At 33.7% G+C, this 72089-nt stretch overlaps 4 protein-coding genes and 1 long non-coding RNA gene across 5 annotated transcripts; 3 read left to right on the plus strand and 2 right to left on the minus strand.

Annotated features, from left to right (window-relative positions):
- Positions 1-35821: 35821 nt before the first annotated feature.
- On the minus strand, positions 35822-36762 carry LOC114405419. Its single transcript, XR_003665209.1, has 2 exons — positions 36640-36762; positions 35822-36347 (listed from the first exon to the last, which is right to left on the minus strand). It is a non-coding gene; the product is annotated as an uncharacterized LOC114405419 (long non-coding RNA).
- Positions 36763-39532: 2770 nt separating this feature from the next.
- On the plus strand, positions 39533-40376 carry LOC114404979 (protein MAIN-LIKE 1-like). The gene is made up of 2 exons (XM_028367686.1): positions 39533-39898; positions 39984-40376. Exons 1-2 carry the CDS (start codon positions 39533-39535, stop codon positions 40374-40376), a joined length of 759 nt encoding a protein of 252 aa, XP_028223487.1.
- A 240-nt stretch (positions 40377-40616) lies between these two features.
- Positions 40617-41577, plus strand: LOC114404980. The gene is made up of 3 exons (XM_028367687.1): positions 40617-40643; positions 40724-41320; positions 41395-41577. Exons 1-3 carry the CDS (start codon positions 40617-40619, stop codon positions 41575-41577), a joined length of 807 nt encoding a protein of 268 aa, XP_028223488.1.
- A 4557-nt stretch (positions 41578-46134) lies between these two features.
- Positions 46135-47077, plus strand: LOC114406191 (factor Xa inhibitor BuXI-like). Its single transcript, XM_028368834.1, has one exon. The coding sequence runs from the start codon at positions 46210-46212 to the stop codon at positions 46822-46824; it is 615 nt and encodes a 204-aa protein (XP_028224635.1). The 5' UTR covers positions 46135-46209; the 3' UTR covers positions 46825-47077.
- Positions 47078-47165: 88 nt separating this feature from the next.
- Positions 47166-50544, minus strand: LOC114406190 (ribulose bisphosphate carboxylase/oxygenase activase 2, chloroplastic-like). Its single transcript, XM_028368833.1, has 6 exons — positions 50355-50544; positions 49483-49799; positions 49166-49357; positions 48261-48733; positions 47633-47914; positions 47166-47499 (listed from the first exon to the last, which is right to left on the minus strand). Exons 1-6 carry the CDS (start codon positions 50397-50399, stop codon positions 47384-47386), a joined length of 1425 nt encoding a protein of 474 aa, XP_028224634.1. The 5' UTR covers positions 50400-50544; the 3' UTR covers positions 47166-47383.
- Between the last annotated feature and the right edge of the window lie 21545 nt (positions 50545-72089).

Consider the following 72089-nt stretch of genomic DNA (forward strand, 5'->3'; position numbering starts at 1 on the left):
TCTTTTGCTTTTTTTAAAGAAAATTGTTTTCTCATCTTTTCAATCTATTTATATTCATTAGACGATAAACATATTTTCAGTCTTAAGAAAAGTTTTAAATTTCTAAAAACACAATCCACCTCTCATTCTTGTGTTATTTGCTTCTACAGTTTGATATCAAAGCCGCAACCTAAGGGTTGAGCACTTAAAGTGTGCAGAGGAAAATATCCAGATGGCAAATAACCAACACCATTTCATCACTGAGGGAGCATTTCTCACAAGACCACTAGGCTTCGTTGGAGAATACTACCCTTACTAGAAGGATAGGATGGAGATGTACATCAAGTCCACCCAATATAGAATATGGATCATCATCACCAATAGGGGTATTCCCATTACCAGACATGAAGTTGAATGGATAGATGACGATCGGGCCATTATGGAGCTCAACACTAAAGCCAGATATACTCTAACATATGCCCTATCAAAAAATGAGTACAACAAGATCTGTAAACTGAGAACTACTAAACAGATCTAGGATTCATTGAGCCTAAACTATGAAGGCATTAAAGATGTTAAACTATGGAAAGTCGCGAATTTGACTAGACATTATGAAAGCTTCGTCATGAAGGATGGAGAGTTTGTGGATAACATGTTTGGAAAACTTAAGTTCTTTTAAACAATCTAGAAGCTATTGGATAGACATACTCCAAAGCTCAAATAAACTTGAAGATGTTGGACAATTTTGCCAAGGTGTGGGAACCCAAGACCACAACCATCCAGGAAGTAAGAGATTTGAAAAATCTTGCATGGGATGAGTTGTTGGGCATCTTGAGAGTTCATGAAGGTTATCTTTAAAATAGGGAACATCTACAAAAGAAGAATTTTGCTGCCATCAAGTCTAAAGAGACAAGCTTTAGAAGAGAAGAAAATAAGAGCTTTTCCAAAGTAGTAAAAGTATAGATATAGGAATCTGATGGACTAGACAACTCCGATGGATCCACAAATGGTGAAGTGACCCTCATGTCTTGGAAGTTCAAATAGATGATGAAGAAGGGAAAGTTTCAACATTCCTCTAGACATAAAGATTCCATATTCAAAAAGAAGAATCAGGAGGAAAACAATGAGATCATTTGCTTTGAGTGTAGAAAGCCTGGACTCATGAAGGCTAAATGTCCCCAGCAAAAGAAGAGGAGATATTCTAGGGGAAAGAAGAAGAAAAGTCTGATGATCACTTGGGATGACTTAGACAGTGAGAAAAGCGACAGTCTAGATGATGAACAAGCCAACATTTGTCTCATGATAGATACAAATGATGAATTACCCTTTTCTAGAAGTATTCAGTTTCAGCCCGTAGCATCTCATGCTGATGTAGTTAGAGAGAAAAGAGGAACAAAAACAATATTAGCAAATGGCCAGCTAAGAGATTTAATCATTTTTCTAATGGGAAAATCTCAATTAAAAGGTAGAACTAGCTTTAGCTTTAGATAAGCCAAATTATGTCACGTTTGAGTATTGCAAATTATTAGTTCATCATCAATTAATTACACGTTATTGCAACATTTGCATCGTACTTTCTTAGATCTGATTCTAGTGATTCCTCTTTCAAGTCTGTTCTCCAACTGCTTAAGTTCCTTCAAAGTCAGTGTACTTAAGGCATCACCTATCAAGGGCCTATAAAAGGTATCAGTGGGAAATAAATCATTATATATATAGCTGCATGAGGCTTTTTAGTATACCTAAAAAGCAAAACAATTATACTAAACTCGGTTAAAGAATGTTACTTCTCTTTTATCTCATTTTTATTTTCCAATTTATGTTGCTATTCTTCTCAAAAAGCTACTTGCAGACATTCTGTCACATGTTTCTTAATGCTCCTCTAGTGTCTAAAGTCAATTAAAAAAATTATCCGGTGAAAGGTTAATTATTCATTTGAATTGAAGGCACCACGTATACTTAGAATTTGAGGACTGACATTTTTAAGAAATATAGAGATTCAGATGTTATGGAAATTTGATTAAATTCAGATGTAGAGTGAAACATATTGCTCCAAATACAAGTAAACTAAAATACCTGAATCTACAATAAAGGGAATACTTACCTTTGAATGGCTAGAACTACAAGAAAACCTCAATTAAACGAGCAAGAAAATACCTGAATCTACAATAAAGGACCTTGAGCAAAGCCATCTGCTATCAATTTCTCTAAGGACCGGGCTCAATTGAGCCTCTGCATCACCCATATAGTCGTGGTTGCCTAACACTGAATCAACCATGATTGAAAAATAACATGAAGGAATGAGCAATTGTTAGAATTTTATGTGCACAAACTACAAATGATGGGAACAGTTAATTAATTTGAGCATGTTTGGCTCAAATTATTTTGAAGAGCTTTTAAAATATAAGCGATTACTCTCCTTAAAATAATCTAATGTAAACATGCCATTAGATGGATTCATCAGATAATTGAACCTCTACCTCTACCAATTTCTAATCTGGTGCAGAGTAATAATATAGCAAAGGGTGTGTTTGATTGTGTTTTTGTTTCTTAGTTTTTAAAAGCTATTTTATAAAACAATTTTAAAACTAATTTTACTAAGCAAGAATGAGGGAAGAAGATGAAACACTACAAGAAAGAACATAAGTAATAGAAAATCACAAGTTAAAAAACTAAAACAGCTTAGAGATGTTCTGGTTTTTTTGATTTAAAAACTGGAGATATATTTTAAAACAATTTTCAAAAACTGCTCTTATCAAACAAGTTTTTTAAAAAAAAATCGGGCCCTGAGTTCCTAAAACCAATTCTGCTAAATCAAAGACCTAAACAACCTATACAATTATCTTACTAAGTCACATCTTAGAATTTAAATTGTTAGACTTTGATGTGATATGATAGATAAGATATGCTATGGAATGGTCATGGCATTACACTGTTCCAGTTGTAAAATACTTGCAAAACTTTTATCGTGGATACATATGTTGATGGCCTTCCAATCCCAAGCTCCTCAAGCTTCTTAAACTATAATATCATTGGGTAAATCACACCATAAGGAAGCCAAGAACAACATCCTATCTAAATAAACAGAATTAGAAAATAAGTGTATAGAATTAGAAAACATATATCGGAGGAAAAAATGCAAAGGGAAAAATTGGTTCCATTTCTTTATAAATAGATTATTCATTTTTAAGGGAAATATAAGAATTCTTACCATCTCTTGATTCATGTAACTGACTTTTATTAGAACAGTTCAGTATACATTTTCATAACCTCACAATCTAAAGGATTCATCATATAAGCATATCAAAATAAAGATATGAAGGTAAAGTGGTTAGAGATAACAAATATTTGACCTCGGGTAGTCTGGAAGTGATGAAACCCTGATTTGCGGATCTAATTTTTAGCTTCAGCAAACTCGGGAATCAATTTGGGACTCTATAAAATTGGAAAAAATAAAAAGAAAAAAACGGAATTAGAGAAGGAGATGGAAAGAACAACGCCACAATCTTGAGAATTGATAAGTTGAGGATGATTCGCAATGAAGAATAGAATTCTTTGATAAGAACCTAAGGTTTCACACAAGAACCAAGAGAGACACTCTCTTAAATATGTCTGATCTAAAAACGGTCAACAAAGAAGTGTGTTAAGGAGTTTATTTATAACTCTACTTAATCCTAAATTAAGCCCAATGCCCAATAACTAATCTAATAATTAAAAGACTTAAAAATATCAATAAGAAAGGTAGCAGTTACAAGTCCAAAAATATGTTGGACCAGTGGCCTCAGAAATCTTAAGAAGGGGTTGGACCAGTGGCCTCAGATATCTTAAGAAGGGGTGAATTAATTTCTCACTAACAAACTTTTAACCCCCTTCTAAAAGAGATAGGCTCAGAATGCAGAAGAAGCAGTAATCAATTTAATAATGTTCTTTAAACATGAAAGACAAAATTGATTGCAACAAAATAAATGAGATAAGGGAAGAGAGAATGAAAACACAGTTTTTATACTGGTTCGGCAAAGTCCGTGCCTACGTCCAGTACTCAAGCAACCCATTTGAGATTTTCCTTTCTCTTTGAAAAATAATTTTACAAAGTCTGAACCACAAAGGGACAACCCATCCCTTGTGTTCAGAAATCCTTACAACTTAAGAGGCCCTCGGTCCCTTAATCAATCTCTTTGTATAAGAAGAAAGAAGAAGAATTCTCTCTTGAAGAGAAGGATATTACAATTGAAGTCCATGGATGAACTCTTAATGGATTTGCAAGTGTTTGCCCAAGAGTTTCTTTTGAGAGAGTATTTGACAATAAAGTTCTCTTGGAATCTCTCTCATACATTTTGTGTCCCAAGTCACCTATTTATAGGCCTTTGATGACCATTCAAAAATCTCTTGAACAGATGTGACTCTTAGGAGTTATTTGCTGAAAAGTTGTGACTCTTGGAAGTTGTGTTTCAAAATTTCTGAATTCTTGACTTGAATCAAACTTGAGAAGTGGTTATCTTTGGCATCATCAAAATCATATATACATACATTCACATTCTCCCCCTTTTTGATGATGACAATTAAGTGATTTCTTTTCGACATCATCGAAATAATGCATGATCCACATTCTCCCCCTTTTTGATGATGACACTCATTATCCAAGGCTTGATCTTTTTGGCATCATCAAAATCTTCATGATTTACATTCTCTCCCTTTTTGATGATGACAACCACCTATAGGTTAGGAGCAACAACAACAAAAAAATATCCAATTGTATATAGTTTTACTCCCCCTTTGTTTTGCAATGATTGCTTATATGAGACAGTTGAAGATTTCATATATAAAAAGTTGTCTCATAAAGATTTCATATATCTTTTATCTATCTCTCCCCCTTTGTCAACATCAAAAACAAATTATGAATAGAGAGGAGAAAAATGTTACCACTTGTTGTAATGTATGAGAATCAAGTGATACCAAAAGGCATTAAAACACTCATTCAATATTAATCAAGCAAAAACAAGTACAATAACACATCAATCAAACACAATCAAATACAATCAATCATCAAACATTTCAAATCAAATTAATTAAATTAACAATCAATTAACTATGCACAATAATTTCTATTAAAAAAATATTCAAATTTCAAATTTCAGATAACAAATTTCAATTTTCAATTTTCAAATTTCAAATTTTAAATTTTAAATTTTAAATTTTAAATTTTAAATTTTAAATTTCAAATTCCAACTTCAAACTTCCAACTTCAACTTCCAGTAACTTTCCCTTCCAACTTTCATTTTCAACTTTCAACTTCTAATAACTTCCATTTCCAACTTCCAACTTCCATTTTCAACTTTCAACTTCCAATAACTTCCATTTCCAACTTCCACTTCCAACTTCAACTTCCAGTAACTTCCACTTCCAACTTCCAAATTTTAATTTCAAATTTCAAATTTCAAATTTAATTTTTCAAATTTCAATTTTCAAATTCAAATTTCAAATTTCAATTTCAAAATTTCCTTTTCTAAATTTGAAATAGTTTTCTTAAAATATGAAACTAATTTGAAAAGTTTAATAGATTCTTTAAAGACAATCAAAAACTCAATCAGGAACAACCATCAAAGATAATCAAAACTCAATCAAAAACAATCATCAAACAAAATTAATCAAATATAAAATATTTATCAATCAAACTAACAAACATTGAATATCAATCAAGCAAAGACAAACACATCAATCAAAAAACACAATCAATCAATCATCAAACACAATCAATCAAATTCAATCACAATCATCTAGAACAGTCTAAACTTAAGTAGAAAACAAACATCAAAAGTAATCAATCAAAGACAAGTGACCTATTGGTATCATTTGATATCACTTGTTGGACTTGTTGATCAAGTGGCCTTTGTTGTCTCCATAAATCACATATTCACTTTTCTTGAGATTCACTTTTCTTGGGGAGAAATGTGGCCTTTGTTTGTTGTCTTCATAAATCACATATCCACTTATCTTAGGGAGAAATATGAATAAACTTTGAAGCATGCCATGTGTTTGGAGAAATTGCTAGCAATGTATCGACTTTGCTCTTCTCCATTTTCATAGTCTTTCATCATGATACCCAGGACTTATGATTTTATTCTCTGAATCACTTGAAGAATTTATGACATTATCTTCCTTAGTGACGTATCCTTTCTTTTCTTTCTTGTCTTTGAAATTCCTCTTGTCAGATTTTTCATTCTTCTTTTGAAGACATGACAATTGAATCTCATGTGCCTAGATTGATCGCATTCAACATTTTGGGGCTAAAGAGGAATCTTCTTTCTTCTTTCATCATCATCTTCTTTCTTCTCTAGTTTTTTTTTATGTAGTTGCATTTCTCTCTACCATTGTGGGAATAAAGGAATCAAATTCAATGGCTTCCCATATCTTTAAATCTATGGCTTCTTTAAAGATCTGCATTCGAGTTTTCCAATAATGATAACCCTCACCACTGAACATAAGTTAGATGAGGCCATATCTATTCTTGAAGTTTTTAAACTTTATACAAGAATCCTACTTTAATACCACTTGTTGGACCAACAGCCTTAGAAATCTTAAGAATGGGTGAATTAATTTCCCACTAACAAACTTTTAACCCCCTTCTAAAAGAGATAAGCTCAGAATGCAGAAGAAGCAACAATCAATTTAATAATGTTCTTTAAACTTGAAAGAAAAAATTGATTGCAACAAAATAAATGAGATAAGGGAAGAGAGAATGCAAACACAATTTTTATACTAGTTCGGCAAAGTCCGTGCCTACGTCCAGTACTAAAGCAACCCACTTGAGATTTTTCACTCCCTTTGTAAAAATCCGCTTACAAAGTCTGAACCATATAGGGACAACTCATCCCTTGTGTTCAGGAATTCTTACAACTTAAGAGACCCTCGGTCCCTTAATCAATCTCTTTGTATAAGAAGAAAGAAGAGGAATTCTCTCTTGAAGAGAAGGATATTACAATTGAAGTCCATGGATGAACTCTTAATGGATTTGCAAGTGTTTGCCCAAGAGTTTCTTTTGAGAGAGCGTTTGACAATGAAGTTCTCTTGAAATCTCTCTCATACATTTTGTGTCCCAAGTCACCTATTTATAGGCCTTTGATGACCATTCAAAAATCTCTTGAACAGATGTGACTCTCAGGAGTTATTTTCTGAAGAGTTGTGACTCTTGGGAGTTATTATCTGAATTTCTGAATTCTTGACTTGGATCAAACCTTATAAGCAGTTATCTTTGGCATCATCAAAATCATGTATACATACATTCACATTCTCCCCCTTTTTGATGATGACAATCGAGTGATTTCTTTTCGAAATCATCAAAACAATGCATGGTCCACAAAATAGGCTCGAAAATATAATTAAAAACAAAATAAATCTTATTCTCAAAGTTGGCTAAAATAAATGAGCTTCGCTTCTTCTTCTCTCTCCTCCATGAGAGAATTTAGTCTCTCGTCAAACTCTTCTTGAAATCTCTTACTCCTTACTCAAGTGATTGGTCCGTCCATGTTGAGCCCACCTAAGCTAAACTCTTCCTCCTTGGATAGTCCTCTATCATACCCTCCTTCTTAGGAAGAATTCACCCTCGAATTGATGTCAAAGGGAGCTACATCACAAAGAGTCAAGTCAGTAACATTAAAATGTTGTTCACACCATAGTCAAGTGGTAAAGCAATTTTATATGCATTATAGTTGATGCGCTTTAAAACTTGAAAATGACCATCTCCCTTTTTTCCAAGTTTATATTTCCTTTTGGAATTAAACCTATTCTTCCCCAAGTGAATCCAAACCCAATCACCCGGTTTGTTAACCATTTTATTTCTGCCCTTATTGGCATATTTAGCATATTGTTCAACCTTTTTCTCAATTTGTGCTTTCGCCTTCTCAGGCAAACTCTTAACAAAGTTGGCTTTAGAAAGCTCATCCCTATTCATCATAACAAAAGTGTTAGGAAAAGGTAACAAATCAAGAGGAGACAATGGATTAAAACCATAAACTACCTCAAAAGGAGGATAAGAAATAGTAGAGTTTACTACCTTATTATAAGCAAATTCAGCATAGGGTAGGCATTCCTCCCAAGCTTTCAAATTCTTACCTAACATGTACCTTAGAAGTTGAGATAGAGTTTGATTTACCAGAATGACGGGCATAACACATGGGCTCAAGATTTCTCTCACCCATCCTTTTTCCATCAAGCTCTCCACTTGCCTTTGGATCTCTTTTGTCTCTTCCAGATTGCTTCTATATGTTGGCTTATTTGGTAAGGAAGCTCCTGGAATGAGATCAATTTGGTGTTCTATCCCTCTCAAAGGAGGTAACCTATGAGGGGTGTCTTTAGTAATGACATCCCCAAACTCCTTCAATAATTCTTCCACATCTATAGGCAAAGTGCTAGCAATAGAAGACAAACAATAATCATGAGGCATTAGTAAATACATAGGTTGCCTAGCTAGCATCACTTTCTTCACCTCTTTTTCTCTCATGAACAAGCTCTGTATTTCTCTCTCTTGATTTTCATCTTTTTTTTTCCGGTTTCACTCTTTTCTTTATTTTCTCTCCTTTCGTGTTTCTCTCTCTTTTCATCAATTTTGTTTTTCTTTTCTCTTCTCTCTTGTTCTCTTTTCATTCTTATTTTTATTTGATCCTCACAAACTTCACTTGGAGACAAAGGTTTAAAGGTAACCTTTTTCCTTTTATGTACAAATGAAAATTTGTTTGTGACACCATTGTGGACAGCATCCCTATCATACTGCCGAGGCCTTCCAAGTAAGAGATGGCTAGCCTCCATAGGGACTACATCAAGTAGTATCTCATCAACATATTTTCCAATTGAGAAGCATATCAAAACTTGTCTATCTACAACTAGCTCCCCATTCTCACTCAACCATTGTAGTTTGTAAGGCCTAGGGTGAGGGGAATTTTTCAAGGCAAGCTTTTCAATCAATCTTTGGCTAGCTACATTAGTGCAACTACTCCCCATCAATAATCAAAGAGCATATTTTCCCCATGCCCATGCACCTAGTATGAAAAATGTTCTCCCTTTGAGTTTCCCCTCTATCCTTACACATACTCCCCATTAACCTCCTAACCATCAAAAGATCACCTTCCAGGGGCTGTACATCACATTCACTTTCACTCTCACTAGAAGAACTAGAAGAGTCAGAAGAAGACGCACTAGTGATATCCCCATTACCCAGCACAACCATAGTCCTTTTGTTAGGACATTGGGAGGATATATGACCCTTTCCCAAACATTTAAAACATTTAATAGAACTCGCCTTTGAAGAAGTGGGAGTAGGGTTAGAATTATTTTTACCAAGGGTAGCACCTTTTTCATGAGATTTGAATGAAGATCCTCCCTCCTTCTTGAATGTCTCCTTATCTTTCCAAGTTGAAGAGCCATAGAGGAACTTCTTATATGTTTGCTTCCTCTTTAATTGCTGCTCCACCTCAATAGCTTGATGAATGAGATCCTCCAAAGTGGCATAGTGGTGCAACTCTACAATGTCTTGGATCTCCCTACTGAGACCATGCTAAAACCTTGCCATGGTGGCCTCTTGAGACTCCTCAATTTGAGCCCTAATCAAGGAAATCTCCATTTCTTTGTAATACTCATCCACACTCCTATTTCCTTGAATTAGTCTTTGGAGCTTGTTGTGAAGGTCTCTCCCATAATAGGACGACACAAATCTCTCTCTCAAAACTCTCTTCATGTCTTGCCAAGTATTAATCAAAGGCCTTCTCATCCTCTCAACATCACTCCTCACTTGATTCCACCACACTAAGGCATATCCCTCAAACTCCAAGGAGGCCAGTTTGATCTTTTTTCTTCATCGTAGTTGTAGCAAGCAAAGACTTGCTCAACCTTCATCTCCCACTCAAGATACACTTCTGGATCACAAGTCCCTTTAAAAAGTATGGATCTTCACCTTCACCCCCTCAATCCCTTCCTCTCTTTGTCTACCTCCATATCTTCTATGATTTCTTATCTCCCTATACCTCTCATTCCTCCTTCCACCCTCATCCTCTTCATACCCCTCATCTTCTCCATGAGAAGAATTAGATGATCTTACTTCTCTTCTTTGCTCTATATTTTCAATCCTCACACCTAAAGCTTCACTATTCCTGTGTATTCTTCCCAAACTCTCCTCATTCTCTCCATCCTTTCTTCATTGTCATAACTCATCCTTCTCATTTGATCACCAAGTTTAATCATCTCCACCATGAGCCTTGCAGTTTTTGGAGATGGTGGAGTGCCATCTCCACTTGTAGAAGCCATACCTACAAGAAAAGTTAGTGCACAAGTAAAAAATAGAATAGGACCTCACCACTCAAGTTCACTCGTGTATCACTCTTTCAAGGCTTTTTTTTCTTTTATAATATGCACTCTTTCTTTTTACCACTCTTGCTTCTTTTCACTTCGTATGCAGAACCTTCAAGCTCAAAATCAAGAAGTATTCAATGTGAAATATGTCACAAATCAAAACTCAACTCAAGAAGCCAAGAAAAGAAATACTCTAAGACAAACATTTTAAAGACAAACAAAAATAATGAAAGGAATACTCAAAAGGAATGCCAAGGAAGACAAACTAAAAGACTCCAAAATGAAGAAAAGAATTGTCCAAGAATTGAACTATACTAGATGTAAATAACCAACAAGACACATTTTTTTTGAAATAGAGGTATGCAAAAATAAGAAAGACTCTTAATGCATATTCTATTTTTTTTTGCTTCTTTTGTTTTTTATCTCTGCACTTTTTTTTGGCACACAATTCAAATTTGAATGCAAATATGTGATTGGAAAAATCCAAATCTAGACTGTAAACGAATTTTGCCTCCAAATATGAAAACTAGATTTCTTTCTTTTTTTTAACTTCCTTCTTTCCTTTTTTTTGCACGAATTTTAATGCTATATTTATTAAAAAAGAAAGAAGATAAAAAGATATCGATACCAGATATAATTCAGAAAAGAAAGATAGACTCAAAGAAATAAAATAAAGGAAAATAAAATAATAATATAGTGTTAAACAAAAAAATTGACAGAACAAACAAAGAAGGACACACACATGAAACAAATAAACACAAAGGATAGATAACACCTGATTTCAAGAACCAAAGCTCCGGTACCAATTGATGGAACCCTGATTTGCAGATTCAATTTTTAGCTTCAGCAAACTCGGGAGCCAATTTGGAAGATTGATAAGTTGAGATTGATAAGTTGAGGATGATTCGCCACAAAGAATAGAATTATTTGGTAAGAATCTAAGGTTTCACACAAGAACCAAGAAACACACTCTTTTAATTGTGTCTAATATGAAAATTTCATAAAACTGCCAACAAAGTGTTTTAAGAAGTCTATTTATAACTCTTACTAATAATCCTAAATTAGGCCCAAGGCCCAATAACTAATCTAATAATAAAGTGATTGGTCAATCCATATTGAGCCCACCTAAGCCAAACTCTTCCTCCTTGGATAGTCCTCTATCAGGAAGCAAAATATTTTATAAAATCTCGTCTGATGTTCTTAACAATATTGTCTAAGAGATAAAGAGATGGCAGTTTTTTATCACTTGGAACCTGGAAAGTCATAACTCATTTCAATTAAATGAGACCTATTTTCCATAATACAAAGATACAATGAGAGAAATAAGATTGCACTAACATATGAAAACAAGAGAAACAGCAGCAATCAAGAATATCAAACCCAATTAAAAGTTAGCATCTAATTTCACCAAAAGTAGACGCACTAATTGAGATTGAAAACTGTTAATGTTCACAAATTAAGACCTCTATAAATTCTTCTATGAGGCTCAAGATCCCTGAGCGCTGCCCTCAAAAACAAAAGAAACATAATAAAATTGACTCACAAAAATACACACACATCTCAATGTTGACAACTTTGCAGAGAAAGATCCTTAGAAAAACAAAGCATCATAGGGAAATAAAAAACAGAAGGAGTGAATATAAAGAAATAGATATTCATTGTCACCGTCATGGACGATAGAGCTCCGTTGTGCTCCACTTCCAGAATGAATTTTGGCGGTTTCTTTCTCCTCATATTCTTTTCTTCCCTTCCCCTCTTCATGGCCAAAATGATCGTTGAATCAAAGAACAGGCACCACCACTCCTTGTGCCCCCTTTCCCTAATTGCCCTCTCTCTCACCAGTGCTCTGTCATGCTACCACGGTGAGCCATCGCAATGGTGGTGTTTGTAACATCCCATTTTTTCGTAAATAAATTAAAAAGGTTTTTTAGTAAAAAAATAGAGTTTTAGAAAATGTTGAGATTTTATAATTAAAAAAAATAAGGATAAATAAATGTATTAAAATAATGGTTTGAAGGGAAAAAAATGAAAGATATTTGATTTATTCATTTGATAGGAAATAAATAAACATAGAAAAATAGAGTAAATAATAGGTTGTGAATATCTTAGCTATAAATAGAGGCATCTTAGGTCAGTTTTCAGATTGACGATACTCTTTACGCCTTTTCTTTCTTTCAATTTTGTTTTCCCTCCTCTTCCTCCCAAAACTCTCTCTTTTTCTCGCATACCACCAAACCTGTCTCAGAAAAACGATGATCTCAGACTCATTCACCGTTGGATCATCTTGCAATTTGAGCACCAGGTTTGGAATGCATTTCTGAACATTCTCACCATTGGGAATTATGAAAACATGTCGGAAATACCCTTTGTATTGTAGCTTTTTCTTTTCCCACAGAAACCCAAAATTGTCTCAGTAAAACTATGATCCTGGATTGATTAACCATTGGATTGTTGTGAAATTTTTATATGTGGTTCGTGATTCATTTCCGCACATCTTCACCATTGGAATTTTCAAAATAACGTCTTCCGAGGGAGAAATACTCATCGCACGTAGATAGTGGAATGGAGGCTTCAATCCCTTCTCCTTCTCTCTAATGTTTGGGAACCCTATTAGAGCAATCAAAGGAAAAACTTGAGAAATCTTAGGAAACCACTAGAGATGCCGCTATTGCTGTCACAATACACACGTGAGCCTTCTTAGAGGTAAGGGATGAGTTTATCACAATTGGGTTTAGAATGAACATGTCTTAAAGGATCAAATTGGGATTTATTTTGGGATGTTTATTGTATTGAAATTCTTCTTGTATGATTATGTGAAATTGTTTGAGGGGTTTTACTCCCCGTGGATTGAGAAATATTTTTGTATAATTTGTTTGTGTTTTGAATAAGATTAGCGTAATAAATAGTTATATTGGGATTATGAAATTGTGATTGAAATTATATATAAGTGATAAATTGAATATATGATGAATTGTAGAATAATATATTACTTTGAGATTATAATATTGTTATGGATGATGAGTATAAGTGCAAAGTTGAATGTCTTCAATTGTGAGATACACGTAAACATGAGATGGTTGATTGTGACATAATGAGATGTGAAGTTGTGAACATGAGTTTTAGTTGTGAATAAGTGTGTGGTTAAAACTTGATGTGCAATATTAAAGAGAAAATGTAGGTTCCTAGTTAGGAACTGGTGTTAAATTGTAGCGCAATGTGTTAAACGTGTTTGAAACACGAGTGTGAGGTCATGGGTATTGTATAATTCATGAGGAGTGTCTACTTGCAAAAATTGTTTTAGGGGTTGGACCTGAATCAGAAAGGTGAGGCCTTCACAGATTCTCCAGAGTTTAGGCCTTGGGAGTAAAGACACTCGGTTTGAGTGCTCTTTTAAGCATATGTTGATGCCATATGGTTGGAGCATTCTCACAAAATAGAGTGATTCTGACTAGTCACCTTCTCATTTTACTTAGTGAGAGTGACCTGACATACCCATTGTGTGGTGTGTCTTGTTATGTACTCCTAAGCGCCCTAGGATGGTTTTTTACTGACATAGTACCATATTGCATGTAGGCTTGAGTCTTAGTATAATTGTTGCATAGCGCTTGCCAATTGTTTATTATGAAATTGATGAGTGTTATTGCGTCTTGACTCGAGTGTGTGATTCATGTATAATGTGATTAGTGATTGAAAAAAGCAAATTTTAAAGATAAAGTGGTGAAGTGACATAGGTTGTATTAAGTTGAGTTATGTTATAAATATTTCCATAATTTATTTTGATTACGTCTTGTTTATTTATTTTGTTATTTTTTTGTGTGATAACTCACTCCCTGTGTGCTATTTGTGTTTGAATCCTGTGATGATCTCGAACCTTGTATTCGTGGGAGCAGATGACTAGGTGGATGTCTTTAAAGAACCTCGTGACAGAGGACGTTGGAACACAATGCTCTGATAGGATGTGACATTGGGGATGAGTTTTTATTTTAATTGCATGATGTTATTTTATTTTATTTTACCTCACTGATTTAACAAAATATTTTTTTGTAAACTTTGACGGCCTTGTTTTGAGCAGAATATGTTTTTAATAAGTCTTATTTGGTAATAGTGAAGTGAATGTGAACCTTTTATCCATGTAAATTTATTGATCAATATTTTTTATATATTTTATTTGTTTAGATGTATGTCGGGGTGGAAGTGTGGAAACAATGTCTTCCAAGGTTATTTTGATGATGCCAAAGAATCAAGAGTTAAGCAAAGTTTCAAGCAAAGATTCAAGAATCAAGTTTCAAGTTTCAAGATTCAAGATTCAAGAATCAAGTTTCAAGAATCAAGAATCAAGAATAATCAAGATTAAGATTCAAGACTCAAGATTCAAGAATCAAGAGAAGAATCAATCAAGATAAATATTAAAAAGTTTTTCAAAACATTGAGTAGCACATGAAGTTTTCACAAAATCTTTTACCAAAGAGTTTTACTCTTTGGTAATCGATTATCAAAAGGTAGTAATCGGTTACCAGTCGCCAGCATTGTTTTTCAAATTGATTTACAAAGCTGTAATCGATTACCATAATCATGTAATCGATTACCAGTGTTTTTAAAACGTTAAGTGTAACATCCCAATTTTCGTAAACTAGATTAAAAAGAATTGTTATTTATAAATAAATAGAATTTTAAAAATAATGATGAGATTTTATAAATAAATAAATAAGGAGATATAATTATTAATTAAAATAATGATTTGAGAGAAAATAAAAAGGGTACTTTATTTATTTGTTTGATAGAGAATAAAATAAAGTTTGTTTTTATAAAATAATAAATAATAAATAGAGTAAATAATAGGTTGGAAATGCCCCTAGCTGTAAATAGCAACATGATAGGTCAGTTTTCAGACTGACTTCTCAGCCTCCTCTACCTCATAATTTCGTTTTTTTTCTCTCTTCTCCCAAAACCCTCTCTTTTTCCCGCAGGCCACCTAACCTGTCTCAGAAAAATGACGATCTCGGACTCATTCACCATTGGATCGTCGTGAAATTTGAGAACCACGTTTGCAACCCAATTACGAGCATTCTAACCGTTGGGAATTTTGATATTATGTCTGACTTAAGATAAATACCCCTCACATTGTAGCATTTTCCTTTCCCACAGAAACCTAGAGCTGTCTTGGAAAAACTATGATCCCGGTTTTGTTAACCGTTGGATTTTCATGAAATTTGGATATGTTGTTTGAAATTCAGTTTAGCACGATGTCACCGTTGGGATTTGTGAGATAATATTTGTGGAGGGAGAAAAATAAATTTCATGATGACAGTACAAGTGGAGGCTTCAATCCCTTCTCTGTCTCTTTGACGTTTGGAAACTCTATCGAAGCAATTAGAGGAAAAAAATTGGAGGAATCTCAGGGAACTGCTAGAGATGCTGCTATCACTAGCTGAAGACACGTGAGCCCGCTTAGAGGTAAGGGATGGGTTATTCACAATTGAGAATTAGTGAAAACATGTGTAGGGATCCTTAGGGATATCAATTGGAATGAGTTTTGGGGTGTTTTTGCAATTTTCATTTTATCCTTATAATTATTACAGTGAATTATATATGTTTGACAGACCAATTGTTGTGGAATTGATATGCTATTGTGTTGAGCGTGAACCCTATAAATCGAGTACTTTTTCTAATTAATATGAATTGATAAAATAAAGGAGAAATTTAGAGAGAGATATTGATTTTGTATTTTCTCTTTTTCTTGCTGTTTAGGTTTTTATATATAATTTAAAAAGTTAATATCATAATTGAAATTGACCAAAGTGTTCATATAATTATTTAGAATTTGTGCATTGAAAGCTTACTTTGTAATTTGTGATTCAATATGATGTATGCTAGCTTATATATATATAGAGGTTGTTATTTATATTAATAATTTATGTAAATAATATTGTAGAGTGTTATAGTATGATTCCAAAAATTATTAAGTGTTGGAGTTTGAGAATATTATGGTTAAATTTGATGAACATGTGTATGTTGTACCTTATGAATATCATTAGGAATGTTATAAGATGGTTGATGTGATGTTATGAGATGTTAAAGTGTGGACATGATATTCGATTGTAAATAAGTGAATGTGTTTAACACTTGATGTTACATTAATTATATCGTGAGCTATGAATTATACAATAACCCGACCAGTGTTTATGCGCAGTGTTAAAGAGAAAGTGTAGGTTCCTAGTTAGGAACTAGTGTTAAATTGTAGCGCAATTGTGTTAAACATGTTTTAAACATGAGTGTGAGGTCGTGGTATTGTATAATTCATGAGCAGTGCTTATAAATGAAATATGTGATGAATTATGGAATAATATGTTGCCTTGAGATTATAATATTGTTATTGAGATTGAGTAAAAGTGTAAAGTAGAACAGGTGTTGAATTGTGAGATACGTGAAAACATGTGATGGTGGATTGTGACATTATGAGATGTGAAATTGTGAATGAGTTTTGGTTGTGAATAAATGTGTGATTAATTCTTGATGTGACATTATTTGTGTTGTAAGCTGTGAATTGTACAATAACCCGACCAGTGTTATCTTGAGAAAAGTGTAAATGTGCAGTGTTAAAGAGAAAATGTAGGTTTCCTATTTAGGAACCAGTGTTAAAGAGAAAGTGTAGGTTCCTATTTAGGAACCAGTGTTAAATTATAGCGCAATATGTTGTACGTGTTTAAGACACGAGTGTGAGGTCGTGGGTATTGTATAATTCACTAGCAGTGTCTGTGTGCTAAAATGATTTTAGGGGTTGGAGCTGAATCAGGAGGGAGAGACCCTGACGGACTCTTCGGAGTGTAGGCCTTGGGGGTCATCGGGTTTAAGTGCTCCTTTAAGCCTATACTGATCCCATATGGTTGGAGCATTCTCACAAAACATCGTGAACCTGACTGGTCTCCCTATGATCTTACTTAGTGAGAGTGACCTGACAAACCCATTGTGTAGTGTGTCTTGTTATGTACTACTAAGCGCCCCAGGGTGGTTTTTCACTGACATGGTACCACATTACATGTAGGCTTGAGTCTTAGCATAATTGTCTCATGCGCTTGCTAATGGTTTATTATGAAATTGAGGTGTTATTATGTCTTGATTAGAACGTGTGATTCTTGTGTAATGTGATTGATGATTGAAAAGTGTGATTGATGGATGAAAAGTGAATTTTGAATGACAAAGTGATGAAATAATGTGAGATATGCTAAGTAAATTGTATTTGGTTACTATATGTTGCTTTGTTTCTCTCTAGTAGTTAGGAATGTGATAACTCACTCCCGGTTTGCTGTTTGTGTTTGGATCCTATGATGATCTTGAACCTTGTGTTCAGGGGAGCAGATGGCTAGGTGAAGTGCTTAAAAGAACCTTGTGCTGAAGGACGTCGGGACACAATGCTCTGATAGGATGTGACAGTGGGGCATAAATTTATATTAATTGCATAATGTTAGTCTATTTTATTTTATCTCACTGATTTAACAAAATATTTTTGTAAATTTTGACGGCCTTGTTTCGAGCCGAATATATTTTAATAAGTTTTAATTGATAATAGTGAAGTGAATGTGAACCTTTTACCCGTGTGAATTTGGTTACCGATATTTTTTTATATATTTTATTTATTTATATGTCGGGGTAGAGGGTGTCACATTAAGATTTTCAAAATTCAAAATGAAGAGTCACATCTGTTGATGTGTAATCGATTACACCTTAATGGTAATTGACTACCAGTGACTGTTTTTGAAAAATTCATTTCCAAAAGTCACAATTCTTCAAGTAACTTGTTTCTGAAGATTCTTTCAAAAGTCACAACTTTTCTAAGTGACTAGTTTTAAAAGAAATTGCCAAGAGTCACAAACTTTGACTTGAGTCATCAAAAGATTATAAATATGTGACCATGGCATGAATTTAAAAATGATCCATCATTTCTTTCAATCATTCTATCTTTCAATCTATCTTTCAACATCTTCTTTCATTTCTTTCAACATAACTTTCTGGTTTCATTTCTCTTCATCCTTCTAAAAGTTTTTGTTCAAAACTTTCTCTTCCAAGAAAAGTTCTTTGTTCAAAAACTTGTGTTATTCATCTTTTTCATTCTCTTCTCCCTTTGCCAAAAAGAATTCGCCAAGGACTAACCGCTTGAATTATTTTTGTGTCTCTCTTCTCCCTTTTTCAAAAGAACGAAGGACTAACCGCCTGAATTCTTTTGTGTCTCTCTTCTCCCTTTGCCAAAAAGAATTCGCCAAGGACTAACCGCCTGAATTCTTTTTGTGTCTCTCTTCTCCCTTTGCCAAAAAGAATTCGCCAAGGACTAACCGCCTGAATTCTTTTTGTGTCTCTCTTCTCCCTTTTCCAAAAGAACAAAGGACTAACCGCCTGAATTCTTTTGTGTCTCCCTTCTCCCTTGTCAAAGAATTCAAAACGACACAGTCTGAGAGTTCTTTTGATTCTTCCCTTTCCTATAAACAAAAGATTTCAAAGGACTAACCGCCTGAGATATCTTTTGTTTTCCCTTCACAAAGTTTCAAAGGACTAATCGCCTGAGAACTTTATCTTAACACATTGGAGGGTACATCCTTTGTAGTATAAGCAGAGGGTACATCTACTTGGGTTGTTGTAACTGAGAACAAGAGAGGGTACATCTCTTGTGGATCAGTTCAAGTGGAGGGTACATCCACTTGGTTGTTCAAAGAGAACAAGGGAGGGTACATCCCTTGTGGATCTTTGCTTGTAAAGGATTTTACAAGGTTGAAAAGAAATCTCAAGGACCGCAGGTCGCTTGGGGACTGGATGTAGGCACGAGTTGTTGCCGAACCAGTATAAAACTCTTGTGTTTGTCTTCTTCTTCCCTACACTTTTAATTTCCGTTGTGCACTTTAATTATCACTTTTACTTTTGGTTAAGTTTCTATTTCTGTTCTTTACTTTCTTAACATTATAGTAAAAGCCTAATTGAATCTAGTAACATTAAGAAGGATATATTTTTTATAAGTAAAGGTTCATTAATAATTAATTCAACCCCCTCTTCTTAATTATTCTGAGGCCACTTGATCCAACAGGAAGGTGTCACAGTGTTACTGTGGTTCTTTTCCTTTTCCTATCTCGTGTGTTTCCCTTACACACCGTGATGACAACATTCATAATTAGAGTAATACCCACCATTGTGCCACCACGACATGGCTTTCCTCCCTCACCCGCATTCTATCACAGCACCACGGATTCACATGGAAATGATGTCGTTTCCACGTGATTGTTAACTTCATTAATGTTGTTGCTGTTGTCGATTTTCTCTAAAACTTCAACGCTCTTCTCTAGAAACCCTTCGTTGTTGTTGGTTTGAGTAGTGGTAGAGTAGTTGTCATTCTCGCTACTAGAAGATTTAAATTCTTCGGTCATGAGATTCAAATCAATGGCAATGCCTTTGGTTGTTCTTGTTGTTGTTGTTATTGTTTGGAGGGTGGGGTGGATGAAATTATGTGGAGAATCTTGAAGAAGCACATTTGGGCCTTGGAATAATCCCAGCACAAGGAAGCCATTGATGTTGAACAAATAAAGAGAAAGGCTAGGGTTTTTCTTCTTCAGCGGAAGCGAAAGATCCTGTGCGTATAAGTGAATAAGCCAAAAACACTTGCCTTTTCAAAGACGGTTTTCCAAAACCATCTTTGAATTAGTGCTTACGAAGATAGTTCTCCAATGGTCTTCATTTTCCTACTTCAACGTTGTTTTTCAGAAAAGCATCATTATAATTTTATTGATATTTATAAAAATACCACCACAATTCTAACAACGACGGTTTTGTCAAATCACCATCATTGAAGCTTGCTTTTTTAGTAGTGACAGGAATATTAGTCTCCATGATTCTCAAATTTTATGTATTTGTCATTAAATATTGAATTTATTGACTTCAACCCAATTAATGTTTGATACGAAGAAAAACTCTTCCTTTTTATCATTGTAAATGAATGCGAATTATTTGATATCGATAACAAGAAAAAGCACGGTAAGAAATGCCGTACTTCTCAAAAGAGAAACAAATAAATATATGAACAAATGAATGAAGTGAGAAGTGAGAAGAAACCAAACCAAAACAACAACACTTGATTAGTGCTTTTCTTTCTTTCTCTTTTTGCAACGTTGTTGACATTTGAAAAGCCTTGTTATGTTAGTATTTGTGTAATGGCTTAAACTCACGCATGCATTTATGATCGTTGATTCAAAGATATATTAATGTGGCAATGGCTGAGCCTCTAATGAATAAGCTCGAGACACTTTGTGCTGTTGATGGCTGCTCTTACGTCATTTTCTGGCAAATTCATCCTCAAAATTCTTTGTAAGCCTTTCTTTCTTTCCTTTCTTTCTAATGTATGTTCTTTTTTCTTCTTTTATTTATATAATACTACTTTTTAATTTTTAATATGTGAATGATTGATCACTTACCTCCACGATGTTGACTGTGGAAGATGTATATTATGAAGATCAATTGGGAGAAGAGATTATCGACAGGGTTTCATAGGTCCGTTTGATGGACGAAGGGTAAATTCAATATTGCTATGCCTATTAACTAATAATTAACATAGTTTTTGTTTGAACCCCGTAGTTTTCACCAAATAAACAAGATAAAGTGCAAATTTTAAATTTTAAGTAAAAACATAAAAGCATATATATAAAAATTTTTAACAATGAAACAACTTGTGTCCCAAAACTCATTGAATGTTTTAGTCATAAGAATTTTGTGCTACAACATAAAATAAATTTATTATAATATACTGAATTATATATTTACATGGCAAAAAAAAAAATTTATAGATTAAAAATTAAACGAAAAAGTGTATGCTAACCTTAGATGGATCAAATTTGACACAAAAAGTCTTGAACCACTTAGTGAAAATACCAATGTTTGATATCATCCCATAAAATCCAACAACAAACAAAACTTGCTCTTCTTCTATTTTCTCTTTCTGGCTCTTCAAATATTTTGGATGACTATTAACATTCTGATAAAAGTATTCTACAAGGTGTCATTTGTTTAAATAGAATAAGAATATAATAAAAAAATAAATTCCAAAAAGAATTGAAAATAGCATATCAAGACATATAAGTTGTAGAGAAAAAGTTATATTTTTGTGCTTTAGTTTTTTTCTTTTGTTCCTCATCAAAAGATGACTTGTTGAACTTTACTCCTAAAGTCTTTTAATATTTTTTGTCTAATTTGATTTAAATTCTTCATTTATAAGTGACAATATACCTATAAAACAAAATGTGAATAAACCTCCACACAACATAGAACAATACAAAGATAACAAAAATGAGGGAGAACAAAAAAAAGTGATCACACCCTCCAAATACTAATCTGTCAAGTATCCATTACTAAAATTGTCAAAACAACAAATCAAATAGTGCCAAATAAAATCGAATAGTAATGGAAAGTGAACATAAAGAGGCAAAAAAAAAAAGAATTAAAGAAAAAATACGATAAAATTAGTTGAAACGTTTTGCACTTGAAATCAATTGAAGCATTGAGAAACATAGAACAAAACAAAGATAACAAAAATGAAGGAGAAAAAAAATAAAAAAAAGTGACCACACCCTTCATATACTAAAATTGTCAAGCATATCCATTCTTGTAATTGTCAAAATAACAAATTAAATAACCTCAAACAAAACCGTATAGCAATGAAAAGTGAACATAAAGAGGCAAACAAAAAAGTATTAAAGACAAAATGCAATAAAATTAGTTGAAGCATTTTGCACTTGAAATTAACCAAAATATATATTTAAAAGAGAATATGGACCAAGGAGAACCAACCTGAAATGGGAAAAAAAGTAAAATGAGAATTCAAATTTCACAACCAAGAAGAGAAAAAATAAATATCCAAGTAAAAGATCCACATTAGGCCAAATAAAAACAATTTAAATTTAAGAAAATAAGATAAAATCTGAAATATATAAAAATAAAAAAGAAAATAAAAAGGAATAGACACAAACCTAATTGTTAGAAAGAGGAACAAATTTGAAACCGTTAAGGATAATGACCCTATGGACAGAATTAGAACACATGAAAAATATCATAATATCACATATAGTAATTAAAAGAAAAAAATCATTCTATAAAAACTACTTATAGATCTAGGAGACACGCATAGGCAAAATTTAGTGTAATTTTGACCTTAAGAGAATATTCTTGTGGTTGTCATTGTATCACAACATGATCAAATAAGATTGGATGAAAAAAGCAAAATGCTAATGGATTACATAAATTGGATCTATATTTACAGAGAAAAAATTATTAACCTACAAAATAAAATGTACGTATTCAATTTTTATAAAAGTGTAATCAATCTATAACGCTTTCTATCCCTATAACATATCCTTCACTACTAGAAAAAATATAGTTTTAACATTGCTACGTTAATATCGATTTTTAAAAAAATCGATGTTAACAAAAATGTGGTGGCATATTTGTAAATAACATGAGCTTGTTAACATCAATTTTTTTTAAAAAAATCAATGTTAACATCAATTTTTTAAAAAACCATGTTGTTGGGTGTTTTTTTTTATAAAAGAAGGGTTCTGGCGCCCAAACCCTTTTATCTCATTCTCGCGTTCTCTGACTCTCACTCTCCTCCTTGCGGCATTGTAACTTTCATTCTCCCTCTGCAAGTCTCACTCTTGCTCTCTCACTGTCACTCAACTCCTCGCGATGTAATGTGCCCACTGTGCCACCATTGTGTTGCTCATTGCGTCGTTATGTGCCCGCCGTGTTCCACTTGTGTTGCACAATCACTCTCTCTCTCTCACACTATCACTCTCATGCTCTTATTCTCGCTCTCACTCACAGCTCTACTCACTCTCGTTTCTATGTTTGGTTTTGATCGTGATGGTGATGTGAATCCCCCTTGCTTTGCTTCAATTCGGATCAATTCTAGGATGGAATTCGTACACCAATTGAACTAGAAACGCATTTTGACTTTTATTCGTTTCTTAACTTACAGAACCCGGATTGGGACGATTCTATATCGAGGTGAAAGAGGATATTCTGAAACACAATTTAGGCACAAAAAACACCAAAAAAGATTAAGTAAAATGAGGGATATGCAAATAAGAAATTTGGATACAATTACAGAATTAGCATTGCGGAAATTAACAAGGACACAAAAAATGCGAAAGGAAGAACAAGATATGAATGACAAACAATGATGTCTGATAAGCCTTGAGGATCATCATAAGAATTGAGAAATTCTTGATAAAATCAAATGGTTCAAGGATGAACCCTAGCAGAGACATTTCTCACGCTTCAATGATAAAACTAGCAAAAAACCCTTATCCATTCACTTCACAATTGATTTATACAAATCAGCTCTCATATACTTGGTAGAAAATAAAAGAAACATAAAATCTCAACATTGTAAGCATAATTAAAATGCCTTAGTGGTTAAGTGAGGCATAATTAAGCTTGACCTCTAAGTCTCAAAACTAGCTACTATTAGCCACTATATATTGCAATGCTTCTTGGGTCTTTTTAGCTCTTGCTCCTGTCATGGACCCTCCTATGCCTTGTATTAGGTCTTGGGCTTCCTTCTGGGTTTGGGTCTGGTCTTCGATGACGTCATTATTCCCTCCATCTTGAAAAGCATTTGCCCTCAAATCAACAAAATCATTACTTGCATCGAAAAGAGATAGATCAACCACATTAAAAGTAGTACTTATACCATACTCATCTGGCAAATCAATTTTGTAGACATTATCATTGATCTTGGTCAGAACTTGAAAATGACCATCTCCTCTTGGCATAAGCTTTGACTTCCTTTGAGAAGGGAACCGCTCTTTCCTAAAAATTTTACTTTTTTCCTTCCTTTGTTTGCATACTTTATATACCCTTCTATTTTCTTCTCAATTTGGGCCTTGACTTTCTCATGCAACTTTTTGACATATTTTGGTTTAACCTACCCAGACTTATCTTTAATTGAGAAATGTTAGGTAAAGGCAACAAATTCAAAGGAGTCAAAGGATTAAAACTGTAAACAATTTCAAAGGGTGACATCTGAGTAGTACTATATATAGTAAATTCAACATGTTGTAAACACTCTTCCCAAGTTCTAAGATTTTTCTTAATGACAGCTCTAAGAAGCGTAGAAAGAGTTTTATTGACTACCTCAGTTTGCCTATCGATTTGGGGATGACATTTAGTTGAGAATAACAATTTAGTTCTAATCTTACCCCACAAAGTCTGCCAAAAATGACTAAGAAATTTGGAATCTCAATCACTTACAATACTCCTAGGTAAACCATGCAATCTTGCACCTCTTTGAAGAACAAATCAGCAACATGACAAGCGTCATCTACCTTCTTGCATGCTATGAAGTGAGCCATCTAAGCAAACTTGTCAACCACAAAAAAAATTGAGTCATTTCCTCCCTTGGACAGAGGCAAACCTAGAACAAAATCCATTGAAATGTCAATCCAAGGATGTTCAGGAACTGACAATGGAGTATACAAACCATGTGACATGACCTTGGATTTAGCTTTCTTGCAAACAAGACATTTATCACAAAACTTATACACATCATGCTTCATGTGAGGCCAATAGAAATGCTCATGCAAGGTTTCATATGTCTTTTGAACCCTAAAGTGCCCCATTAAGCCCCTTTCATATGCCTATCTAATAAGTAAGTCCCTAATTGAACCTTTAGGCACACAAAGTCTCTTGTCCCTTAACAAATACTCATCATGCCTAAAATACCCATCATATGCAGTATGAGAACATGTTTGATATATATCAGAAAATTTGGCATCATGGTCATACAATTCCTTAATGTACTCAAAACCAAAGAACTTAGTTTCAAGGGTAGACAGTAATGCATACCTGCGGGAGAGAGCATCAGCGACCACATTATTCTTACCTTTCTTGTGCTTGATCATATAGGGGATTGTTCAAGAAATTCCACCCACTTGGCATGCCTTTTGTTCAAATTTCCTCGTCCTTTCAAGTATTTCAAAGACTCATGATCACTATGAATAACAAATTCCTTAGGCAAGAGATAATGCTGCCAAGTCTGCAAAGCTCAAATTAATCCATACAATTCCTTATCATATGTAGAATAGCTAAGAGCAACCCCGTTCAGTTTCTCACTAAAATATGCAATGAGATGCCCCTTTTGCATCAACACAACACATATGCCTACCTAGATGCATCACATTCAAGCTCAAATTAGCAAAATTAGGCAAAGCAAGAACATGAGCATTAGTTAACTTTTCTTTCAAAGCAATAAAAGCCTTCTCTTATTGATCCCCCCATTCAAAGACAACATTTTTCTTAACAATTTCATTTAGAGGTGCAGCCAAAGTGCTAAAATCTCTAACAAGCCTCATATAGAAACTTGCTAGGCCATGAAAGCTCCTTACCTCACTTATATTTTTTGGGGTTGGCCAATCTTGAATGGCTTTCACCTTCTCTAGATCAATCTGCACTCCTTGTGAGCTAACAATAAATCCAAGAAAAATGACATGGTCCATACAGAACACACATTTTTCCGTGTTAGCATACAATTTCTCACACCTAAGTGATTCCAAAATACACCTCAAATGCACAACATGGTCATCATAAGATTTTCTATAAATAAGAATATCATCAAAATAGTCCATAACAAGTTTTCCTATAAATTTCCTCAACACGTGATTCATTGGTTAACCTGAAGGGCATAACCAACCATTCATACAACCTATATTTAGTTTTAAAAGTTGTTTTCCACTCATCTCCTTCTCTAATTCTAATTTGATGATATCCACTTTTCAAGTCAATTTTAGAGAATACACAAGCACCATACAATTCATCCAACAAGTCATCTAACCTAGGAATGGGATGTATATTCTTTACCGTGATGTTATTGATGGCTCTACAATCTGTGTACATCCTCCAAATTCCATCTTTCTTAGGGACTAGAATGACTGGAACTGTACATGGGCTCAAGCTTTCTTTAACCCACCCCTTTTGCATCAAGTCTTCAAATTGCTTTTGAATCTCTTTGGTTTCTTGGGGATTGCTCCAATAGGCTGGCCTGTTAAGCATTGAAGCTCCTAGAATGAGATTAATTTGATGCTCAATGCCCCTAAGAGGGGGTAGACCTTGAGGCACTTCTTTGGGAAATACATCTTCAAAATCCTGCAACAAAGAAGAAATCTCTTTTGGAAAAGATTTAGTAGGACATGCACCCTTTGAATTACACTCTTTACTCAAAAGTAAAAGTATTGGCTTTCCCAATTGCATAACCCTTTTCACTTTTTTTTCTTTTATAAATAGATTTGATTCTTTTCATTCTTTCTCTTTTCCACTCTCTTTTTCCTTTTTCTTTTCACTCTATTTTTCTTTTCTCTTTTTCTCTATCTTTTTCTTTTTTGTCTGCTTTTCTTTTCTTTCTCATTTTTAATTGATCCTCACCATCTTTTCTTGGAGCCAATGGTGCAAGAGTAGTTTTGCAATCTTTATGCACAAAAGTGAACTTATTGGTGAACCCATCATGCATGACTCTCCTATCATGCTGCCAAGGCATCCCAAGAAGTAAATGACAAGCCTCCATAGGTCCACATCACACAAAACATAATCTTCATATTTCCCTATGGAAAATCCCACTTCAACTTGCCTATTCACAATCATCTCACCATCTTCACTAAGCCATTGAAGTTTGTACGGTCACGGGTGTGGCTTAGTCTCCAAATTCATTTTTGAAACCAACCTTGCATTAGGCACATTAGTGCAACTCCCACTATCAATGATCAAAGAGCGTAACTTCCCTTGGATAAGTCACCTTGCATGGAAAATATTTTCTCTTTGACAATCATCCAATTCAACTGCTTGACTACCCAACATCCTTCTAATCATGAACAAATCTCCTTCTGACTCTCTTTCCTCTTCATGCTCATCTTCATCGCTAGATGGGGCAGATTTTGAAGAAGATTCACTAATTATTTCTCCATCCTCCTTAAGTAACATAGTCTTCTTAGTTGGACATTGAGAAGCTATGTGACCTCTTCCCAAACACTTAAAGCACTTAATCTCACTACTCCTTCCTTTCTTAAGTGCCTCATCGGGCTTATTTTGATTTCTTTGAGTTGTAACATTGTGATTGCTTGTTAATGACCCTCCATCCTTCTTATTTCTGTCCTTCCAACCAGGAGAGTGAAAATTAGATGAACTCCTCCTCATGGCACTCTTTCTCTTCAATTGTTGTTCCACCTTAGAAGCTTGATGTACTAAATCCTCCAACTCCACATAATTTTGCAACTCCACAACATCCCTTATGTCATTATTTAGCCCATGTAGGAAACGAGCCATAGTAGCCTCTCGATCCTCCATAACATTAGCTCTAATCAACACTTCTACTACCTTGTGTGAGTCTTTGTAGCGTGTTATGAAGGTTTCTTTGATAATGAGAAGGAACAAATCTTCTTCTCATCAACCTCTTCATTTCTTCCCAACTATCCACCAAGGGTTCTTCATATCTTGCCCTCTCTCTTTGTAATTGGTTCCACCATATAAGAGCATAGTCAATGAATTCCATGGCCACCACCTTCATCTTTTTATCCTTGGTGCAATTGTGGCATGCAAATAGTTGCTTAATTTTCATTTCCCACACCAAATATGCTTCTGGATCACTCTTTTCTTGAAAAGGAGGTATGTTCAACTTTACTCCTTCAATTTTGTCCTCTCTAGCATCACCCTCATTGTTTCTCGATCTCCTCCTTCTACCTCCACCATCATCACCATTTCCTTGATTTTCTAGTTGTTCAATTCTCCCATATAGTTCATCAGTATGTTCTATCAACATTTTTTGCATTTGGGTTGTAATGGCCTCAATCAACAATCTATTGTCTCCCCCTAGAGGAGGGGTACCATCACCACTTGTACCTGTAATATTTCAAGTAAAGGACTAGAGAAAAAAAAAAGAAGTAATAGGACCCCACCACTCTTCTCACGTGTTTATACTCAAAGATGTATCACTCATGTATAGTGCTCTCTTTTATGGCTTTTTCTCTAATGTTTCACTCATTGTCTTTTACCACTCTTTCCCTCACTTAAAGTTCATACTTGAACCAAAAATCTATAATCAAGAAGCACTTTTAAAGGTAGCAATCGCAAAGCTTAAACAAAAATTAGCACCAACAAATGCAAAGAAGTAGTAAAGAACAATTTCACTACCAACAAACAAGCAAAACAAACATTAATTTTATGGAAAAACAATTATTAGAGAAGACACTTGACACTTAGGAATTTAATTAAACAAGTGGTGTGCAATGAATTTAATGAACATAGCTAATGTACTTTTTTTTTTAAACTTCTTTTTCTGCAGATTTTTTTTTTTGAAATGTTTCTAATAATGAAGTACATAATTTTGCAATGAAACTTTGAAGTTGCAGCGACTCAGAATGAAACTGGATTAAAATTCCCAACAAAAACAAGCACATATTTGACACTCAACAACAACTTAGCCCAAATCACATGGATTGAAAGGATTAAACTTTATAAACAATGATGAACATAGGATGAACTCTAGGAACACAAATACATAACTGTATTGACTGAACAAGAACTGAAGAAAAAGACACTGGGAAATTGAAAGAGTAAATTATGACCAAACAAAAGGCTATAACAAAATTACACAATTCACATTACGCAAACAGAATTTAGGGGTTTAGGGTTACCCAAAACTGCAGAACATGATGGATGAACTCAACCTTATTTCCAACCCTTGCCTTGCTTCATTTCGGACCAATTCTAGGATGGAATTCATACACCAATTGAACCAGAAATGTATTTTAACTTTTATTCATTTCTCAGCCTACAGAACTCGGATTGGGACAATTCCAAATTGAGGTGAAAGAGAACATTCTAAAACACAATATAGGCACAAAAAATACCGAAAAAGGTTAAGTAAAATGAATATGCAAATAAGAAATTCAAACAAAATTATAGAATTAGGATTGTGAAAATTAACAAGGACATAGAACATGCGAAAGGAAGAACAAGATGGGCACCACAAACAATGATGTTTGATAAGCCTTGAGGATCGCCACAAGAATTGAGAAATTCTTGATAAGATCAAACGGTTCAAGGAAGAACCCTAGCAGAGACATTTCTCACACTTCAATGATAAAACCAGCAGAAAGCCCTTATCCATTCACTTCACAATTGATTTATACAAATCAGTTCTCATGTACTTGGTAGAAAATAAAAGAAACATAAAATCTTAACATTGTAAGCATAACTCAAATGCCTTAGTGATTAAGTTAGGCATAATTAAGCTTGAGCTCTAAGTCTCAAAACTAGCTACAAGCACTTTATTATTGTTATTTTTTTTATTAAATGCCTTAGTCAATAATTGTATTATGTTCTCACTCCAAGCAAGCAATACATGTGACTAGCAACCCAGACATGCAGGCCTCTAGATATTAGGTCCCCTCATACAATTGGATTGCCCTCATATTAGCCACTATATGTTGCAACGCTTCTTGGGTCTTTTTAGCTCTTGCTCTTGTCATGGGTCCTCCTATGCCTTGCATTGGGTATTGGGCTTGGTTCTGATCTCTGATGTCCTCATCAGATGGTAAGCAAGAAGCTAGGGCTGGTTCCTTCTATTATCTAAATGTATAGTGCATTACTAACATGACAATTGTTGTTAATATGTGTATTGCTTCTTGTTAATGTGTGTATTGCTAACATGAAAATGCTTGTTTATGTGTATGTTGCTAAAAACATGTGTTATTTTTTTGGATATACAAATGTTGATAATGGGACTTTGTGTGTATTACTAACATGAAAATACTTGTTAATGAGACTTTGTGTTGGTGTTAGAATTCTGCCACAACCTTAGGCCCCCAATTTTTTTTAGAATAGGGATATCATTCTTGGTTTTCAAAAATGGGTATATGCACTATTGTGTCTTTCAAGTTCATGGCATGTATTCAACGAAACTCATATGTCTTGGTTTACTACTAGTAGGTAGGCATGCATATTTATTTTTAATAGTAATTTTAATATTGTAAATGGAGTTTAGAAACAACGAATGAAGATCAACATGAAAATTGGACATTTCTTTCTCACCATCTTCAAAAGCATCTCTGAACCAAAAGCTTATCCTAAATAACACTCATTGTACCACCAAGTTCCTAACTCGGTCACTTTTAAAGTCTTGCTGAGTGAGTACAAAGTGACTTGCAGCAGTTTGGTGAGTAATTAAGTATTCCTCTGTCTGTCAAATTTTAAAATCATATACATATCTAAGATGCATTTAATGTTAATTTCAAGATGTGTTGAGTACCATCTACTCATTTATGAAAACTGTAGGATTCACCCATTTGAATTTGGAAGGGATTATGGAGTGCATGATTGTTTGTAATCATTGGAGGAAGACTGCAAAAATTCGAAATGGATAGAGGACTTTTGTATAATCACAAAATTTGCAAGCTGGAACTCAAATTCCCCGATGCAACTTCTAACTTTATTTTATTTTGGATTTGTTTGTAATTAAAATACATTACATTATACTATTATCGATCTATAAATTTTTGTTTACAAGTCTTGGTGGTATATTTTGTGAGAATTGGAACATCCTAAACACATTTGTGGGAAATTTTTGTTTATAAGTACTCTCGGTGCATGGTATATTTTATTTATAACTCTTAGTGGTATATTTGGTGATATATTAATTTGTGTAAATTTTTGTTTATAAGTCTTGATGGCATATTTTGTTTATAACTTTGATTTTTTTTTAGAGTTTTTTTACAACTTTGAATGATAAGCTATGATATGAATAATTACAAGTTGGTAATAAAAAAACAGATAGGATATTAAAAAAAATCATCAATTTTCCTAAAACTCGATATTGGTGATAGAAAACAACATCATTTTTCTGAAAACCGATATTATTTTCTGATAAAACAACATCGGTTTTTAAACGTTGATACTTTTAACATCAGTAGTTTCAACATTGATTAATAATTGATGTTAAAAACCTATTTTCTAGTAATGCTTCAAACAAATCTTTTTTTTAAGAAATTATATTCATTAATATATTAATTTTATCTACCAAACGTGTTTTTTATTCATTGCTAATCACTCTCAATGAGACAGTACCTCACATTTTGATTTTTCAATACAAACGTTAATTTTAAAATGTTATTTTTCTAAGTTCATCATTGCAACATTTTTATTTTTGGCACAACTCATTATTCTAAAATTATTTTTTCCCAAACTAACTCACCTTCTTCCTTTTATGTTTTCCAAAACTATCCCCACTTACTTTCTTTTATATTCCAAAATTATCCCACTCATTATCTTATATATATATAACAATAGTTTAGTTTTTCAATTGTGGCTAAAAAAGCATAAAAAGTTAATAAAAAAACTTAAATATGTTTGTTCCCTAATAACTTTTTGTTTTGCATTGAATCCCTAATAAGGTTATATTCGCTAAAACTAGTTGGTAGCTGAAAATCCTAAAAGTTGAAAAGCTAGTTGATAGCTAAAAGTTGAAAACTGGAAAATTAACTTATTAAATTATAAATATGCGATAAAATTAACTATTGGAATAACTAAAAAGTGTAAAATGACATAAAAATAATAAAATAATAATTTATTTAAAAAGGATAACTAGGAAATTGGATAAATACATTGAAGATAAAAATAAAATAAAATATAAAAAGTTAGAAGTTAGAAGGTAACATCTTAAAAACACTTTAAGTAGCATTTCAAAAAATGCTAAAAGCTACTAAAAATACTTGTTTGCCGAACAGTCAAACAAGTTTTTTAGCTAGTAAAAAAATTAGAGACTAACTGAGATGCCTTACTAAACATAGCTTAAAACAACAATTTTGTTTCTTGTTCTTAATATTTTGTTTTAGTTATTAATAAATTAGCAAATTTTGTGTTTGTTCTGACTAATAACAAATGAAAATTTTTATCAAGTAACAAACACAAAATTTACTAACTTATCATGGACAAAAAAATTTGCTAAAGATAAAAAAACAAAATTATTATTTTATTAGAGACTCAACGCAAAACAAAAATTTACTAGGAAAAAAACATAAAAATATAATATTTATTGGAGAAAAAATATTTAAATTTAAAAAATCTTGCAAATTAAGCATTTGATGTTAACTCATTATTTATTTTGCAATAATTATATTCACATGAATAATTCTACTATTCACACACAGAACATACTAATATAAAAAAAATAATGATATATAAGATAAGATGGGAACATGTTTGTAGTGAAAAAATAATTGATCTACATACAGATTATAAATATAAATATATAGAAAAGGATATAAAATATAAAGTGTAAGATTATTAATAACTATATAAAAGAAGTCTAATTTAATTGATTAAACAGATATGTAATTTCACTACTAGAAATAGCACTTTTAATATCAGTTATTTTAGACATTCAACATTGGTTTTGAATCGATGTTGAAACTACCAACGTTAAAAGTATCAACGTTAACATTAATTATGAAAATCAATATTAAAATATATCATACAACATCGATTTTGTTAAAAACTGATGTCATATTTTAAGAAATAAACAAAAAAAGTAAAATATGCAAAAAATAACATCATTTTTTTAGAAAAACCAATGTTGTCGTGCAAAAAACATCAGTTTTTATGAAAAATCGATGTTAAACTGTGTATTCTAAAACACTTTCTACATCGTTTTTGAAAAAATCAATGTTAAAGTCATATACAACATCAGTTTTTAAAAAAATCGATATTGAATGTGCTTATGACATCGGTTTTGGGAAAAACCAATGTAATAAAGACATTTTTTGCATCGGTTTTAAACTAACCAATGTTTTTTTGCAAATTTTTTAAATATTTTGTTTATTTTTACAATGAACCAACCAAAATTAATTTACAAAAAAATATATTAATTTTAAATTAAAATATTCAAAAATATTATTTTCGTTACAATATCACATTACTTACAAGATCTTATATGAAGACATTGGAAATACAAAACATTCAATATTATTGACAACAAAGAAAATATAGCACAATATAGTTACCTTAATGAACAACAATAATAAGTTTTCTATAACAAGCCAAAGAACTATAACAAGCTCTCAACATTACTAAAATATTCTATGTACAAGCTAATAAACTTATTCAAATATGCCAAGAAAAGTATCCATGTTGGAATACCTTGAGTTAGGCGCTTGAATCCAGTAGCAATTAATGTTATGCTCACCTGTACGAATCCAATTTTCATGGTTCACCACAATGTATTGAATTTTCAAATAATTAAACTTGAAGAAATGGTATTTTAAAGAGCATTCAACCCTAAAAATTAACACAAATAATCGTTGAATAAATTTACCATACATAAAGAAAGATTACTACCATTAGCTTGTAATAAGAAATGAGCATTTGAGTTGCAGAAATTGACTTACAAAGGACTGATAAACAATATATCAGTGTAAGACTAAGTACTACACATTTGACTTGATAGTTGTTTTTCAAAGAGAGAATAAAAACTATGTAAAGGAATAAAAAATGGCATGTTCTTGAAGCATGAACCCATAAGCAACAACAGACATAAACCAAACTAATTAAATGTGATTCACATTGTTGGGTGAAACCATGTCTTACATAAATTTTAGGGAGATGTAACAACACTTTTGCTTAGTTTAGATTTCAAAAGAACACTGATAAAAAAAAACATACATTTACTTATTTCAGACTAGGAGTGAGAAGTCGAAGATATGTGATAGCAATAACAAATCTTGTAGTTACACTAGTATAATGCCATGCAGGTAATTTCATTACCTATGTTTATGCAAAGTAATTAATTATTTTTGTTAGAAACCACATTTAATCATACTTGAGTCGGATAATAAACAACAAAGCCTCTAAAGTATTAGTTAAGCTAAGAAAACAATTTCACTGAAAGAATGTGAGTTTGAAGGTTCTAAATTCTTATCCTCTTTGACATGAAATTCACAACACAGTGTATCAATGTTAGCTTGAAACTTGAACATGTACATTGGGGACGTTTATTAATCATGAAGTTGGTAGTTGTTAAAAAAAAGTAATACTTAGGTGAGATTCTTATATGAATTAGGACTAAATATTTAAACTAATTCACTCGATAATTAATTTTCATTGTCCTTCATCTAAATCACTACATATACAAATATATTCAATGTTTTATACTAAAATTTAAGACTGGTTCTTTATTTATAAAAAAAGAAAAACGTTTATATATACTAAATTTCAAGTTGGTCAAGTAATCAAAAGAAAACAAAGTCTAGTAGTAGTAGTCCCTGAATGAAGGAACTTTTAAGTTCTTAATTTAACCAGGAACTTCACTCTTAAATCTTGATCCATACATTTAAAATATGAGATATTAAGTCCTCTCACCATAATTTTGTTCTTTAGCATGATAAAATCATTGGAGATATTATGTACATTATATCTTTTCAGAATTGCAGAACAAAAGAAAAGTACTTACACGCAAGAAAGAATCAAGTTGAACAACCCCACGAGAAAGTACAAAAATTTATAACATGATCTTTAAATTCATATCCTAAATAAAAACTCAAGTGATTCTCAGTCCTGTTAAAGACAATTTATTGACAACTTTTTTATCTTATACACAAAACATATAGGACAAGTAATAAATAAAATACATTATTTTGAAAAGGTAAATATTTATTATTTACTATTTAATTAATTAAAAATATTTATATTTTATAATGCAAAAAGCACCGAAAAAAATTATCTTTGAGTGTATTTTATAATGTATTTTATAGTAGAGAGATAATCAAGTGTGGTTTTGTGTTGGTTTGAGTAGTTGGGGTATCTTTAAATTAAAGAGAGAAGAGAGCAAAGGAGAAAGAGGGAATTGAAAGTGAAGGATGTGCAGAAAGCGAGAATTTGAGTCTACGGAAAAAATTTATAGGTTGGGTGGAGATAATGGCAATGAATGGGGTAATGGACCTAACTTGTGAATTATGATTGGGGATTACCACGTGAAAATTGTGGTCCGTGTGACATTTAAAATGGTGATTTCCATATTGTTATATCACCTCTTAAAGTAATAAATTTACAAGTTTAATACTTTTGTCTAAAATGTTTTTATTTTTTAATCAAATAAAAAATAAAAATATTTTAAATAAATATGACAGTAAATATAATAGAATGATAATGGACACACAATAAAATATTATAGAATATAGTGTTGCCTGAATAGTACAATTAAAGTGAAGATACATTAAAAAAAAAGGATTAACATTTCTGTTCAAATAAATAATTGAAGTAAAAATTTAACAATATATTTTACTATTTAATAAAAAGGTGATGGTGATTAGTCACAAGGGGGGGGGGGGAGAGAAGAAAATGGACAAAGTGAACTATAACCGGAAATAATGTGTAATGGCTGAGCAAAGTGATAGTATACATCACAATCAACAAATAATGAAGTTCTAGAAGCCATCTACTATGATAGTAGCATAAGAAACAATGTCAATTAATTAAGAGTTTAAGACAATTAGAGCTAGATATCACTATAGAGATGCATAATAGTCTAACTGTCTAAGTAGCTAGTAGCATTAGCAATGGTCTTCTTGGACAAATATCATAATCTAATATCTAAATACTGCCCTCTCCCAAGATTGAGTTAACTTAAACATACTTTACTGTCAGCTCAGGAAAATGCTTCCCTGGTAAGAGTATGGAGGTCTCCACCTAGGCAGAATTACATTACCAAGCACGAGAATTTCTTAGTCCCAAACTATTACAATTTTCAAATATATATATGCAAAACATAAAAAGACTGACAAGTATGTTGAGCTTGCCGTTGAAGACAGAGGCCACTTGCTAGCTGAATGAGGGGTTCTCTATATAGGATGGAGAAGAAGCATCAGAAACCGAAAATCCCTTCTACTTCCCCTCCTTCAAGCATGCATTCAGCTCCTCTTCATTCCTAGAACAAGTCCCACGACGCAAGTTCCTCCACCACAACGTGCCTGAATCAATAGTGAACCCCATCATTCCAAGAAAAAACACCACATCATGTGCATTTATCAGTCAAAACATGTTCATTTTTTTCCTTTTTTGTTGTTGTTTTGGTTGCTTCCCCATTTTATGCCTTCTAGATTGTAAAAAGGAAACAAATGTGATACACTAGTACGTAAGGTTGAATGAAAAAGGTGATTGTGTACAATTCATCGACAGATAAAAAAGAACAAGAAGAAGCAATAGGACCGGAGCAAAGATTAGAATAGTCAGCCCAACAGCTTAGTTATTAGATAATAGAACCTTGGGAACGGGGACCTGAACAGTGGCGTCGTCCTTGCGTGTGTCGGTGAAGAGGTCACAGAGGGCCAAAACATCGTGAACAAAGGCGTTAGGAGCATCGGAAGCAGCATGAAGCTGCACATAAATCTTGTTATTATTATTCTCCTTTTCCTACACTCACCACTTTGGGCCTCTCTAAGATGGGCTATGACTATTGAAGTGTTTAAAAAAGAACTAACATCGGTTTCAAAATTAAAAAAACCAATGTTATATGCTCATTTAGTAATGGCTGTTGCTAGGTGCACCCAACAATTATGTGAAGTTACACAATTGGCCCTTATAATAAAATTAATAAATTAAAATTTTTAAATGAAAAAGCCTTTCTGTTTCAAAATTTCTTCCGCGAGCCAAAGCTTCTTCTTCCTCCTTCGATTTCTTCTTCTTCTTCCGCGACCCAAAGCTTCTTCACCTTCGAGTTCTTCTTCTTCCGCGACCAGAGCTCCACGCGTCCAGCAGTCTTCTCCCCGCGTCAAGGTCTTCTTCTCCACCCGCGTCGTCCTCCATTGCCGGCATTTGAAGCTTTGAAGCATTCGCGTTACGCCCTATAGGTTAGTGTTCTAACCTCATTTTTCTCCTTTAATCGCTTTTGATGGCCATAGGGTAGAAGACATGCTTGGTCTGGTTTGGTTTTTCATGGTTTTGGTTGCGCGAGGTTGAAGACGAGCCTTCTTCCGCGGAAGGTTCGTTTCTTCCGCGCGTGTCTGGGTGCCGTTGGAGGTCGGGCGGAAGATCGTTTCTTTTGCGGACTCCAGCGGAAGATGGAAGATATGGCACTTTCGTGGGATTCCGCGGAAGAACCATCTTCCGCGAGAAGGAAATGTCATGGACTAGATACCCGCGGAAGAAGCTTCTTCCGCGTGTGTCAAAGACGTTCCATTTCCTTCTCGCGGAAGATGGTTCTTCCGCGGACTCTCGCGGAAGAGCCATATCTTCCATCTTCCGCTGGAGTCCGCGGAAGAAAGGTTCTTCCGTGGGAGTGCTTTTCCTTCCTGCGGAAGAACCTTCTTCCACGAGTACCTGTTTTATAGAATTTTGGATTTTTTTTTAAATTATTCCAGAACCATCTTTTGTTCATATTATTATTTAGTTTGTGTTATTTATATATGCATTTGTATGTGTAAATTGATATTATATTTGGTGTGATTTAAATATGCATGTATATGTGTAAATTGAATTACAATTTGGTGTGATTTGAGTTGCATGATTAATGAAGCTATGTTGTGGGCAGTGTGGTTGTCAATTAGCTAATGGTATTCAGCTAAGGCACTATGGTTGTCAATTAGCTAACAATTACAACTCAAATATGAATTATAGAAACAAATTTTAGTTGCTTTTGATACATGTTGATATGAAAATTTGATCAAACATGAATCATGGATGTCAAGCTAAACATACACTGAGTTATGTTGATCAAACATGAATCATCGAAGTTGAATTATTGTTACCGGCTTAAGATCGAGTAGTGATTCTTTAAAAATAAGAACTAGAGAAAGCGGTAGTGTGCTTTTAAAATTTAAAGAGAATGGCAACTATATTGGTTGGCACGAGTGTCTTATAGACAATGAGCGCGGGTCAACCAATGTTAAAACAAGTCTAAAACAAAATTTGCATGATCCATAAAAATTAGCTAGCACACCACACCACATAAAAACATAAATTGCAACCAACTTGACTAGCTTGTACTTGTAAGAATATAAAATAGCTTTAAATAGTATAAAAGATACTCCAGAAAATCACATCTTCTAATCATCCTTTTCTTTGGTACATGGCAGCATGGAGTTGTGAATCTAATACCTACCAGGCTACCACAAGTGGCTCAAACTCCCCATCAATCCAATCCTACTAAAAGTATTTAAAAAATGTAATAATTTACCCTCTCCAACCATGTTTTATATACTACAATCATAGATTGTGCAAGAAGAGGATAAAGTATACCCTGTGGAAAAAAAATTCTCTTAAATTATATAAATGAAATTATGTAATCCAAAACTATTAGTCAAACAGCCTCTCCCAACATGCCTACCATCTAAATTCATAATATTGAAACTGAAAGACCACACTCATTTCTTCCTTCTTCACAAAAGAACCACCAAGCACTAATTCACCAAAATCATGAAAAGTTGCAACATCCCACTTAAGTAAAGTTCACTCAATCATCGTGACTGCTCCGACTAGGTATTCTGAATTGCTCCGATTGCCACTTATTAGTCAGCAAATTGTATGGCTAAAAGTTAGAAAAGTAATCCATAGACTATGATTACATGCTATTGCTAGCTAGTGAGAGAAATAATTACTCATTTTGAAATTACCACCTATGACTATGTTCTAAACACTAATTCACCTAATTGATATATTCAACAAACTGTTGTGAGAAATTACCACCTATGACTATGTTCTAAACACACTGATACGCCATTTCAATAAGGACAGTGAATCCCTTCTTTCCTCACATTCCTCTCTGTATACTCTATCTTAATTAATGCTGACGGAACCTGGAATCTTCAAAGCGGGAATCTTAATTAAGCAATTGACATTTTGAAATCTGGAATTTTAGTTAATGCTGATTAAACCTAATTGATATAGTATTCAAGCAACCGTTGTGACAAACTATATTCAAAATGACTATTAGAATTCTGTTGACTATTAGAAATTATATTTGGTGTGATTTATATATGCATTTGTTATATATGCATTTTTATGTCAATTATTTGGATAAATTATGTTGAACTAAATATATAATCCGTGGATTTGGATAAATTATGTGGATTAGTTAGGATTCGAAAGCTTTGTTACACAAATTATTTGAGTGTTTAATTTGACGAATAAAAGCAAATGTTCTTCATGATTTCAGATCATGGTTAGAACACGAGGTCTACATCGTGTGGTGGGCACAGGTAGAGGCAGAGACCTTAGTCAGGATGTGGCTGAGAATGTTCCTCGCCGTCGTAGGCCCACTGCCTCAGCACGTAGGCAACAGGTTACCCAGAGAGTCGAGGATGTTCCTCAGTTTCCTAAGGATGTTCCTCAGTTGGCTGAGGATGTGCCTCATGCGTCTGATGGTAGCCCAGAGAGGACAGGAGCCGCCGATGGTGCTGAGTCTGATCGAGTGGCTAGTGATGGGACAATTGCTGATGATGAGGGGTTCCCCGGTGGGCCACGCGATCCATCTGTTTTGATAGGATTTGCTGATCATGTGGCACACAACATATGGCGTGGACAGGTACGTACATATTTTATTCCAGTAATTAGAAAGTAATTTCTTTTATTTTGAAATACACAAATTTATAAATTGTTATTCAATTTAGGAGCAACCCGATCTCATGTTGGTCTCCCATGGTAGGAAAGTAGATAAATTTGGGAGACCGGCTGCTGAGATCGAAGGTATCATTGCGGCCACCGGATTAGATCCATTGATCAGGTGTTCTGTGATCACCACTGATCCTGGACTCATATCCGCCTTTGTTGTGAGGTGGCATAGTGAGACGAGCAGCTTCCACCTCCCAGTAGGGGAGGTGACGATCACTCTAGACGACGTTTCGTCGCTCCTGCATATCCCGATTACTGGAGCGCTGCATTCATTCGGGCCACTAGCTACATCTGACGCAGTTGCGCTGTTGACGGAGCTACTTGAGGTCACCCCAGACGAGGCTACAGCTGAGACACGTCAGGCAGGTGGGCCTCATGTTCGGTTGTCCTAGCTTCGGGACATGTACCAGGGTAGGTATCGGGCCAGGCAATGGGTTGCTGCAGCTCGGGCATACCTACTTCATTTGGTTGGTTGCACTCTTTTCGCTAACAAGAGTGCAACCCATGTCCATGTTGTGCACCTGCAGGCATTCAGAGACCTGGCACAGGCAGGGACATTCTCTTGGGGAGCGGCCGCTTTGGTACACTTGTACGATCAGCTTAACGAGGTGTCGCAGGCCCCTACACGGTAGATGGCTGGTTACATTTCACTACTTCAGGTGACTATCGCTGCTTGTAATTTAAATTAAAGTAAAATTCAATTCATGTTTGATTGCTGATGTTGACTTTCTGTTTGTAGTGCTGGATTTACGAGCACTTTCCATCAGTCCACAGGTCTGTTGCTGACGATGGTTTTGCTGAGGCTAGCCCACGTGCCTGTAGGTGGCTTACAGGTAAGGCCCAGATGATCAGCATTAAGGAAGCCCCTTACAGAGCACGTATTGATGGCCTGACAGTCACTGACGTCTGTTGGATGCTGTATGCTGAGCATCGGGGAGTTCGGGGCTATGACTTGATCTCCTCGTACATGGGGCAAGTCAGATGGGGTCCGATCATCGTCTACCTTCGACCAGAGAGGGTGGTTCGGCAGATGGGGTACATTCAGACAGTTCCTCTGCCATCGGTTCGTGATTCGTTGACAGGTACTGATATAGACGACCGGTGGGTACAGTTTTCAGATCATGTAGCGCCTACAGGGGAGCTCTGTGTAGTTCCTGGGCAGGTGGCCCCAGACTACATGGAGTGCTTTTTTCAGATTTCACACCCCTTTGTGACGCCGACGGAGGACATTGCTGAGCCCAGACCTGCGCCTCCCCTTCCCACTCATGATGATGACTTCGTGGAGCCACCTGTCGCCCAAGTTCCAATCGCGTCAGACCCCCCTACGCATTCTGTGGTAAGCTGTGTACTTTTTCTTAACTTTATTATTTTTTATAAATTCATACTCACTTGTTATTTTCACTGAGACAGGTTGATTGCACAGCATGTGTCAGGATGGGAAGGATTGCTGAGCATTTGGAGCGCGTCATCAACCTCAGGATGGTGACTGCAAGAACTGACTTATATGATATCATGGATCTTTGCCTGAGGATAGCTAGAGATGACGACCCAGATGACAGTCTTAGGCCGCGACAGAGACCCCGCATAAATTAGGATTTATCTTTTTTATTGTATTTGTTTATGTATTTAAATTTTAGTCTTTGTTTTTTGTATTTGTTAAAACACATTGACTTAGATAATGTCTATATTTCTTTATGTATTTAAATTATGTTTTTACTTAAATTATGTCTTTATGTATGTTTTTACTTAAATATAATGTCTCTATTTCTTTATGAAGTTAGACATATGAAAAAATAAGTTAGAAATTTTAAAAAAAATAAGTTACAAATTTTAATTGAATGAAACAAATAACTTAGAAATTTTAATTGAATATAATTAATTGGACAAAATAAGTTAGAAATTTTAAGTTATACTGAAAATTATTATATAATTTAAACAACAATAAGTTAGAAATTTCAAAAAAAAAAGTTAGAAATTTAAAAAAATAAGTTAGAAATTTAAAAAAAAATGAGTTAGAAATTTAAAAAAAAAAAAAAGCTAGAAACTTTAAAAAATAAGTTAGTCATTGAAACAAATAAGTTAAAAATTTTAATTTTTACTTAAAATCATTATATAATTTAATCAAAAACAAGTTAAAAATTTCAAAAAAATAAGTTAGAAATTTAAAAAAATAAGTTAGACATTTAAAAAATAAGTTAGAAATTTAAAAAAAAAAATAAGTTAGAAATTTAAAAAAAAATGAGTTAGAAATTTTAAAAAAAAACTAAGCTAGAAACTTTAAAAAAATAAGTTAGTCATTGAAACAAATAAGTTACAAATTTTAATTTTTACATAAAATTATTATATAATTTAATGAAAAACAAGTTACAAATTTCAAAAAAATAAGTTAGAAATTTAAAAAAATAAGTTAGAAATTTTTTAAAAAATGAGTTATAAATTTTAAAAAAGAAGCTAGAAATTTTTTAAAAAATAAGTTAGTCATTGAAACAAATAAGTTACAAATTTAAATTGATTAAAACAAATAAGTTACAAATTTAAATTGATTGAAACAAATAAGTTACAAATTTAAATTGATTGAAACAAATAAGTTACAAATTTTAATTAAATGTAATTAATTGGACAAAATAAGTTACAAATTTTAATTTGCACGAACGGGTCACAAACATTTATTCCTTATAAATTTTTTTGCTAAAAGTTGATAATAAAACTTTTATTCTTTTTTCATACATACTACACATTACAAACAGGTCACAAACATAACAAATTGACACACTAAGACATATTACATCGACTAGAACATCATGGACACAAATTTAATTTGCACGAAACAGCCTAACATTTAACTAGCATTCAATCACACAAGGGCGTAACCACATCGTCCTCATTTTCCATAACCACTTTACTAAAGAGAGCCAAAATTTCTATTGGCACAAATTGTTTCCAGTAATTAGACTCTACCAGCACCTTCAGCACGTCGTCGTCACATTTCAGCTCAACAATTTTAAATTCTAAATCTTTCTCAGAATACTCCAAATGACTAGGTTGTCGATAAAACAAACGCCTTACAACTTGGGATTCGTGAATCCCATGAGGAGGATTCCCTTTAGGTGCTACTTGCTTGATCAAATCCTTCAGTTGATCTATGCTACATCCTTTTGGAATATCAAATTTTTTTGAATTTATTCCGGTGAACGCGTAACCCACAAAGTTGTTTTGGCGTGGCATGTTCCACCTTCTGTTGTAATACAGAACCGCATCATGTGTAGGGATGCTGGGGCGTTCAAGTAAGTTTAAAATTGCATCTGTTGTTCTACCAACGGTACATAACAACTCAATCGGTCCAACAAATGAAAATTGATCATTATACATTAACATGGTGTTCACATCCATGTCATTTTTCAATTGCATACTTTCAAAGTAAATGTTGTTACCTGTATCTTCCACTGGTCGCCGGTAATGAATTTCATCCACAACTTCATTGTTGTTTAGCCGAAGACTGTTGTGTATTCTGCTTTCGAGAGTTGAAAAATCGCATAGGTTTGGTACTCGCATGGGCACTGGACCAGAACTTTGAAAATAAACCCCACACTCGTTGCGAATAACGGTTCCATTTCGAAAAATGAATGTCAACCTCGAGTTCACGATCGTCTGGAACGAAGTCTCTCCTAAGAATGCCATTGTTTATCCAAAATTAATTTGACAAACTCTGAATACTAGTTGCTGTTGAGTACCATGGACATCCCCATCTATCATTTATATAAATGGCCTAGTCAGACACATGGCTTCCCTTTTACCAGACCCGTGACTATTTTACATTGTGAAGCGTAAAACTAAAGCAACCTCCTGTCACATCGTTCACTGTCGGGTCATGTCAGTCATTGTCGTCTGAGAAAAAGGTTGGTTTCGGGCCATATAAACTTGCCTAAGTACCCCTGTTCGGGGTTTTTTTAAAATTATTTGGGAAAGCCGTGAGACTCTCCAAAGGTGGCCTGTCTCATGTTTGCACGTCAACGAATCCAAAAAATAAAATAACAGGAGACATCGGTTCATTCGAACAGGGCCTGCAACGGAAGGCCCAAAACTCAAAAAAGTTAGTTTCGGGCCATGTAAACTTGCCTAAGTACCACTATTCGGGGTTTTTTTTAAATTATCTGGGAAAGTCGTGAGACTCTCCAAAGGTGGCCTGTCTCATGTTTGCACGTCAAAGAATCCATAAAAAATAATAGGAGACATCGGTTCATTCGAACAGGGCCTGCAACGGAAGGCCCAAAACTCAAAAAAGTTAGTTTCGGGCCAACATTTCCTCTTGAGGGACGACACGTGACCTGCTACTCTGGCCCTTATCTGGCATGTCCATCCTTCTTGGCGCGGCATTTAATTCGTCATCAGAAATAACTGAAGGACACCTCACTTGTTTCTCTTTTGGCCGCCACCGGTCTTGTCATCGTCGAAGGCGCCCTTGCGCTTGCCGGCAGAACCTTTTCCAGCGACCTCCTTGCCTTTTCCTTTGGCCTTGTTCGTCATTTCTACAGAGAATGCAATGAGACCAACGCCAATTGCTTGGTCAGAGTTAGAGAAATGGAGAAAGGACGAAGTGCGTGACTAGAGTGTGTGTAACTGTGAAGAACGACGAGTCCAAAATGAATTTTACTGTAAATAATTTGAGGAAAAAAGTGACCAATACATATCATGCGGTGCATACAAGAATCGGCCATTGGTCAACTTGTGAGAGGAAAAAATCATTTAACTAATACCAAATAATCTTAAAATTAACAAAATAATTTAACTAATTAACCCACGGAAGAACCTTCTTCCGTGGTAACTCACGGAAGAACCTTCTTCCGTTGACTCTGGCGGAAGAAGTTCTTTCGCGTTGTTCCATGGAAGATGGTTCTTCCGCAGTTCTTCTTCCGCTGAAACTCGCGGAAGAAATGTTCTGCGGGCATCCACGGAAGAACCATCTTCCGTCAATTGTGGAAGAAAGTTCTTCTGCAGATGCCCGCGAAACATTTCTTCTACGAGTATCAGCGGAAGAAAGTTCGCAAAAAGGTTGAAGGGTATTTTTGCCATTTTGGAAATTTGTTGGGTGCCCCTAGCAAATCCCTTTAGTAATTACTTAACATCAGTTTTTTGAAAACTGACGTTATTAGTATAATGTTAATATCAGTTTTCTGAAAATTGATGTTAAGAAGCTCTAATTATTTACGAAAATGTCGCCCTGTACAATTTAACATCGGTTTTTCTTGTAACTGATGTTAAATTAACGATGTTGAATGTATAGTTTTTAATAGTGTTTGTTATTGTTATAAACTTTTTATTTTCTGTTTTCTATTTCTATGGATAGAAAGCTAGTGTTGTATTAATAAAAAAAATGAGTTAATTATGTTTTAAGTCCCTCAACTTTTTACAAATTTTAGTTCCCTAAACAATTTTTTTAATGACAAGATCATTCCTCCTTATATATAATATTAATAAAAATCCAAATAGTTAATATAATGATATAAGACTGCTTTGTGTTTATATGTGAAGAAATAATCTATTTAACAAGATAATTCATATTTGATTTCTTACTTATATAAAATTTTATTGAATCAACGACACTCACATAACCAAACAAAATTAGTCTATGAGTTAAGGGAGAGTCTGACCCGAGGAAAAAAAAATAGTGAATCCCATGTGTGTGTGTGTGAGTGAATATAAAAAGCCCTCTAAAACATGAAAAAAGTATGGGGAAAATATTGTTTTAAATATCATTAGTAATAACTAATAGAGATAACGCCAACGATACGATCATACACATCGACGTTACCTAATACATTTCAAAGCATCCATGCATCAACACGTTTTAAGTTGTCTACCAACTACCAATATCCATTGTCAAATCAAGTTCTGCGATTATATCATGCATGCTGATGCTGCTAATATAAAATCTTACGTTAAATAAAATAGATAATATAATGGACTCGTTTATCGCGCCATTGTCAAAATGATGAAAACGTGCATACTCAAATATATACTAATAATTAATAATCTTTCTACACGGGATACTCGCTATAACTTATCCACGACATAAATTTTCTCATGTTTTCCATGCTGTACAACTTGGAGTAGTATATATTTGATTACTTATTCACTTAGCCATGTATAAATAGATGCAATTAAGTTCTACTTTTCACCATTGTATGGAACTAATTTACATATACTTATACTTCAACAAGTATAACAATGAAGACAATTAATTCATTGTTTGGCCTCTTGTTCCTTCTCCTAATTGCATTTACCATGAAGCCTGCCGTTGCTAGTGGTGTTCATGACACAGATGATCGCATGTTAGAAAATGGAGGTGACTACTTCATCTTACCTAGTTTTGATGAAGAGGGTGGTGGAGTTACACTTGCTAGCATTGGTGTGACACACCCTCTTGCAGTTGTTCAATCTTCCTCAAAGAACCATCTTGGCTTGCCAGCATCAATTAAAACTAAAGAAACAATGATCATCTTCACTGATGAAATGGTAAGCATTAAATTCACCAATGTTCCTGACTACAATAATGCGTCCACTTGGACGCTTGTTATGGATGAATTTGTCAAGGTGTGGTATGTGGGAATTGGCAATGTAGCTGATTACCCTAGTCATCGAATTAAGACGGGAAAGTTCCAAATTAAGGAGGATAATTTTGATTACAAGCTTGTTTTCTGTGCTGATGCCAACACCACATCTTGTGAAGATGTTGGGGTATATGTTGATGGTGAACAAAATAGACGTCTAGTTCTATCTGAAGTAGGAGGAGTTGCTGTTAAGTTCATGAATGCAGATAAATCTCGTGTAGCATTTGATTGAGTATTATTTTCTGTCATTATATAATAATTATGCTTAGATCAATAAAGTAATAAAGTTGATTGATCAAGGAATAAGTCTTGGGTTAGGTTAGGTCCAGTGTTATGTAATTCAAAGAATGCTTGAATATGTTTCTCGTCCAATACTATACCTGTTTCATGATTTCAGTTTTTAATTATTTTTTTGTCAGCTTTGGTCTAATCCAGAATCAAGGTGTAATTCAGTTGATTAAGTAATATACATGAGTTGTTGTAAATCTTTTGATATGTGTGAGTTTGGAGAGACAAATTCTTACTCCTTGTCGACACATTATTAGTACTATTGATTCGACCAATATGGTATGATGAACAGAGAAACAAAAAGGAAATGATATTTCCAACTATGCTAGCTATAAGATGTCATATTGTCACCCATAAAACCCAACAAAGGGTTACACCGGCAATAACACAAAATCTACATCTTACATAAAAAAGTGAATTCTAATGTGGAAAACATTGTAACATTCTTTTATTTTGCTGTTTCAAAACTATATTTATCTACTCACAATTTACCTAAGAATCACCTAAAATTTGTATGTGCAGCTTCCATCATCACTTCTGGCTGTTGGATCATAGTTTTCAGCAGTAGGGTCAGTGCAACCTTCAGGGACAGGAACATGAACTTGCTGAGCTCCTTGTCCTGCAACCAAACAATTAAGATTAAGGGAACCTTTATTTAGTCTTGTCCATCCTAAATGATTATTCCACCATAATCTTGAAGTCAAAAGCAGTTTTCTTTTTCCCATCAAGGGCATTAAGATCAAAGGTCTAACCATAGAAGTTTCCAGTCTTGATGGCATCATCATTTGCATCTCCAAGTGCAGCCTCATTGAGATATTTGTCAGCCAATTGAACCCTCTTCACATTCTCTTGCTCTTGGACAAGCATGTTTCCATACTCAAGGAGCTTGCTAAGAGTCATCTTTGGTTGCTCAAATGTTGGAGGTCCCTCCTTTGAGTTCACCAGCTTTTTCCCAATATTCTCCACCCCAACACCAGAAATCCACTTCCTTACTTCATCATCATAGACTCTGGCCCTCAAGGCACCAAAGAAGTCTACACAAAAAATGCATCAAACAATTGATTATTCACATTTAATCCATACAATTTTATAACAATGCCTCAAACTTATATGGTAAATGAAGATAAGGAATTAGCAAATCACATTTTTGGTTTAAATATGTTTCTAATACCTGGAAATATAGCATTCTTCAAAATTAGTCCCTATTTAAACTTTATTTGTTTAGGGACTAAAAACACAATATGTTTTGTTAAATGTAGGACTAAAATCGAGTAGAACTTCAATAGAAACTGAAACAAAAAAAACCCTCATATTTTCAAGGATCAAAAAAATATTTCTCTATAGATTTTGGCTTGAAACTTGAATTGTGGTATGCCTTACCAATAGATTGCCCAAGGAAGGTGTCAACAAGCTTGATAATATCCTCCTTTAGAACACCATCTGTTCTGAAAATGCCTTGGCAGACACCAATCCTGTCATCCCGAGTAGGTGCCCAATAGAACTTCTCCATACGTCCATCACGAATGAGAGGAGCATACAATGTTGAGAAGTCATTGCCAGTGACTATGATGGGAACACGGGGATTCTCCTCCTTGTTGTACATGCCAGGAAGTTGGACATTGGTTGGGTTGTCAGCAATGTTCATAAGGGTTGCATTCACCATCTGGTTGTTGACTGTGTATTGAGTGGTTCCACCAAGCCTACCAGCTCCTGCATCAAGATCATTGATGAAGAGACAGCACATCTTTCCTTTTCTGATAATGTCTGCTGCCTCGCGATACCTTTGCCTAATCAACTTTGCAGGTTCTCCAGCATTTCCGCTTTCCAATTCTCCAGCACTCATCACTATGGGGCTGAATTCAAAGGCAATAGGCCAAAGAGTTAACGCAATTTTGGATTGTAGTCTGTATATACCAAACCATGGTTTGTTTTTTTTTTTTTTTATTGTAAGAATCAAAGGTGATACCAAAGGGTTTATAACACTCATGCACCTTACTCAACCAATTGAGTTAGACCTCTTTGGTAACCATGGTTTGGAGAGAGTAAATTCAATTTCATCCATAAATAATGTGTTCACCAAAAGCACAGTTGTGTTGTATTTGAGCATGATTTGGGGTTCCAAATCATAGATTGAGTAGAAGTGAAAAAAATTGCTTTTCCATTAGGGACAACCATGGTTTGTAAACCATAAACTGAACACATTAGCCTAAACAAAATTTGGAATCTTTTTCCTTTTAAGTTTTCCAAATGGGGGAAAATACACATTGGAATGGAATTAAACTTACTTGATTCCCATCTTGGCAAAGACAAGCTCACATTGAAATGATTTCCCCTGACCTTTGCCTCCCCAAATACCCAAAATAAGAGGGACCTTAATATTTGGCAAGTTCAAAAAGTTCTTGGTGATGTGAACAACAATCTTGTCCATAAATGCAGGAGCAATATAGAAGCCATCCATGGTGTTGTCTAAATTGTACCTGAAAAATAAGTCACATTAACATTCAACAAGTTCACACAATGCAAACAAATGAAACAATCAAAACTTGAGCTTCCAAGTTTTATTGGCTAAATTAAGTTCAAATTCAAACCAACAACAACTTACTGGCGAAGTCCGGCACTGATATAATCATAGGAACTCATGACAGCATAGTGAGTGCCACTTTCCATGGGAGCTTGGAAGAGAGTGTCCACCATTCCCTTCCCTCTAGTGATATCTTGCTGGTCATCTGAAGTGTCATAGGCAAGTCCACCCCATCTATCCTTTGAAGTTTGCTTCTCCTCATCATATTCAATCTGTGCAGAAACCTTGAAATTCCGACACACACCCCTCTGGCTTGAACTCTCAGAATTGACTTTCTTCAAACTTGTTCCAAAGAATGGTGAGCTTGTCACCCTACTGCTAGAGCCATTCAGTTTCAACTGCACCAAATATAACCCCAATGAACCATGAACTTTAAATTGAATTGCAAGATTCATGCTTCATAACAAATTGGAACAGACTCGGATAGAAAAAAAATATATCAAGTTAATTTTTGATCACCAAAATTCAGAAAGGCATCATGATTATATATATAGTATTAAGTTCACAATCTACTCCTACTCATACAAATTAGTACATATTATGATTGCATCATGCATATTCTATATTTATGTTGGCATGTCTATACTCTATGGTAAACTTAAATATTAAACTCATTGGGTGAGGTTACTGTCAATTTTAGCCAATGTGGAACTTGAATTTTTCTCAAGAGGCTCTCATACCATTGTCGGTTTGAGCCTAACCCAATCCCAAAAGTTAGTTTATAGGATTAGAATTGTCTCCCACTTATATATTTTATTGTAGCATTATCTCTAACCGATGTGAGACTTCAGTTTTTCTCAACAACAAGTTAAACAAAACATGTTCTAAATATGAGACCAGAGTTTGAACAGTTTAGTATGTATGACATAATAAGAGAGGGAAAAACATAGTACCTGTGCAATGTTAACGGCTCCAACGGTTGGTACTGAGGCGGCCATATTGTGTTGTTGGAGTGTTGAAGTAAAAGAAGACAATATAAAACAAAGTGTTTTTGGATTGAATAACTGAGGGAAAGAGGGAGGTGAGAGGGCACTTTATAGTGTGATGAGTGTGGCAAAAGTAACACAGGAAAATCTGTGGATTGGCCTAAGAATTTATCAACAGCCACACGAGTGGGGTTGGTTTGGTTGTGTTGTGGTATTATTATCAATACGTGGAGTTTGGTGACATGGACGTTGGTTTTGGAATGTGGTTTTTGAGTGTAGTGGACTTTGTTTAAGAACAAAATGGAGGCTTCTGGGAACTGAAGTAGTTTGAGGTTTGAGTTGCACCTTCACCCTCCACCACTCATATATGGCATTTTTATTGCTACAAAATTTTGAAGAAATAAGAAAAGCCAACATCAACACAATTCCTCCTGGAGAAAACTAGACTTTTCGTGTCACTTTAGGAATGTTCTTTCTTTTTTTTTCTTAACAAAAAAATATGGGTTTGAAAAATTAAAATTTTGAAACAACAAAATTCAAAAATCATTTAAGTACTTGTTAGAAATTAAAATAGCAAGCTTTTAAAATAGTAAAAAAAATAATTAATTGCAAAATTATTTGTTTAATTTAAATAAATGGACCCTAAATTTATCTAGACTCTAGAGGAAAATAAATACAAACATTTTTAAACAAAATGTATTGATATTAATCAAATCCAACCAGCTAAAACCTATTTTCATATATATATATATAGAGAGAGAGAGGTTTTTCATGAACCCATATTTATTAATTAAATATACTAACAATTCAAATTGTAAAATAATTTTATATCATCGTCTAATCATAATTTATTATGTATGATATGTTTGTTAACTTTTATTATAATTTCTTTATTAAGCAAATTAATAATTTTCTTTTCTACCTCATCAAGGCATAAAAATGTAAATAATGAGCAAAGTTCTCTTTGGCTAGAGATAATTCTCAAATAAGCTTCCCAAAGGAATGACAATGAGTAGGATCTTATAATATCTTTCTATACCCGTATTTGTAACAAAAAATTTAAAAAAAAAATACTCATACCTAATCTCATACCTACACGGATAACAACTTTAATTCACATCCTCGTACCTATATATATCTATATATGCACCCACAACCTTCATTTTACTTATGTATAAAGTTAATAAATAAAAAAAATATTAATTTAAAAATATTACAAATAAATTAAAAATTCACTCTTAAATAATTCAAACATAACATTTAAAACATCCACACATAATATTAAAAACAAACAAACAAACATAACATGATTTATTAACAAAAACTCTAATTAAAGTTGGACATCATTGTTAAGATATGTCAAATATTCTATTAGCTAATATTAGGCAATCAAATATTATGTTAGCTGTAATTTAGGAGGATTTATTACAGCTAAGGTAATTTGTGCAACTGTCATTCCTTTAATAGATGAGGAATTATAGGATCCTTATATATATATATATATATATATATATATATATATATATATATATATATATATATATATATATATATACAACACCATTCTATGAATAAAATATATCAGACTTATTCTTTAAACCTTTCTATATGGTATCAGAGCCGAACACTGACATCCTCTCCAATATAGGAATCGGTGCTTCTTTATTTCTTTGAATATTTCTGATGGCTCCTTCTGATAAAAATCAATCAGTTATGCAACTGTTTGTGTCGAGGCAAACCGCGAAGAGGCTATGCTTGATAGTGAGTCTACTATGGGAACTGTCTTTGTTGTTAAGAAGTATTCTAAGAAAGGAATCTGCAAGTGTACCCACTACAATGGGGATAATCGTGTCATGGAGACATGTTTTAAACTCCATGGCTATCCGAATTGGCATCCAAAAGGCAAAACTACTTCAAATACCAAGGTAAACGCTACTTCCAAGAGCCATATTTCTACTGCTGCTAGATTTGTGACCAAGTCAAGTATATCTAACTTTGCTCTTAATCTTTTTGTTGTTACTAGGGGTAGTGAGTGGATAATTGATTCATGTGCTACTGATCATATGCCTTGTGATCCTCATAAATTTACTAGTTTTTCCCCTAATTGTTCTAAAACTTTTATTATTAATGCCAATGGGGTCTCATCTCCTATTGAAGGTGTAGGTACTGTATGCCTCTAACCCTCCTTATCGATTCCTGATGTTTTATTTGTTCCTACATTAAACTGTAATCTTCTCTCTGTTAGCAAACTAACCAAATCACATTCTTGTGTTGCCTCGTTTTATCCAACCCATTGTCTTTTTCAGACCATCCATTCCAAGGAGAAGATTGGTAGTGGTAGAGAGAGTGAAGGACTGTATTATCTGGAAAATGTCTCACAACAAACCCATAAAGGAGCATTGGCTTGTCTTGCAAATGAACACATACAAGATAAAAACGAAAAGGGAATATGGCTATGGAATAGATGATTAGGACATCCCTCTTTTGGTTATCTAAAAAAATTGTTTCCATCACTATTTCATAAATGCAATATTTCTGATTTTCTTTGTAAAACTTGTGTAAAGGCAAAAAGTCATCGTGTTGTGTTTCCTTTAAGCAATAAAAAAACTAATTTTCCTTTTTCATTAATTCACACAGACTTTGGAATCTACGCGTAATGGGAAAAAATGATTTATCAGTTTTGTTGATGATTGTACTCGGGTAACCTGGGTGTATTTGCTTAAACATAAAAGTGATGTGTGTGATATGGTTCGTTCCTTTCATTAGATGATAGCTACATAATTTAACACATATATTAAGGTCATTAGATCAGATAATGGAGGGGAATATTTTAAGACTGAATTAATAGAGTTCATGAACTCTAATGGAATCTTGCATCAAACCACATGTCCTTATTCACCACAACAAAATGGAGTGGCTGAGAGGAAAAATAGACATATATTAGAGGTGACAAGATCACTTTTGATAGATGGTAATGTCCCATCTCATTTATGGGGTGAGGCTGTGAGATATACAGTTTATTTTATTAATCGAACCTCTTCTAGTGTGCTTAACTTTAGAAGGCCTCTAGATGATCATTGTATCCTTCCTTCCATGGTTTATTTACCACCTCATGTTTTTGGATGTGTTATATTTGTTCACTTACACCACATCAACGTACAAAGCTTGAAGAACGAGCTATCAAATGTGTTTTTGCTGGGTATGGATCAACTCAAAAAGGTTATCGTGCTTACCATCCACCATCAAAGAAATTTTATATCTCTATGGATGTGACATTTAATGAGCATAAGTTTTTTTATGTTGATTCTACACTTCATGGAGAAAATGAAAGTAAAGTGCATAATCATGATATTAGTATGTTTGATATCTCATATATAAAATTATATTGTGAAAATAAATTATCGTGTGAGGATCACTCTGCAGGAAGTGAGCCAATCCCAAAGATGGACAATTCTTTTTTTGGATAATATAGTGTCTTCTAATCATAACCAATTGGCTCAATCTTCTCCACAGGTTTGGCTTGACTCTTCAAAGGTACCTTCTGATCTTATCTCTGATAATACTCATGTAGATGAAACTGATCATGAAATTGTTTCTCTTGATCCTACCCTTGATAATACTGATTTAGATGAAACTGATCATGAAATTGATCCTTGTCTGTGTGAGACCACTAGCACACCAAACACTGAGTCTGCTATTGTCCAATATAATCTTCCATCCCGCTCTAATCGTGGTCAACCTCCAACTAAATATGAACCAGACCTCCAAGCCAAAGTTAAATATCCCATTAGTAAATATGTGCCATATCACAAGTTATCCCAGCCATATGCATCATTTGTATCTCAATTATCTTCAATTTATATTCCTAGTAATATACAGGAAGCTTTGGCAGATCCTAGATGGACCGAAGCAATGGTTGATGAGATGGCAGCTTTAGAAAAAAAACAACACTTGGGATCTTGTGTCCTTACCAAGAGGGAAGAAAATTGTGGGCTGCAAATGAGTATTTACAATCAAACACAAAGCTGATGGAACTATTGAAAGGTATAAAGCACGACTTGTGGCTAAAGGTTACACTCAGTCTTATGGTGTAGATTACCAAGAGACGTTCGCTGGTAGCCAAGCTCAACACTGTGAGAATACTTTTGTCGCTAGCGGCAGACCAATATTGGTCTTTTTTACAATTTGATTTGAAAAATGCTTTCCTACGTGGAGAAAATTTAGAAGAAATTTATATGGATTCCCCACCAGGCATGACAGATTCAAATGGAATGAAGGTTTGCAAATTAAAGAAGGCTCTATATGGATTAAAACAATCCCCAAGAGCATGGTTTGGAAGGTTTACCAAGTCTATGAAGGTTTTTGGCGATAGAGCAAGTAACTTTGATCACACCTTATTTTTTAAGAGAGGAAAAGGAAAAATTACAACTTTGATTATATATGTAGATGACATGATTATTACAGGAAATGACCAAGATGAGATTTCTAGTCTGCAACAATACCTTGCATCTGAATTTGAGATGAAACAACTTGGAAACCTTAAATATTTTTTCAGTATTGAAGTAGCTAGATCAAAACATGGTATTTTTCTATTCCAAAGAAAATATACTCTTGACTTACTATCGGAAACTGGGCTGCTTGGAGGTAAACTGGTTGATACACCAATTGAACAAAATCATAAACTCTTTCAATGCTCAAATTCAGCCAGCATAGACAGAGGGAGATACCAAAGGCGGGTAGGAAAACTAATTTATTTGTCCCATACATGTCCAGATATTACCTATGCAGTGAATGTCGTTAGTCAATCTATGCATGACCCATGAAAGCTTCATATGGATGATGTCGAGAGGATTTTGAGATATTTGAAGTCCACCCCTGGATAAGGAATTTTGTTCTCAAATCATGGAAACTTAAAGGTAGAAGGGTACACTGATGCAGATTGGACAGGTTCAAAAGATGATAGAAGATCTACCTCTAGATACTTTACTTTTGTAGGAGGGAATCTTGTAACTTGGAGGAGTAAAAAATAGACTGTAGTAACAAGATCTAGTGCTGAAGCAGAATTTTAGAGGCATGACACTCTGTGTATGTGAACTTTTGTGGGTTAAAAATGTAAGATCAGATTTGGGCTTTAAACCAAATGAAACTATGAGTTTGTATATCCAACATGATAGAACAAAGCATGTGGAGATTGATAGACATTTCATCAAAGAGAAGCTTGAAGCTAGAATAATTTTCTTTCCCTTTATAAGATTTGAATTACAGTTGGCTGATGTTCTAACCAAAGGAGTGTCAAGCAGAGTGTTTGATGAGTCTCTATTCAAGTTGGAAATGTGTGATATTCATGCACCAACTTGAGTATAGGTGTTAAAATATGTCAAATATTCTATTAGTTAATATTAGGCAATCAAATATTATGTTAGTTGTAATTTAGGCTTTATTACAGCTGAGTTAATTTGTGCCGTTGTCATTCCTTTAATAGATGAGGAATTATAGGATCCTTGTATATATATATATATACAACACTATTCTATGAATAAAATACATCAAACTTATTCTTTAAACCTTTCTATAATTTATACATAAAAGTAAATAATAATTTATACAAAGTCCTAAATTTATACATAAAACTAAATAATAATTTAATATTTTTAAATAGAGTGAAACAAATATAATATAATATATGTTAAATCTAATATCATCTTTTTACATAAAATAATATTCGGGATTTACAAATCAATTCAAAATCAAAATAATATTTGAAAGCATATAAATAATATTGGTCTCAACATCAAAATGCTAACATGACATTTATAAACTAAATCATGATTGTATTCCATCTTCTCCATATAAAAATACTTATATAAAATAAAATCAATATAACACATTCTTAGTCCAATAATAACCTCAATTAGGATATCAACACTTGCCCTCCTTCCTTTTTGGGACATTACTTTTGCACTCCTCTATCTAATGATAAAAGCTTCCGATAAATTATTTTTAGAAACCCAAAATTACCCCTGCTGCTTACACCTCTCTCTTCGTTCTCTGCATTTCTTCTTCGCAACTTCCTCATATTATTTCTCTTTTTTCCCTTCCAATGTTCACACTTCAGAACCGTTCAAATTGAAACTTCTCTCTCCCTTAAAAGACTTTCTCGAGAGCCAAAATAGGAAGCAAATGCAGAAAAGTGAAATGCTTCATCACTTTGACAACCTCCACCGCCCAATCATGTGTTTTTCCAGCCGCGTTTCTCTTGCCGACGACATCTCCGGCCACTGCTCCGTCGCTTCAACAACCTCCTCCGCCTCGGGGCTCCGATTCTTAAGATCCAAATGCTCCAGATCTGAGTTTGAACTCAATGAAACAAATCCATGCGCCGGAAGAAAGTCGTCGTCGTGTGCAGGGACGGTGACATCTGGGAATGGGAGGTTAAGTTTGAACAGTTTTGACAATTCTTTGGGTTCTAAATTTGGTTCTGAATTTGAACAAGATGGATTGTATTGGTTCTGAGTTTGAACAATTTATTTAGATTGCTGAATAATGAATGCATTATTGGGAGATGAAATAGGAAAAATTGGTTTGAACTTCTTCATATTGCAATTTTTTTCCTCGGACTGGAATTTGGTTTGAACTTGTTCATGCTGCATTTTTTTTTCCTGCAAAGTCAGATAGATTTTTTAATCAGTGCCCACAAAGAAGATAAGGGTATTTAAAAAAAATCATTAAAATACATGTGCTATTCACATGATACGTTGGAGTTAACAACTGACGGTATTAAGAAATTAAGGGGTGCTTATAGTAAAAGTTTCGGAGTTTTTTTAGGATTAAAAAAAAGAAAAGGATATATGTGTAATTAGAATAAATTTGAGGGAATGTCATTGTAGTTTTTTTAAAATATAATTATTTTTTTACGTAAAAATATATGTATGATATAAATTATTTATTTAAGTAATATATTTTAATTATATTAATACTAGTTGAAAAATAGATACTTTATATCTTAATTGTCTTTTTTTAGTTAGATGTCATTTTAATAATTGTCATGTGAAAAAAATATTAAACAATAACTACTTATGATTATGGATTGTTTTTAAAAATAATTGAAGAATAACAAATATATACATGAAATGAGGTAATTGTTTTTAATAATAATTATAAATATAATATATGTGAGATGTACGGAGATGGACGTTATAGTATCCATATCCTGCACCTATCCCGCAAAATTTATGGATAAACACATATGCTTGCATCCCTAGTCACAATAAATGAATAATTATCTTCCTCACTTATAAATATTTTTGTGAGTGTTCATAGTATCTGAATCCACTTTTTCATCGACCATGTTATGATATAAAAATGTCTATATCGAGAAGCTTCAGCTGTGAAAACATGAAAGCGTTTTCTATTTTTATTTATTTTTCTTTTTCTTGTTTTCATTTTTTTTATGGCTGAACGTGAAAGCTAGAGCTAGATGATAAGCTAGAGCGATAAGAGGTCTAGTTTTTGTCCCATTTGTTGGAGTGCAGGTTTCGAAAGCTGAACAAAGTCATAACAACCATTTTTTGTTATTATTTGGAAACAGTTTATTTAATCCTATTTATTGAAAAAAATATTTATCTATAATCATATATAAGGAGATATTCCTTTTTCGTATACATATTTTTTATACGTTTTTGTCCCTGGAATATTCTGCAACCACCTACTGCAACTGCAATATATGCATCAATTAAAGGATAAAATATGAAAGGAAATTATTATATGAAAAAAAATAACTTGAGAAAAAATAACTGCTCGATCATTCTCTTTGTGTTTCACAATTTTTTCATCCCGCAAGCAAGCTGCCTGACTATATAATAATAATAATAATAATAATAATAATAATAATAATAATAGGAGCAGACAAAAGATAACGAAAAATAGACCTTGAATTCGAGGACAAAGGACCTCCTTACTACACTAAAGGTCATTTTTGAAATACATTTATGCCTTTATTCAATGTATTAGCACTATTTATAGATGATAATTGCCCACTAGAGGTCAGTGTTGCAGAAAATGGAAATAACAAATTTTGGTAATTGTCTTTTAGGTGGTTATAACATGCGACAGGCATAGTAGTGGGAGGTAGTAGCATTACAAGTGGTTCTAGCTTGCCTGTTACTTCATGGGCTTCTGTTGTATCCTTCCTCCTATCATTTCCTGACCCATCAAAAACACTTTATCCTCAAGGTGTTGGGTGCAGGAAATCAGAACTTGGATCCCAAATTAAAGTGGGTATAGGAATGAGTGAATGAAGATTGTTGCGGAGGCAGAGCCATTTGACAACGATGAGAATGGCGTAGACAGTGAGGAGGAAGGGTTGGTCGAGCTCCATGTTCCTGACCTTGGCGGCAAACACGACGAAAAAGGATAAGCAGAGGTCGAAGGGAAGGATGCGGTGTCTAGGGGGGTCTGAACAGACCTAATGAATGGCGGCCCAGTGGGGGTCGGAGGAGGATTCATGGGGCTTGCCGTTAGCAGGGAGGTGGGAAGTTGCCATGGGAAGGGGAGTCGGCATGGTTTCGGGTGTTGGTGGTGACCTTGTAGAGGAAGAGGATGGTAAAAATTGGCTGGTTACCATGAGAAGCAAAGGCGGCATGGTTCCAACTGGTGGTAGTGACTTTGCAGAGGAAGAAGATGGGGAGGGTTGGCTGGGTACCATGGTATTCAATTTCATGAGAAAGACATCGAGTTTGGAGTCCATGGAAGCACGGGTCACGACAAAGAGGAGTTGAGCTGTAGCGAGTTTGGCCATGGCAGCCCCGAGGTGGTCCAGGTTGGCTGAGGAAGGTTCGGTTTCCGCCATTTGAGGGCGGCAGGTCAAACCAATTTATAGAAGTAGAGGGGAAGATAAAGGGAGAGGGACCTTGAATTCGAGGACAAGGGACCTCCTTACTACACTAAAGGTAATTTCTGAAATTCATCTCTACCTTAATTAAGTGTATTAGCTTTATTTATAAATGATTACAAGTGATGATAACTGCCCCCTAGAGGTCAGTTAATGCAGGAAATGGAAATAACAAATTTTGGTAATTGTCTTTTAGGTGGTTATAACAAACTATAGGAGTAGTGGGAGGTAGCAGCACTACAAGTGGTTACAGCTTGTCCCTTTGGGGCCTATATCCTTCCTCCTATCAAATAATTGTAAAAAAAATAAAATTAAGGGTTCCCTAGATTAGCAATGATAGGAAACCAACAAGATCTTAAAACCTATGATTCTCACAGATAATATATAAACAATGTGTACCTTTCTCCATAATGAGGCTTCTCTTCGGTGTACATTGATCTCTTGGAAAATGAGGGAAACAAGATTTCACTCCCTTGACAATTCTTTTTGTCTCTCTACGTTTGTGATGACCAAATATTAGAGAGAACACTTTTCTGTCAGGAAGGAGACCTTATTTCACATTAGTGGATATTAACCCCTTTTATAACCACTATTCCCATCAAATAGCAGTTACCTTTAGAAACTTCTCCTATTTAAACTCAATTATAATTTAGTCCCTAATTATTATTTATTTATTTATTAGTCCATACATAAGTCGCATGCCTCTCACATGAGACATGAATTCTAACATTCTCCCACTTGGCTCATGTGACATTAATAAATATTAAGAACTAAATAAATAAATAGATTAAACTAACATAATATGCATTAAAATGACTAAACCGTTCTATACAATGGATACATCATAATTTCATGATTAAGAATAGGAACCAATTCGAGTCATGGTGATTTTACATCACTTAATTGACATAGTCCCTTCCATGTACTACAAATTAGTCTTCTCCTTAATATGACCATTAGTTAAGAGTACATGATTGGTCCAACATAATGTCTTTATTCAAGACAAAACATGTTAACATTACTCTAATATAAATATGCTCAGAGTGTCACTAAAATGCATAAGGTAAATCACACTTAATGATCATCAATAATAATAATGCTCATACTTTCAACATGTTCTATAAATGTCTTGGGCGATAATCCCTTTATCAAAGGGTCAACTATCATATAGTTTGTGCTAATATGCTCTATTGATACTCTTTGTTTCTGAACTTCTTCCTTTACGACAAAGTACTTCAATTCCATATGCTTAACACCCATAGAGTACTTTTCGTTCTTAGAAAAATATTATTGCAGAGTTATCACAATATATTTTCAATGGCCTAGCAATACTATCGATAATTCCAAGCCTTGAAATAAAGTTCTGCAGCCAATTAGCTTGAATTGTACCCTCAAAACATGCTACAAATTCAGCTTTGAAGGTAGATGCAACAACAACTAATGTATACAAAATGACTTCCATTTTTTTTCGTTCCATATCATTTCTAGAACATTGTGCGAGACTAAATTTGTCTCCTTTCTAAATTAGAACAGGTGATGTTGAACACCTTTTCATCCTTAATCTCTCTAATACTTTATTGATATATGTTTTTTTAGATAAGCCTAACAATCCTTGTGATCTATTACAGAATATTTCTATCCCTATCACATAGCTTGTCTCACTCATATATTCAATTTCAAAGTTGCTAGGGAGAAACTTCTTAGTTTCATGAAGAAGACCAAGATCATTAATTGCAAGCAATATATCATCAACATACAGGATTAGAAAAATAACCTTACTCCTATTGACATTCAGATATATACATCGATCAATAGTATTTTCCTTAAATCCAAAAGAAACAATGGTATCATTAAACTTCAAATACTATTGGTGGGAAGCTTGCTTAAGACTGTATATTGATTTCTTTAATTTGTACACCATGTGTTCCTTTCTTTCAACTGAAAATCCCATTGGTTGGTCCATATAAACATTCTCATCTAAATCTCCATTAAGAAATGCAATTTTCACATTCATCTGATGTAGCTCCAAGTCATAATGAGCTACTAATGCCATGATAATCCTGAAAGAATCCTTTCGTGAGACCGGTGAAGACGTCTCTCAATGTCATCTTTATGAGTAAATCCCTTAGCAACAAGTCTAGCCTTGTAACATTCAAGGTTGCCATGAGAGTCACGCTTAGTCTTGAAGACCCACTTACAACCAACTCTCTTACAATCCTTTGGCAATTCTACAAGGTCCCAAACACCATTATGTTTCATGGAATTTATCTTTTCTTTCATGGCATTTAACCACTTCTCAGAATTATCATAACTTACAGCGTGTGAAAATGAAACTAGATCATTACTATTAATGCTTAAGTCTGTTTCTATTTCATGTAGGTATACCACATAGTAATTCAAAATAGCTTATCTCCTTTCTCTTAGAGACCTCCTTAATGTTATTTCTTGTAGTTCTTCCATAATATGTTCATTATGTATCATGGGCTCATTATTGTGTCTGCTCTTTTTCATTATTATTTTGAACAACAACTAAATGAGCAATCACCTTACTACTAGAGGCACAAGCTAAAGGGACTTGTACTCTAACTTCTTTAATTTTCACATCTCATGGAACTATACTCACATTGATTTCACCATTTTCAATGAACCTTTCATTTCTAGTTTCAACAATTCTCATACTATGATTAGGACAATAAAACATATACCCTTTTGACTTTTTTGGATAACCAATGAAAATATCCACCGACTGTTCTTGCATCCAATTTTCTTTCTTGCGGATTATAAATCCGTATTTCTGTCTGACAACCCCAAACATGCAGGTGCCTTATACTAGGTGTCATATTCGTCCATAGTTCAAAAGGTGTCTTTGGAACTACCTTACTAGGAACCCTATTCAACAAATACATGGTAGCGCGCTTTCAAGACATACATCCACAAAGATACGGGTAAAGTTAAATTTCTTAACATACTCCTAACCATATTCATTAAAGTTCTATTACGCCTTTCTGATACACCATTTTTTTTGTGGTGTACCAAGCATTGTGTATTGTGCACAAATGCCATGTTTCTCAAGGAATTGAGCAAATGGACCTGGATGTTACCTAGTTTCATTGTATATTCTGTAATACTCACCACCTTAATCAGATTTAATAACTTTCACATTTCTGTCTAATTGTCTTTCTACTCCATTCAAGTAAATTTCTAAGGCATCCACTGCCTGAGATTTCTCATGCAGTAAATAGACATAACCGTAACATGAATAGTCATTAATAAAGGTGATAAAGTATCTTTCCTTTCCAAAAGAATTAACATCAAAAGGTCCACAAATATCAGTATGCACAATTTCAAGAAGCCGAGTGCTTCTTGTAGCTCATTTCTGTATGTGTTTTATTTGTTTTCCCTTAATATAATCCACACTAATTAGATCCGTAAAATCTAGATCATGAAAAATTTCATTCTTTATTAATCTTTCCATCCTTTCTCTAGAAATATTACCTAAACGTTTATGCCACAAGAAAGCAGATCGTTCATTCACTAAACTGCGTTTGGTGCCAACATTATGATGCAGAGTTAAAATGGTTTCAGCATACAAACCATCTAATTTCAATTTATATAAACCATCACAAAGAACACCAGTACCAATGAGATGATTATGCTTAAATAAACTTAAACATCCATTACCAAAATTAAAAGAGTATCCAGTAACATCAAGTTTAGATGATGAAACTAAATTCCTAGATAAAGTAGGTACATAAAGAGTTTTTAGTAAATATAAATGATGTATAGTGTTGAGTTTTAAACAATAATTCCTAACTACTTCCACTGGAGCTTTCACTTTATTCCCCATGAAGAGAAACTTCTCATTTGGGCTTATGATTTGGATTGTAAGGAATCCCTGCATAGTATTAGAAACATGAGTTATACATCCAGAATTAATCCATCATGTATTCTGGGGAACTTCAGTTAAGTTTGATTCAAAATATACATGAGCATTAAGCTCACCTTTCTTTTCAAACCAAGACTTACGCTTTAGGCAATTCTTCTGAAAGTGTCTAGATTTCCCACAAAATTGGTAATTATTGCCCTTTGATGCCTTCTTTTGGATTTGCACAGGACTGTCTTTGATCTTTAATGCCCTTTTTCCTTTATCATGCTTCCTTGCTAATTTCTTTCTAGCTCCTTGATTTCCTTGGTGGCTTACATAATGGATTGGGTGACTTCCTTGATTCTCAAGTGTCATTTTTTCCTGAACTAACATATTATGCAATTCATGCACATTCCATTTAACTTTCATGGTATTACAGCTCATTTGGAATGGATCATACTCAGACAGTAATGAGTTTAGAATAAACTGAACAAGGAAGTTCTCATTCACATTCATTCCCAAGGTCTTAAGTCTTACTACAATGTTTGTCATCTCAATGACATGTTCATGCATAGTACGTGAACCATCAAACTTCATGGTGGTCAATATACTCATTAATGTCCTAGCAAGAGACTTATCAGTTGTTTGAAAGTGCTCTCCCACTAATCCCATAAACTTTTCAACACTTTTGATTTTAGGGAGAGTTGTCTTAGTACTGTCTGCAACAGTCATTCTCATCAACATTAGGTTGAGTCTGTTAGATCTTTTCCAAGCTTTATAATGGACTTTCTCTTCATTGCTACCAGCATCAGTAATAGTAACACACTTCTCTTTCAATATAGCAAGGTCAAGATCCAAAACACCGAGGTGAAATTGGACTTGCTCCTTCCAATCAGAGAAGTTAAGCTCATTAAAATTAGCATAGATGATACATGAGAATTCAGTGAATTGGGAACATGTATTGCATAATAAAATTTACAAGTGTTTTGAGACATAAAACACATGTTATACATATGATTCATTCAGATAACGATCAATGTATCTTGACGCTCTCCTTTGGGTGATACACCAACACATAACATACAAACATGATGATGCTAATAAAACTCTTAACATTATTTGACAATTAAATATGCACCAATTAGTAGTACCTATTACCTTTGAGTATATAAATAAAACCAATGATACACACACAAATCGCCTACAATTATATTCATTAATTATAAAAACAACTAATCAACCTTTGGGTGATCCATAAATGCCTTATAACAATAAATTTCAATTACCCATAAACCAATAATCATATAATTTAACATCCATTATTCTATGAGTAGTTAAAATAATAATTAATATAGAATTAAATGACCTTATAAATTTGACCACTTTGGTGACTAAGAAATTCATCATACATTTAATTCCAACCAAATATATGGCTTGCACATATTTATTGTTATTAACAATTCATAGCCATTTTATTAATTTCATTATAGATCATAAAATAATATTCACATTTATTTGTCTTTTGCATTCAAGCACATTCAAGTAAATATGTAGTGTGACACCCTCTACCCCATACATATATGTACTAATAATAAAAGAAATAAGAAATCAAACTTAATTAAAAGTTTTTAAAATACATTTAAATACAAGCCTTTTAAGAGGGTAGAAGGCTCGCATTCACCTTTCTAACATCATAATAAAATTTGTCCAAATAAATAATAAATTCACTTCGGCTCAAAACAAGGTCGTCTAAAACTTCATACAATTAATATAGAACCTATACCATAATGTCACATCCTATCAGAGCATTGTGTTCCTGTGTCCTCTAGCATCAGGTTCTTCATAGTCATCCACCTATTCATCTGCTCCCACAAACACAAGGTTCGAGATCATCACAGTATCCAAACACAAATAACACACCGGAAGTGAGTTATCACATTCCTAACTAATGAAGAGTAACGAGACAACATGTAGGTATAAATATCATAAAAACAAAATAAAACTTACTTAAATATAGCTCACATCATTTCACCACTTTGTCACCCAACATCACATCATAACACAACACGTCTCATTCATTTTCACAACATTCACATACTCAAGGATCAACACACAATATCACCAAGTCAATCAATATCGATCAATACACAAGCGTTATGCAACATATACACTAAGACTCAATCCTATATGCAATGTGGTACCATGTCAGTGAAAAACCTCGTCGGGCGCCTAGGAGTACATGACAAGACAAACCACACACTAGCAAGTCAGTTCACTCTCACTAGGTAAGATCATAGGGAGACCAGTCAGGGTCACAGTGTTTTGCGAGAATGCTCCAACCACATGGGATCAACATAGACTTAAAGGAGCACTCAAACCGGGTGAACCCTAAGGCCTACACTCCAAGAGTCTGTCAGGGCCTCTCCCTCCTGATTAAGGTCCAACCCAGAAAATATTTTAGCACACAGACTCTATTTATAAACTGTACAAAACACACGACTCCTCATTTGTTCTCAAAATAGTTTTAACTCGTCGCCCTTTAAGGGTCTTAGCATTAACTCGTCGCCCTTAAAGGGTCTTAGCATTAACTCGTCTTCCTTAAAGGGTCTTAGCATTAACTCGTCGTCTTTAAAGGGTCTTATGGTCGTGTGATTGTACAATTCATAGTTCACAACTCAATGCACACAACATCTCAATGCACATATATATCTCAATCATATACATACTCAATTTATCACTTACACTTGATCTCAATCACAATGGTATAATCTCAATTTAACATGTTATCACATCTCATGAACTCAATTGTTTTTCAAAATCATTTTATCTCGTCGGGTTCCCACAGTGGATCTCATCACAATACTCGTCGCCCTTAAAGGATCTTACAATTGTGTGATTGCATAGTTCATAGCTCACAACTCAATACACACATCTCAATACACATTTATTTCACCATTCATCATAGGTTTAATTTATTACATACTCACAATTTGAATCACTATTTCATAATCTCACTATAATAATTTATACAAAAGGTTTATCACAACATGGGCAGTAAAATCCCTCAAATAATTTCACGCAATTATATCAAAATCATGGGTCAAAACACAAAACATCAAGAGCACTCAAGTTTATCAATTAATTCTTATCAGAACATCAATTGGTACGTAAGGACAATAATATTGTATTTATAATTGTAAAGGAAAAATTATAATTTAATAAACACCCCATAATAAACCCTAATTTAATCCTCTAATCCCTATACATGTTTTCACTAATCCCCAATTGTAAATAACTTATCCCTTACCTCTAAGCGGGCTTACGTGTCTTCCGACAGCGATAGCGGCATCTCTAGCAATTTCCTGATATTCCTTAATTTTTTCCTCTGATTTCTCTGATAGGATTCCCAAACGTTAGAGAGAAGGAGAAGGGATTGAAACCTCCATTTATACTGTCTTCATGCGATTCTGTTATCTACCTCCATGAATATTATCTCGTAAATCTCAATGGTGAAGATTTGTGGAATTGAATCTCGAACACCATATCAAAATTTTACGACAATCCAACGGTTAATTAATCCAGGATCATAGTTTTACCGATACAGTTTTGAGTTTCTACGAGAAAAAAAAGGCTACAATACGAAGTGTATTCTCTCATTCCCGATATTTTCTCGTAATTCCCAACGGTGAAATGCCTCAGAATTGAGCTTTTAACCCAGTTCTTCAATTTCGCGACAATCCAACGGTGAATGAGTCCGAGATGATCATTTTTCTTAGACATATTTGATTGTCTGCGGGAAAAAAAGAGGGTTTTGGGAAGAGAAGGGGAAAAAACGAAAATGAGGAGAAGAGGAGACATTGTCGGTGTGAAAACTGACCTAACATTGTTATTTATACCTAGGGTACTAACAACTTATTATTTACTCTATTTATTTATTTTTAAAAATAAACTATATTTTATTCTCTATCAAATGAATAAATAAAATACATTCTTTATTTTCTCTAAAATCATTATTTTAATTAATAAAGTTATTTCTCCTTATTTATCTCGCAAATCCCAACGGCGAAGGTGTGCGGAATTGAATCTCGAACAACATATCACAATTTTACGACAACCAATGGTTAATGAATTTGGGATCGTAGCTTTACCGAGACAGTTTTGGGTTTCTGCGGGAAAAAAAGCTATGATGCGAAGTGTATTTCTCTCAGCTTCGTCATTTCTCGTAATTCCCAACGGTGAAAAGCCTCGGAATTGAGTTGCGAACTTGGTGCTTAAATTTCACGACGATCAAACGGTGAATGAGTCCGAGATCGTCATTTTTCTGAGACAAGTTTGATGATCTGCGAAAAAAAGAGGGGGTTTTGGGAAGAGAAGAGGGAAAAACGGAAATGAGGAGAAGAGGAGAGGCATCGTAGGTGTGAAAACTAACCTAATACCGTTATTTATACCTAAGGTACTCACAACTTATTATTTACTCTATTTATTTATTTTTATAATTTTATAGAAACAAACTATATTTTATTCTTTATGAATAAATAAAATACATTCTTTATTTTCTCTAAACTCTATTTATTTATAAATAATAATCCTTTTTAATTTAATGTACGAAAAATGGGATGTTACATGTAGCATATAAATATTTATTGTAACCGACAATTTCAATGCACTCATGTTAATTTAATTCCAATATATAAATTTTCAATCCTTTAATGATATTCTAACAATAATATTCAAAAAATGAACAAATGGGATTGAGAATAGCAAAAATGGGCGGAGAATAGCAATTCCAAGATAATTCCAATTGCTTTTAAACGTCCATGGCCAGAGGGATTTTGCTTTTTATTACTTTCCTCCAATTAAGATGGAAAAAAAACCTACATGGCGGCAATCACGGGAACATGATGATGATTGATACGGTGCCATAACTCCATAACTGGATCTTCACGATTAAAATTCACGCATCCAAAGTATAAATAATTAAAGCTCCAAATAAAAGAATTCTTAAGGAATTCACATTCTGCAAATTCTCAAATGAATTTACGTGTACGAGATGTTCATAAGGAATTGTTTTTTTTTTTATTATTATTATTACATATCAATCAATATAAGATGCAGTAGCGGAAAAAATACACGTACTTGCATGTTATCAATAATTTTAATTTTAAAATTAGGATTCATATAATTTAGAGAGAAACATCATATAATCATAAATTTCATAATACGTGCTATACATAAAAATTTTAAGGATTCCCTAGATTAACAATCATAAGAAATTTACAGAACTTTGAAACTTATAATTGTCACAGATAATATATAAATAATACGTATTAATCCCTTTTATAATAACTCTTTTCTACCTCTAAAAACTTCTCCTATTTAACTTCATTACAATTTAATTCTTAATTATTATTTATTTATTTATTAGTCCCTAAATAAGTTATATATCTTTGACATGAGACATTAATTCTAACAATAAAAACTCCTTAGTTATGTATTCTCTCCCCTCCGTTAAGTTTCATGTTCATAGCAATGTGACCACATGTTGATGGTGGTGGTAGTAGTTCGAAAGTAGGGAACACCCCATTTTCATAGCAACATACCACATGTAGATGGTGGTGCTAGCAGTTCAAAAGGAGGGAACACCCGAGTACATTGGTGTAAGGTTGATTTTGTTCCACGGTGACACTGCCTATGAAGGGAATTTTGCGGCCTCAGAAACTCCTTCTGCTTGAAATTTTGAACATAAGAGCATCGTAAGGTTTGCTGCATCAAACTCTGGGTCACCAATGACGTTCATGTCAAATTCAAGCTATGGTATGTTTATCTATTTTATTTCATGATATTTTGAAATTGTTGTGGTATGTTTATCTCCGAGCAAATTATTTATTTGTATTGGTAATATTGTGTTTAAAATGAAGCCTGCAATATGTGATTTATATTCAGTAGGGTCGTGCATTTTATGTTACATCCCTGTCAACCTTATTTTTTAAATGTTTAAATCAAAATACTTGCGGATCATTTTGCTAAATGAAGTTTCCTTTTCTCACTTTTGTTAATGCACTCTTTGATTTTGTCCCTTTTCACTGTTGGACAATTAGGATTTTATGTTTTTTTATCTGATTTTGTCCTTTTTTATTCTCTCAGTCGTAAAACAAAGATCAATTACCGAAGGAAAATCAAGTTGTTTGTGCATTTTGTTGGTTCTCTTCCAAGGTTTGAAAGCTAACCATGATTTATTCATTAGGAGTGGAAAGTAAAACCGAGAAAGCTTTTTACTTATAAATATGCTTACACACATGCTAATTCTGTTCTTTTTAGTTGGACTCTCCTATTTAGTTTTTACCATTAAGTAAGTATCATGCATATTTTCATCTTTCAAGTCATCCAATGTTATGTTTTTTCAACATTTGTAGAACTTGGGTAATAGAAATGGAATTTAAACTCCTTTAAAGGTTATGAATCCTTTTCTTAACTGTTAATAGAAAATTTTCATACACAAAAAAGGTTACTACTTATTAGCTTATTAGCCTCTGTGACATGATTTTTATTTATGAAACTGATTTGATTATTTATCTTAAAACTGCTTATTGTCTCATCCATGTTTTTAAATTTTAAAAGTGAACATGTTGTAGTGCCAACATGTGTAATATTTGCCTCAAGATTGTGTGCATTTTAAAATTCATCTTCATTTTAGATTTTTGTTAATTTTAAAACTACACATTTTAAATATTGGTTCACGTGTCATCATCATAGTAACATAATTGCCTATTCTAAAATTGCTCGCGTGCAAATCAATTTTAATATAATTTAATATATAATAGATGATTTGATTTTGCTTACTAAATCAGATTTGCAAGTAACTGATTTTTAATCACTAATCTCTAACAAATTTTCAAAAAGTATCCTTGGGTTTGAAAATTTTAGTGCATAATATTTTTTTATTTCTTGTACCTTCTCTATTTATTTTATTTTTGTTATTTCTTTTAGCTTGCTAGAAATCATTATTATGACTGTTGTAAAAAAAAAAATCGTTATAATAATCATTATGGTATAAATGTTTTGAATCACATGCACGTCATTATTTGATTATTACTCCATGAACTTTGGTTTATCTATTTGATGGTTTCTGTATTATGTAGTTTATTTGTGAACTTTGTATTTGTTTGCAGAAAGTAAAGAAAATGAAGATCGTGTATCAAGTTAGATATGGGTTCTGACTTCCGATAATGCTGGAACAAAAAGAGATATTCTTCATTGTGTTAGCCTATGCAAAGACATGTTAAATGTGAAAATTTTAATTTTGTAAGGGAAACAATTTTTGGGCTTGCTTAAAGATAATGGATTTTTTAATTTGTGCTCAAGTGTAATCATCCTTACGTGTGTTTCACTTTTCTCATTTTGCAATGATATATTTGTTTGTGTTTTGCAATTGGGAAAAAAATAGAAAAAAAAAGAGTTACTTATTTGGCTTACTTATATTTGAAAAATTGTAATATTTCTTGCAGTGCAACATTCATCTATTCAAGGTCACAGACTATGACATGTGACAATACAGTTAAATTAAATTGTTACTTTAATTTATATTATGTTAACAGTTGCATACATTTGATAATATAAGAAGATTTATGTCTCTAAAATAGAAGATTAAAATATTCAATATTCAATGACTATTTGACAATGTATCGATCTACAAAGCTAATAACAACAAAAATGATAGTCGTAATATAAATTGAAAAGGGAGAAAGAAAGTTATAAAAAGCACATGTCAAAACAAAAAACATTAATCCTTATCAAATTCGCATAAGAGTTTCATGTGTCCTAAACTATTTAAAGTGATACTCTACTAAATTTGCTGAGTTATTAATAGAATCCAAAATTGAAATGGTCAAACCCAAGCCTTTTTACCCATTCTTTCACACCTCCCACACCCACTCCAAACCCTAACCCCACTCCTTGATCCCCTAATCTTCCTTTTAAACACTTGACATCTTGTCAATACAATGAGAGACATGCTAAGGGATTCTATTATTATTGTGATGAAAATTTTCACACCGGCCATTGTTGCCAGGCTAAGAAATTTTTGTTATTGTTGGTTGATGAAAATAAGTTACCACAACCTCTAGATGACCTGCCTAATGACATACCTGATATCCCCCAAATGATGATCCCAATACTTCTCTGATACACTTCCAACTATCCCCACAAGCCCCTACAAGTACCCCAAACTCTTAAGTTTACAGGCTCTATAATGGGCCACAAGGTCAATGTGCTTATTGATACGACAATTCGCATAACATTATGCAACACCGCCTAGCCAAACATGATGTGAACCTGACTAGGAGCGAATCGTTTGATACAGTCTACGGAGTTTTGAATGACGCCACTTCCAGTGAAGGAAGATAAGTCAGGGTAGACGCCACAAGGATTACCTTGATAAGTCTGAGATTGGTTCAACAAGGAACCCAAAGAGAAGCTCTCACCAAATTTTATGAAAATGCCAAAAGTTTTTTTATTGAAAACAAAAACCAATACTTATAGTGTATCTGAACAAAAAGATAAAAATAGACATGGGCCTTCTAAACAGTTTGGGTCAAAATTACAATAAATAAAAATTATTAATAAAAATAGAACATATTTATTATGGGCCTTCAAATTAATCTGAGCCTTCAGCAACAATTAATAGTCTTGATAATGTCTCTGCCTCTGGGCCTTCATCCTTCTCCACTTGGGCCTTTAGCCTGTATTTGGTCAGTTTCAGGATTCTCATCAAAACATTTATAGTTGCCTATTACTCCTACACCTTCATTTCCAGTAATGATTGGTGAATGGTGACGATAACCATATTTACTATGCTGGTTGATACTCCCAGGTTCTGCTTACTATGCAATCTCATGATTTTCTTCTTCCATTTTATCAGGTAACCATCCACGGTGTAGATTTGGTCTTA

This window comes from Glycine soja, chromosome 3, assembly GCF_004193775.1.
Source record: "Glycine soja cultivar W05 chromosome 3, ASM419377v2, whole genome shotgun sequence".
NCBI classification, from domain to species: Eukaryota; Viridiplantae; Streptophyta; class Magnoliopsida; order Fabales; family Fabaceae; genus Glycine; species Glycine soja.

Bases quoted from the DNA above. Each gene is read 5' to 3' on its own strand.
- LOC114406190 (XM_028368833.1), bottom strand. From the start codon at position 50,399: ATGGCCGCCTCAGTACCAACCGTTGGAGCCGTTAACATTGCACAG. The intron at 49,358-49,482 runs GTAAGTTGTTGT...CTTATTTTTCAG, and splicing joins ATCAGTGCCGGACTTCGCCA to GTACAATTTAGACAACACCA. The intron at 47,500-47,632 runs GTTAGACCTTTG...GTTTGGTTGCAG, and splicing joins CAAGACTGGAAACTTCTATG to GACAAGGAGCTCAGCAAGTT.
- LOC114406191 (XM_028368834.1), top strand. From the start codon at position 46,210: ATGAAGACAATTAATTCATTGTTTGGCCTCTTGTTCCTTCTCCTAATT.
- LOC114404979 (XM_028367686.1), top strand. From the start codon at position 39,533: ATGGTTAGAACACGAGGTCTACATCGTGTGGTGGGCACAGGTAGAGGC. The intron at 39,899-39,983 runs GTACGTACATAT...TATTCAATTTAG, and splicing joins ACAACATATGGCGTGGACAG to GAGCAACCCGATCTCATGTT.
- LOC114404980 (XM_028367687.1), top strand. From the start codon at position 40,617: ATGGCTGGTTACATTTCACTACTTCAG. The intron at 40,644-40,723 runs GTGACTATCGCT...TTCTGTTTGTAG, and splicing joins GTTACATTTCACTACTTCAG to TGCTGGATTTACGAGCACTT. The intron at 41,321-41,394 runs GTAAGCTGTGTA...TCACTGAGACAG, and splicing joins ACCCCCCTACGCATTCTGTG to GTTGATTGCACAGCATGTGT.